This window comes from Telmatherina bonti, assembly GCF_933228915.1.
Source record: "Telmatherina bonti genome assembly, chromosome: 17".
NCBI classification, from domain to species: Eukaryota; Metazoa; Chordata; class Actinopteri; order Atheriniformes; family Telmatherinidae; genus Telmatherina; species Telmatherina bonti.
In genome coordinates, this window is record NC_136615.1 from 19,908,624 (window position 1) to 19,977,513 (window position 68,890).

Genomic DNA, 68,890 nt, shown 5'->3' on the forward strand with positions numbered 1-68,890 from the left:
TCTGCATTGGTCAACACTACTATAGTTGACCCTGAGGTACCCTGCGATGCTCGAGGAGGTCTCTCTGAGGAGATCTGGGGAAGTTTCCTCAAGGACAGCTCTGTAAGATCCCCACACACTGAAGTGTAATATTGTGTTAAATTACAGTGCATTTTAGTGTGATGAAGTTGATAACAACTATCTTTTCAGGCCTATGAGGAAAAGGAAATAAACAGGCTTGTGTATTTTGGCGGTGTGGCCCCGTCACTCAGAAAAGAAGTCTGGCCCTTCCTTTTGGGACACTACCAGTTCACCATGACTGAGAAATGCAGGCTGGAGGTATTAGTTATGGGATTTTGAGGTCCAGCGGTACTTGCATGCAACTTGGGTTTTGTTCTAATATTCTTTCCCATATTTTCTGGTTGAGATTGATGAGAAGATGCAGACCATGTATGAGCAGACCATGAAGGAGTGGCAGGGTTGTGAGGTCATTGTCCGTCAGCGGGAGAGGGAGAAGCATGCTGAGGCCCTTGCACGATGTTCGTCTGGAGCTAGTGTGGAAAGAGGACCCATACAACGCGACTCCACCATCAGTACCGATGCAAGTTCTAACTTTCCTTGTAGAGAAAAAATCAGTCAAAACAAGGCAGGGCACTGCATGATAATAGTATAAAAAGTAAAAAACTCGACTATTATTTCTGTCATTTGTCTCTTTAGTCATCTTTGAGTAGCAACTCAGACCAGCAGAACGCCAACTCACAGAGTGACTCCAGCAGCAGTGCACAGGTAGTTGCATTCTTTTCTTTTATTAAACTGGATTTTTTTTTTTACTTCAAGATGACTCAACATAAATTATTACTGTGGACATAAAAATCTTTTATTGTAAACCAATGTTTTTTAAAAAAAAATCTTTTATTGTAACATAAGTCCTGAAAACTTTTATTCAAACCAGAATTGTGAACCTTCTGGTGACAAAAAAGTCAGGGATCACCAAAGTGATTCTAATTATGAGTCTGGGAACTAAGAAATGTTTATTCACTTATTAGTCATCGCGTTTTATCACATCATATGGAAATATTGTACTTTGATAGTTAAATCTGAACAAATTTCATGACAAATTTGCAAAGACCTAAACAGCTAGGTCATTTATATGGCCATCATTTGCAACTCCACATTAAGAAAAATACTTTAAACTTAGTTGATCTTGTGATTACTCCTGTTCTGAAGATTTGTATAAAATTCACACTTACCATTATAAGTATTCATTTGAGAATGAATACAGTTTTATATTTTATTGGCTCAGTTATAAATGACAAATAATGATTTAAGTTGTACTTATTTAAAAACGTATGACCCATTAATGGCATCATTACTTCAACATCAATCCCACTGGATAAAATGTGTTGTCTCGTCTGGCTACTAGGTATTTGAATCGGTTGAGCCCAGGGCTGAAGAAGAAGAAACACAGCAAACCAGCCCAGTGAAGACCACTAATGTTCCACAGTTTCCCTCCTGTGACCCCTCCTCCCCTGGTGTATCGGATGAGCATCCTGGTTCAGACAGCAACCATCATGTAACTAAGTCAAACATTGATCCTCCAGCCTCTCAGCAGAAAGCTGGAACATCAGAAGTCTTCAGTGGGGAAACAGCAGTCGGAGAGAAGAGCCAGATCACACCAAGTGAATCAGAAGCAGAAAATGCAACGCAAAAGATGGACACAGAATTAGAAAGTGAGGTTGTTATGGAGACCAAAACGGATGAGCCCAAAAAACCATCTGAATCACAAAGTAAAGATGTAAAAACTGATGGCGTTATAAAGTCACTAGACACAAACATGAATTTGAAATCTCCTCCAGGGAATACTAATGTTCTGAAGCTAGAGACTGAGATTCACAATGAGTATTTCCAAGCGCCTCCACTTGGCCAGGCCTTGAGTCTTCAGGCAAACAAAAGCAAAGACCTGGATGGGGAAACATCTTGTTCACTTGCAGAACTAGAAGACACCAATTCAACGAGTGAAAAAGAGCCAGAAGTTTCTAAAACAACTGAAGTTACAGAAACAGCCGTTTGTGATTTGGCTGAAACCAAAAAGGCAACAGACATCCAGTTTCAGAAACCTGGTTCAAATTCTCCAGTCAGACAAGTCCTGAATGCTCTTCAGTCAGCCTCGAGGGGCAGCCTCTCATTATCTCGGCAATCTCCAGACACAGCTGATTCGGATGATTCTCCGTCCGCCTTGGAGATGGAGGACATTCCTGCAGGGATAACATGTGTGACCTCACAGGATATTGATACCAGACCTTTGATGGGCCTCGCTGCACCTCCTGTCTCTCTGGCACAAAGACAGAAAATGGCTGAGGACCTTGTCCTAGATCACCATCCGGACACGGCTTGTAACACCAGTCCTGAAGGCACTGACCTGGGCCTCTCTGAGGAAGAGCCTGAGATGGACAACATGCTCACTGAAACAGGTTCAGCAGAAGTGAGCAGAGTCACTAAATATGCAGAATCCTCAGAGGAACAAACCTATTCTGTAAGCATGACTCATGACAAAGACTTTATTTTTAATGATTATACCTGTACACTAACTGAATTTGTTGTTGTTTCTGTAGCAAGAAACTCTGGATATGTACCTAATCAATTTGCATCGCATCGACAAAGATGTCAGGCGCTGCGACAGGACATATTGGTACTTCACCTCTGAGAATCTGGAGAAGCTGCGTAACATCATGTGCAGGTAAACATATCAGAAGTTTGTTTCAGCCAAGAAAAACATAGCTAAAAAAATCTGCGAACTGTGGTTGTCTTTGCAGTTATGTGTGGCAACATCTGGACACAGGTTATGTGCAGGGCATGTGCGATCTGCTGGCTCCTCTTCTCGTTATTTTGGACGATGGTCTGTAAGAGTTTGACGCAAACTTGATGCATAGCAGCTTTGCCAAAGTGCTTATACAATGCTCATTCAGACACCTTATTAAACATTTTTGTGAATTGTGGGGCTTTTGCAGAGGTAATGGCATTCAGTTGCTTCACTGAACTGATGAAGAGGATGAACCAGAATTTTCCTCATGGTGGTGCCATGGATTCTCACTTTGCTAATATGCGTTCACTTATACAGGTATGTCCACATAGTTTCTCCTCAGGTACGGTGTTAAGACATTTTACAATGCAACTTTTGAGTTATTATTAATTTTAAATGAATTTATATTATAATAATAAAACTGTTGGATACCGATGATTGCTACACTGTAAGAAAATAACCATCTTTAGAAGAAAGAAATTCTGTGTATTTTGCAGTGATATTTAAGTATAAAGAAGTAAAAAGCAAGAACTACAACTTTATAGCAAGCTACATACTTTATTTATGTAGTGTTACCAAAGACTGAAAATGGTACTTAATGTCAAGATTGCTTTTGTGATTCAGCTAGATTTTTTTTTTTTTAAAATAATGCCACTTGGTTCTGAGTGATGGTGCAAAAGAACATGCTGTGTTTTCTCATTAAACACATTTTTATTATTCCCTTATTATGTTAAGTCTTTAAACAGACACACTGAATATGGGAAATCCCTTTATTTCCTTTCACTAAGTTTCTTTTTCCCTCCTGCATCTACATCACTCTCACGCCACCAGTAGGTTAAACTTGGACTTACATTTATGTAGTTTTGAATTAGACATTTTTTTCTCATCCCATTTTTCACACCATCAACTAGATGTAAATGCATGAACTTCAGATTAAGCTTTACAAAAATGTATTACAGATATTTTGTTTGCTTTTGATCAGTTTATTTTCAGCTCCAGGACATAAAGTTGAAATTACATATAATTTTTTGTGTAAACCTTTTCTCATTTGACAGCCATGTTCTTGATGCATCTTTATTTGAGATAATACATATATGACATGGATAAATCCCCGAAGTATAGGTTTGGTTATGTAATCATAATGTTTGTTCTCTGACACGCGGGTTAATATTTACGTGTAATGCTTGAGTGGAACAAGAATACATAGTTTGCAGTAATTAAGGATAAGTAATGTGTGCTGGGTCTTTTTTTTTTTTAATTTTTTTTTTTAACTCTTTGGTGGCACAATAATAATGTCCTGTTTCCAAGAACTGGTAGTCATAGTTACTCAGTTTTATTAAATAACACATACAAATATAACAGAACTCTCAGGTTCTTTAGAATAATTATTTTAGGATTTTTCCCGGCTGTCTGGTTTTCATTCATTTCAGCTCAATTCAAATACAGATTCCAACTGTCTCTTCCTGCACTATCACAGGTAGCATTATATAGTTGTGGAGGTGCATGCATACACAGAAGCTGCAGTGTAATGAGTAGAGTTTCCTCCATACAAACAGATCCTGGACTCCGAGCTCTTTGAACTGATGCAGCAGAATGGAGACTACACCCACTTCTACTTCTGCTATCGCTGGTTTCTTCTTGATTTCAAAAGAGGTGGGATGGGAAATGCTGGAATCATAATATTTGGTTAAATGACCTGGAAAGTAAACACATAATTTTACATGAAGGAAAATACTAAAGCTTATTTGATTTGTCACTCTTTTCCAAACAGAAATGGTGTATGACGACGTGTTCTCTGTGTGGGAAACCATTTGGGCAGCCAAACATACCTCCTCCGAACACTTTGTGCTCTTCATTGCTCTAGCACTTGTGGAGATGTACAGAGACATAATCTTGGAAAATAACATGGACTTTACAGACATCATCAAGTTCTTCAACGGTGAGATAACAAGACACAAATGCTACAATGTAGAAAAACAAGAACGGTAGCCCAGTGTTTGCAAACTTGCTCAACATAAAATACTAGTTTTTGCACAATTTCTACAAAATTTACAATATTGTATGTATAAAGTCTGCAAAGTCATAAAGTCCAAAATCTTTCAAAAGAAAGTTATTTTCTCTGACAACACCCATTATTCCTAAAGCAAATTGTCAGGAGTCCAGGTTTCTTTGTTACTTGTCTACATCATGACGAAAAAAAGGGGAAAAAAATCATCAAACCTTTCTGGTGATTAATTAGGCAATTTTTTTAAAAGTTTATTTTCTAACTCAGTAAGACAACTGATAAGCAATAACTAAATTATCAAAATACAAAGAACTTGAGCTTGCAGGATTTTTTTAAAAATGATTATTTTCTCAATTAGGAAAGAATACTTTGGTCATTTTTTAATGAAGGGAGATGATCCTATCCTTCATTTCTCACTCCTTTTACATTTAAAGCTACTTAGTTATTGTCATATTGTTCCTAAAGTCACTACTTAACTTTTAATGGAATCCTTTTTGAACAGCTGTGCTTTCTTTAGTGTAGACCCTCATAACAGCATATTGCAAGTTTGGTCAGTTTCTTGTGGCTGTCTTTGTCTTTTTTAATCTGTGAATTCATTCTACCAATGATATTTTTAACCATGTGGCATTTAAATAAGGTCAAGAAAAAATCCTCAGAAAAGCCTGTTGGGAAGTTAAGATGTTGATAACTCAGCAGCTGTTGTGCACACCAATATTTTGACCAACCTGCAGAGCAGATGGGGCTTTTTGAGTAGAAATTGATAAATTTGTGTTAGAGGGGGACAAAAGATGCTGGAGGAATCTAAAGTTTAATGGAAAATATTTTCTTGTGAATGAAATCATAAACCTATAAACAACGATAATATGGGGCCTTTCACCCATTTTGAAATATTTGGACTATTTGACTGATGCAGAGATTTATCACTGTACTGATGACCGTATTTACAAATGTTATGAAAAATGGCTCTCAAATGTCAAATATTTAACATCTTGCAAACTAGACTAATTTCTGATGTCTCTTCTTAGAAATGGCAGAGCGACACGACATCCCACAGGTCTTGATGATGGCCCGAGACCTGGTCCACAAAGTGCAGACTCTAATAGAAAACAAGTAAAACTAAGTGCTGCATCTTATGATCCTGTCATTGTTTGTGTTAAGTTGTTTAACAGATACTGACACTACCATATGATAGTCACATGTTCAAGATGAAGAGGATTAATGTTAATGAAAGCAGAGTTTGGCATATGGTGGGCAGATAACAGGACATAAAAGCTGCTCATTATTCTGAAAATAGTTGTAAAACAACTTTTCTCCACTTACTCCTCTTTATATTTAGGAGACTCAAGTATTGTCAGTAAATACATTTTTCAATTGTTATTGTTCACCCAGTGAATGTACCCTTGTTGAAACTGCTTCAGGATGTTGTTTATTTTGCCTTAAATTTAGCTGTCGGTTCAGGGATACAAAAACCAAATCTTCACTGTTTATATTCTACCAGTATGACTTACTTCAGTTAAATATATTGTGATACACTTGAATATATTTTCAGTATTATCATTTAGTTGAAATTGTAGCTGCCATGGTTTAACATTTTGTGATACACTTGAAAGGGTTGTCAGTAGTACTCTGTGGTGTCATTATACAATTTTGTTTTCTACACATTAGAGGAGTAACTGATCACATATGGAGCTGGTGCATTTTACAGTAAATTATGTCCATTTTGTGTGTGGTCACTGGCCGACATGAGGACTATTTACTGACCTTTCTGACATTTGCTGCCCCTCTTTGTGTGCTTGTATCTAATGTACACAAGCTTGCAGGAACTGCAGACCTAAACCCTGTTCAGCCCAGTGTGAATTCAGCATGTTGTCATTTCCATACATAGAATCTATATTTCCTCTACTACCTGATGAAGTTCTCATACTGTGTTCCTTCTATGCATTTACCTGCTGAATCTTTTCTTTCTGTGCAGAACAATGCATATATGGATGCAGCTTGTTTAGATGGTTAATGAAGATTTTTATAACATTACTCTTCCTGGAAACTCACACAATGCTGGCCAGGCTGAACAAACAAGTGCAGTGTAAACAGAATCTGCTTCCATGCAGCATTGTGAGAGTTACCGTGATGGCTAATTTTCAGCTTGTGGTAAAATGAAGAGATGACTGCGTGCTTCCTGCAAACCGCACATCCCTTTTTAACTTTTCCACAAGCTGAGTGAAATATAATTGCATTTGTCTTGCCCTTCTGATCAGAGTTGCCTTGTCTTCAACCCCTTTCACTCGTTTGTCTTGTCCATACACTTCAACAACAAAGTTGTCAACAATTCCTAAGCATTTTTCTCCAATTTTTACCTCAACACTTTGTGTTGCTAACAACCAGCTTAATATGCTCTACACTTTAAGCTACAGCCCTTCATTTAAGGGTCAACAGTGCATCATTTTCTTGACAAATTTTGTCAAGTTGCTTGTATTTTGCATCCTGTGGAAGTCGTCTTTGCTTAAAAAGCACCATTTACCATAATAGAAAGCACCATATTTATTTAAAAGAAGAGCCAGTTTAATCTGCTTAACTTCTGGTCCCTTTTTGAGTCACCAGACAAATTTCTTTGACTTGTACTGTACTGCTGCTCTTTTCTCAGCTACCAGGAAGTTAAGAGCTTTTACAGTAAAAAAAAAAAAAAAAAACACAGATCATCTGCTTTTTTTCAGTTCAGAGTGTGTGTCTGTGTTAGTTTGTCAAAGGTATGCTGCCAAGCAGATAAGATTGGATTTGTAAGTGCATGTCTTAAGATGCGCAACACAAAGTTTTTCAGTTACTTTTTTTAAACCATTGAAGCTAGATAGGGTTTATTCAGATTTAAGTGATATAAAATTGCTTAAAATCATTAATGGCAAAATCATTAATTCCCATGATGCAGTGCTCAGAAGGGTTTTTTCTTTAGGACAAAGGAACTCAGTGGATTCCTCTATATAACTGGGACAGTTTGCCACTAGTTATCTCAAACTCTAAAGATAACTAGCTTGAAAAAAAAAAAAAAAAAAAAAAAAAGAAGTCAGTCAGATAACATCCTTTACTGGTGCCACTTAAATTTGCAAAATATCCAAAACACACCTGTTTGGCTCACTGTGGCTGAAGTTTCAGTGTTTTAATATCACCGCCTGTGTGTCTGTATGGTCTAAAACATAACTGAGTATTGCTACTTGTGTATAGCTGTTTGTTGTCAGAAGATAAATTATGTGTTTACAATGTGTTGAAATCAAGCTGAATTACTGTACAAGTTAGTACATATTTAATAAATGCAATACAATGTCTGTAGATGGGCCTAGTCCGATTACAATGAAAAGATAAAAGTATGCTTTTGGAAATATTTTTTTTCCGTGTCTTCTAAAATGGTCACTAGTTATAATTTATTGTGTATTAAAAATCTTATATTTTGCATCTCATGTGCCTTCTGTGTATTTATCAGAAAATGCAGTACAGGTTGCAATGATTGTGCTTGTGGACAGATCATCCCTAAATGTGGGTAGTGCCCTGCAACAACATCCCAAATCTCCATCAATATTCTATTCTTGGTATTCATTCTCATGTTGAGCTGCTTGGTGGAAGGTCATTTCATGCAGCTCATTGCCAATAATTTGATTAAAATCTGGCTAGAAATAACCAAACACAAATTTCCTTTTTTTTAATGCTAGGTTCAGTTTAGTTCACACCAACACCCTTTTTAAAAAAAAAAAAAAAAGAGAGAAAAAAAAGGCTTATTTAATGTAAATAAAATACATCTTCAGACGAGGAACAAATACCGTCACAGTAAAAGTTTATTTATTGGTAAAGAAAAACATTTGATGAACACAAATTATATTCTACCAACAGGCCACCTCGATCAATGGTTCACACACTGAAGAAGGGAAGGAAAAAGGTTGAGGCTCACAGTTAACAGTAAAATGGTTCACTATTACACAACACTGATTAGTTTCACATGTTCTTAAATTGGCAAATACCTAAAGCTAACCAACTGTGACAAATTGTTTCAGTTAAAGAGGCCAAATGATGTTCGTCCTGACAGCTGCAGATTTGCAGGGGTTGTTTTCCACACGACGTGCAGAGATTTATGTCAAATCCTGTTAATTTAAGGATTTCTTTATAAAAGAAACCTCCAAAATGACAAGACATTGATCAAAATATTTTAAAAAAATATCCATATTAAATTACTAATCCTGCTTGCAGGTAACATGTCAGTGGTTTAAAAAATTGACAAAATAATCAAGAAGGCTGCAATGTGGAGCAGGCTATTGGGGTTCCAGACCATGGAATGTATGTATCAAGAGATGACCGAGATGTGTCCTACAAAAGGGCCCAAGGTTTAGGGGAGGAAGAAGAAGGGGGGGGGGGGGAGATAAAATGCAGAATTACAAAACATTCCTTCCAATTCCTCAATAAATGTATGACCAGCTTCTCTATCGGTAATGACGTGGTGGGCTATGATGCGGTGGAGGGTGCCTCCTGGGTGGCGGACTATGCCGAGACATGGGATGCCGTGGGGGCGACGGATAGCGCACAGGGGGAGATCCTCTATTATAGAAAGGAGGAGAATAGCGGCCTCTGGATCTGGAACGAGAGCGCGACCGAGGCCAGTTGGAAGCGCCTCTCTCCTCATACACACGAATGTAAGAGGTCTCACCCTATAAAAGAAAGAAGACAAATTACATATACCCATTTCAATGTAATTATAAAGAACAATAAACCCCATTATAACTCACTTGATGTGAACGGAACTCAGTCCGATCCAATCTGCGTAATGCATACTCCATGTCCTCTCTACGGAGAAATTCTACCACGCCTTCTCCATCTCGCTGCACATCTGCAAAACAAACATCTCCTGCTTCTCGCATGTGATCCTTCAGATCCTGCCAGCTCCCAGTTGGGGGCAAACCTGGGGTTGGAAAAGAAAGGCAATACCACAGGGACAAAAAAACCCTCTTGTTTTAGTCTGAATGACAGTTTACGATTACAAGAGTGCAAGATATCGCCATATTCAACGTATAAATGGTCTTGAGGCAGTTTTGTTTCCCTTTTTTAATTATTGTACATCTTTCATATAAGTCATATAAGTCTAAACTGAAACTAAAAGTAGTTGTTGACAAATGGAGACTTGGGAAGAGGTTGGGTTTTGTGTGACGTCCTCGCTAAAAATTAGGGAGGGGGGGGGGGGGGGGGGGGTTAAAGCTCTAACTAATTACTTCAACAAGCTTGGTGTACCTTTTGCTAAGTCTTACTGGTAAAAGATTCTGTAAATATATTACAATTTATGACATTCCTGTTGAACTGGCACTCATCCCAAACGGCTGTAAACATTTAGGATGACCAGTTTATACAGACAAGATCATGACATGATTCACTTTAAGGGTTTGGTGTTGCATAAGAAGTCATACATCAATAAACATCAAATGCATGCACGAACATAGACACATACAAAAAGCACAATGACAAAATTACACCTACCAGTTACTACAGCTGGAGGTCGGGATTATTCAGCCAACATGACCAGTTTCTGTTTGCTTTTCTGTTTTTTCATGACCTTAGAAGCAGACTTGACCTTATCCACTCAGTCTCCTTGACCTTCGGTCCGCCAAGAGAGAAACATATCTGACTACGGCTCAAGATGTCCTCTACTAGTCCCTTTGTCTTTCAGTCCACCATTCGAGAGAGAGACACGTATCTGCCTATGACTCATGAGATCCATCTACCAGTCCCTTGTCCTTCGGTCCGCCAGAAGGGGGAGAGACATGTATCTGCCTAGGGCCCATCTACTAGTCCCTTGTCCTCCATTCCGCCATGAGAGAGAGAGAGACGTGTATCTGCCTAGGACTCATGAGGTCCATCTACCGGTCCCTTGTCCTCCAGTCCGCCAGGAGTGAGAGAGAGAGAGAGAGAGAGAGACATGTATGTCCCTACGACTCGTGAGGTTCATCTACTAGTCCCTGGTCCTCTGGTCCGCCAGGAAAGAGAGAGACACACAAATCTGCCTAGGACTCATGACATCCATTTACTAGTCCCTTGTCCTCCATTCCGCCATGAGAGAGAGAAAGGGAGACATGCTTCTGCCTAGGACTCATGAGATCCATCTACTGGTCCCTTGTCCTCCAGTCCGCCAGGAGAGAGAGAGAGAGAGAGACACACACATCTGCCTAGGACTCCTGAGGTCCATCTACCAGTCCCTTGTCCTCCATTCCGCCATGCGAGAGCGAGACACACATATCTGTCTACGACTTATGAGGTCCATCTAGCATTCCCTTGTCCTTCGGTCCGCCAGAAGGGTGAGAGACACACACATCTGCCTAGATCTCATGAAGTCCCTCTACTGGCCCCTTGTCCTCCAGTCCGCCATGAGAGAGAGAGGTACACACGTATCTGTCTACGACTCACGAGGTCCATCTACAATTCCCTTGTCCTCCAGTCCGCCATGAGAAAGGGGGAAGACATATCTGCCTATGACGCTTATGTTCCTATCAGTCCCTTTGACTTCCAGGCCGCACCGTATGAGATTAATATGAAGTGGCTATGACTCATCGCATCCACCTACCAGTCACTATAACCCGGAATTCAGATCTTCGAGTTGGGGGTCCAAACCTTCCTCTTGGTCCTCCTCCACCACCTCCACCTCCCATTGGTCCAGGTTTACCAGAGGATCGAGGATACTCTACACGTAGCTTGGAGTTCCCATATTCATATCCATTCCTTCCATAGACAGCATCATCTGCATCCCTAAGAGAAGAGAGCAAAGACCTCCTTACCAAAGAACACCTGGTGGACACAGGTTGGACATCCTGTATCCATCCATCCCTTGCTGGCGGTCACTGGACTTGATATTATACCATAAAATGTAGTGTCCAACAAATCGAATGTGATTCGACTTGCCAAATACCATCCAAAAACTCACCGTGGGTCCTCAAATCGGATGAAGGCAAAAGGGACAGTTCCTCTATTGTTCTTCAATTCAATTTCACGAATTTTTCCATATTTGAAGAAGAGATCCTCAATGTCTCTTTCCTGGACATCCATGGGAAGATTCCCCACATAGATGCGACCATCAGACATGGCTGTTAAGTGGGTGGCACTGTTGACAGAGAATGGAGGCATCCGCAGACTTTAAGATCACGTCTTCACTCATTAAAGGCTGGAAGTGGCCTTTATCCTATACCTAGTTCCAAAATTCAGTCCATCCACTGCCAATTCCTATTTTAGATCAAACTAAATCTCTAAACTGGGGATGCAGCCACAAAAATGGTAAATGAGTTCCAGAAAAAAGCAGGCAAAGAACCTTGGATCCAAGTCTGAAAGCTTAAAAATACAGAGTGATCAGTGTTTACATTTTTTTAATAAAGCCCAATATGCTGATGACACTAGAATGATAAACATTATGTGGAGAGTACCTAAAAAGGAACACAAACATTTAGCAATGTAATTACAAATGCCTTCTATAACTGTGTGTAAATAGAAAATATTGAATACAAATGTGAGTGAAAGTTGTACGAGCAGGAAGTGAGCCATGTGATGCCATTGCTGCTTTTTCTGCTATTTTTGGTGTATCCGGCTGTAGAAAATGGAAATTTCTGTAATCACCAATCCATTATGGGATATCTCCAACATGTTGCCATCTACAGTAACTTCTGGTAGCATTTTGTATCTGTGATTCTACTGCAATCAGTTCCAGTGTTTGCTTTGGTGACAATATGAAGTTTAGCTTAAAGCTGGAGTAGGTAATGTTGGGGAGCTAGCAAGATTTGAAAGTGGCACTCTGTCCTGGCTTCTCCCCCTCTGGTTTTGCTCAATGCATGATCCAAGGCTTTCTTATAAGAAATTAACAACTTCATTTTGGTCTGAACGTTTGGATTGGTTAGAGTTTTTACATATTTACAATAAACTGAGGGGTCTAACTTTATTTCTTATTGTTCATGATTACAAAATATATTGACTATTATCTGGGCGAGGAACCACTTCACCCAGAGTAAAAAAAAAAAATAAAAAAAAAATGTCTGTGCAAGATTTAACAGATCTGTGATCAAATTGTCCAGACCTGTGTAATATGTGAAAGATAACTTATGTAATTAATCTAAAGTTTATGACTGAAACCAACAACGGAGAAAGTTTATAAATAGGATACATTAAATATTCTGATATTTGACTGCACCTACCAGTGCACAAATCACCATGTTTTTATTTTCCAGTTTAAAGATATGCAGGTCTTGCATCATGTGTGTGTAATGTAAAGGATATATAGTTACTAAACTGAACAGTTGTATCGGCACTCACATCACAGACCTGGTAAGCAAACACATTATCATGGCATCCTATGATAGTTTCTCTTGTTGTTGCTCGATATCTTGGTTTTAATTATTCTGGGTATGCATTTCTGACCTCATTAGTGCAAAAAAAAAAAAAACCAAACAAAAGAAAAAAAAACTGTGTCCCCGTAAATCCCTTTTCCTTTCAAGCATTTCAGCATGTTTTCTGGAGCAGCACTATTGTCCAAACAGCACTACTATAAATGAATGGAATATACGGTTTACATTAGTAAATGCCAACATGGCGCCTTTTCCCCAAGATGCTCCCTTTCCCTATTATTTACACGTACACTTTCAGTTTTCTAATTAGTAAACTGTATGGCAAGCATGTCTGAAAACACAATCAATCAACATTCGTACCACAATTCCTAAATTAAACATATTATCTGTTCATCGCTGTGGATTATTTTCTGATGAACAAACTCAAGGCATCATAAAAGCACAAGACAAAATTCTAAGAAAGCAGGATTAATCAAGGAGCAATACAATCATGCAAGCAATCTAAAATGAGAAATTGTAAGTTTGAAACTGTGTACAAACAACGAAATAAAGAAAAAAGATGATATACATTTATATATATGACATTACATGTCATTACATGTGACTCTTCGTGGAAATGTGTTAGCTTGACTGACAATGGAATTTTTTTTAATATATATTTCAGAATAAAAGATCATACTTGTTATCAATCCCTTAGTTTAGATGTTTTAAACAACTAAGATTTTCTGACCAAATATGCCGCTTTCCAACTAAATTTTCTTTCCACCAATCCAGTACGCTTTTTTTCTTTGTACTTCGTTCCCAGGCCTACTCGTAATTGCAAACAATTCGTGAACCAACACAACCAGTTTGCTATTTAAAGGGTAATTACGGCAGATTAAAAAGCCGCAGTGTCCTTGATAATATCAATGACTGGAGTTTAATAGTCTGCTGTAATTTCAGGTGCAATAAACTTACTATTAGCCTTTAGCTTAACGCAAATTATTAAGGCTACAACTACAGCGGTTGTCAAGCTAGCACTAGCCAACGAGGCTGGCCATGCAAGTGGTAAAGAGTGTAATCTGTGACGAAAAATTTGTTTTTGTTTTTTTTAAATCCGTGCAGTTCATTGTTGTTTAATTACACGTTCACCGTGCACGAAAGCGTGATACTCAAACCAGCCAATTTCACACAACAGACCAGTCTCTTTGTTAGTGAAATGAGGTTAGCTAGTGCAGCTAAATAGCTTCTGCTGCGACTAAAATGTACCAAATTATTGTAGTAATTTACGATAAAGCCAAAGGGTAACGCATGTCATATGCGTGTAGAAAACAAGATAGCATGCAATAAAAAGTACGATTACCCTTATAAGCAAGTAATTATGCCTTTTGTTGTAGAATTTATGCTACCAGTCCGTGCACCGTGCTGCTTCCGTGTTAGCGATATTGTGGAGGGGCGGTAAACTTCTTCTTCTACATCGTAAATCCGGCAGACAGCAGCCAAGAAGCAGTGTTTTGTTGCCTCCTTCCGTCAATGTAGCATGGATATTTGCTTCCGCCAAGAAATGTTTTTTTTTTTTATGTCTGTCTACCTGTTTGTCTGTATGTTAGCAACTTCTCGCAAAAAAACTACAGGATGAATCTTTATTATCTTTTTTTCTGACGATGAGTCTTTGCCTGACTTATTCCATTTAACTTTGGGAGAGATCCAGATCTCTAGGATTCAGGATTTTTTTTAAATGATTTTTTTTTTTTTATCATTGCGAGATAGAGCTATTCCCAGTATATATACATAAAACTCCAAAATAAATGGTCTGGGTGCTTGGCCACAAAAAAATACAGGAGAATTTCCAAACAGGTTTTACAAATTGTGAATGATAGATCTGAATACTACAGGAAAATAAGGGGACTTTTGAATTTTAATCAATGAAAGACAGCAAGTTTAAATATAAACATGAAACAAACACCACAATTGAGCAAACACACTGTGGATTTGTTATAAATAAATCTAGATGATAGTGTACAGAAATAAAATGAATGTAGGATGATAACATAGGGTGGAAATCACAGTTTGGGTGGAAATGAGCTACATGGTGGAAGTCTGTGCTCTGCTCTGTGCAATATGTTACAACCATAGACTGTAGGCTATGACGCAAACTTAAAAATTGGACAAAGTTTAACTCAGTAACCCTTGAAGCACATCACAGAGAGAGCATACATGAGCTTGGGACATCACAGTAATATTCACAGTAAACAAAACTCATACAGCCACACTGCAAATACATCACATACCCACATACCCCTCATCTCAGCCATGTATTTATAGTCTGAAATCTCAGCCATTCATTTATAGTCTGAAATCGCTCAGTCCGATGAAGGGTCACGGGGGAGCTGGAGCCTATCCCAGCAGTCTTTAGGCGAAAGGCAGGGTACACCCTGGATAGGTCGCCATTCATCGTAGGGCCACACAGAAACAAAAAACCACTCACTCCAGTGGGCAATTTATAGTAACCCATTAACCTAACATGCCTGTCTTTGGACAGTGGGAGGAAGCTGGAGTACCGGGGAGAGAACCCAAAGATACAAGAGGAAAACATGCAAACTCTACACAGAAAGGCCACTGTCCAGGCCTACCTCAGGCAAAGATGAAACCAGCAACCTTCTTACTGTGAGGCCACAGTGCCAACTACTATGCCGCCGTGCAGCCCCAACCATGCACAGTTGGTACTAATTCCTCTTTCAAGCAAAATCTGGTTGCAAGTCATATGACAAACTGTCACAGACTGTAAAAATATTGCAACACAGACTGTTACTGACGTTATGCAACATCCAGCTGGCAGATTCTAAGCAAATAAAAAAATGTTGTAATATATATGGAGATCACTTATCTATCTATCGATCTGTCTGTCTGTCTGTCTGTCTATCTAACTATCTATCTATCTATCTATCTATCTATCTAGAATAAAATAAAATAAAATAAAATAAAATAAAATAAAATAAAATAAAATAAATAGAATAGAATAGAATAGAATAGAATAGAATAGAATAGAATAGAATAGAATAGAATTATTTATCCCCCATGGGGAAATCTGAGTGTTATTTGTGTTAATTTTTTCAGTGACGGGTTGAGGTTGCATTCAGTAAGTTTAACAAATATCTGTTTAACACAAAAATCTAATAAAACGTTAAGAATCACAGTTCCCAGGCAGGACATAAGACACTGCACAAAAGATTGGCAGAGTATAGTTTTTCCTGAAATGGAATGTTGTATATAAATGCTGATGAGAATTTATGTTAATGACCAAAATAAAGATACAAATGGTGCAAAATTCTACATTGAACTACTCCTGTGAGATAACCAAGGACTAGAACTTTAAATGGCTGACTGAATGAGATATTTAAGACATAGACAGTGTACCACGTTTGTGTGATGCAAGTTTTTGAGTTGGCTGTTGTAATTGTTGTGCCAACTTGGAAAAAAGTGTTCCTCGGATATTTTTTGACAAAACTGGATGGAATATTATCAGACCATTTGAAAGAATATTGTCTATGGTATGGCCTTGGTTGGTTGGTTGGAAGCACCAAACATCAGGAACATTTTCTTTTCAAGAAATGTTACAAGACATACTTTCCATGACAGAGTACTGTGCAAGTAGAAATATAAAATAAATGAAGTCATATCACTTTCTGCATACTGTCACAAAATGTGGATTATTTCAACATAGTTGAAATGATTTTGTTTAGAGATTGTAGTGGTTGTAGTTAAATATAACTTTAATGACAAGTGGAGACTTGTGAGCATTTATTATTTTTTATTTGCATGATAAATAACCCCCATAAAATTAGCCTGACAGGCCAGAGGGGAAAAAAACCGCCTCGTATCGCGCGTGCTGTGACACGTGAGAAGCTCCGCCCATCGACCCGAGGCGACATCCAGCTATTTCAGAGCGCGCGTTCATTACACAACATAAACGGCATAGCTAAAAGATCTGTTGCAGTTTGTAGTCACTGTGTGAGTTGAGAAAAAAAATGTCGTACACAAAGTTTGCAGCATCTCTTATACGGGCAAACCCAGGCGGTATCAGCAAACTTCGCATCTCACCGGCAAGATGTCGATCAACTATCGCATCTCCGAAGAGCCAGGAAGAGAAAGAGCAAGACATGGATGCGTGCACCGTGGTGGAGGCTGTGCCGGTCGAACTAATCAGCCAGACCAGAAGTGTTAGAAAACCGCAGTTGAATAAAATTGATATCGACTTCGACAACACACAGGAAGCCTACAAAAGCAAAGGCAACATGGAGCTGATCAGAAGTCTGCTCGTCTTCAAGCTTTGCACAATTGACATCCTCGTTGAAAAAAACAAAGAGGTGAGTTAATTTCTTTTACGCTTTTGCAGGCGAAGAGATGGAAATATGCATAAACTTGTATATGAATAATGAATAAATAGATTAAATAAGTTCTGGTATGATCTTTTTCAGTTGATGGACATGAGCAGGAAGCTGCTTGGTCAGCGCTTGTTTGAGAAGCTGATGAAGATGACCTTCTATGGTCAGTTTGTGGCTGGGGAGGACCACAACTCCATCAAACCTTTAATCCAGAAGAACCAGGCGTTTGGTGTGGGGGCAGTTTTGGACTACAGTGTGGAGGAGGACTTGACTCAAGAGGAGGCAGAGAAAAAGGAAATGGAGTCAGTAATCTCTACATGTGCTTTAGTCATCTGCGTTGTAGGGCCACTAAGGCTTCTTTTGTCACAGTGTATCATTTTCATGCATTGCAGTCTAAAGCAAGCAGTATTTTAAAATTGTAAGTCATTTTATTTATACTACTTTTGCATCAGATTAGGAGCCATTTACACAGGGTTAGGTAAATGATCAAATTCATAAAAAAAAAAAAAAAACAGCTGGGATTTGATTGCTTCTATAGTTAAGGCCAATATAAGTGCACCACAACTATCCATGCCTGGCTGTAATATGAGCAGCACACTGGGAAGATCAGTTGCAGGTATACAAAAAAAAAGTACTGATGAACTAATTGTGAGGATTTTATTTTTAAATCAAATCAAATATAGTTCTTATTTTAGGAAGCACTTTTCATGCAGAGCAACACAAAGTGCTTACATTATAGAAACTAGCCATGCATTTTTATGGTAAGGATATTATGAAGAATCTGGGAAAATTAGCAAACTTGTTTGTTCAGCATCAGTTCTGTAACTGTATATGACTTCATGATTAGTTCAATCTCCATTTTTATTAGACTGTAAGTAAACATCTTATATTCACATCAGTGCTTTTTAAAGGTCACTGGGCTTGGATATTGTAAAGTACACATGATAAGACCCTGCAGTTAATTTTCCCCATGATTTTACTATAGTAGCAGGATTAAAGATGAGCCATAACACAGGTGGAATGGCATATTTATATGCAACACTGACATTTAAGTATGGGTAAAATCCTGGTTGGATAACGTAAGTTTTATACTCTAGTAACTTTTAACGGTGTATTTTTATTTACATTCATAATTTCTAAAATATTCTAGTGGGCTGTACTTTGATATCGGTTAGTTCTTATTTTATCATCTGGGCTATGGCTTCTGTTATGCTTCCTATTAAAGTCACCTGAGTTCTGTAATGTATAGTTAGTTTGGCCCTCATAAAACACTATCAATGTGTTCTGTTTATTTCCAAGTATCCAAACAGCACTTGTCCTCTATTGGTTGGCTAGGAGACACACCTCTCTTCTGATTGGTTGAGCGGGGGGTTCAGCTGGAGGAGTGGAAAAGATGAGAAAGCTCCAAACCCTTCACTAAAATGCTGGGTCATTTTATTAAACAGGCACAAGAGAGTGTTGTGCAATACCCTGTGCAGGAAGCAAACATTTCTTTATCTATTAAATGTAATTTTATAAACCATTACATCATTTTCTGATTAAGATTTTCATTCATTTTGTTAGTAGTCTACTCTCTTTCAAAATATAGTTTGATAACATATGACTCTAAAATGAATACACTTTTCTGACATGACTAGAGCAGGGTGTTGCCATCAGAACAGCATAAGGGTTCAGCATGACTTGTTAAAAGACAAACACAAGCTTTTTTATTACATGCAACTTTTTATCTTTAACAATCTAAGTTTTATGTTGCAGTAGAAAAAAAAAACTAAATGAATTTTATGTCATACCTTTATCAAGAAATTTTGGCAAATTTCTTGATATATGATGCCATAACAGTAACATGAGATGTTATATAACTAAGAAATGACTGTTTTATTTGTTTTTGGAAAAGGTAACCATGACAGATGGATTTTTTTTTTTACTGTTCTGTCTCTTTCTCTTTTAGTTCATGTGTTTCTGAGGCAGAGAAAGAAAGTCCAGGTATGAACTTTGAATAAAAAAATCTGGAGATATATATTTGTTTTAATTGTAAGTTTTGTAACATATTGGATTTTGCTTCATGGATTAAAGAGCTGCTGTGCAGTTGACAACCTAAACTACTGGCTTGCTTGGTTGTCCAGTTGGTTGACCTGACTGCAATTTAAGTCCAAGCTTTGCCATGGTTGGTATGCCAGTATGTTCTGTGACTATGTCAGAGGACTGGATAGCGCTGGTTATGGCTGGAACTCACAAGATATCAAATTTCCAGCAATGGTTAGTCCATTGACATGAAGCTTGGTTCATGCAGTTCAGGTTTATGATGCAATCCTAATGGATTCTGTGGAGAACATGATTTTCATAAAACTTATCTGGCGGTTGTATCAAAGATAACTGAAGTTCCACGATGATATTGTTGGGAAGTAACTATTTTTTGGGTTTTATTTAAGAACTACTTTCCATTTCATTAAGATGCCTTGTAAGCATCTACAAAAAACAGCTATAATTACTTTCTTCTCTTCAGGGGCTGATCATCGTGAGAAGAAGTACAAGGCCCATCGTCAGTTTGGGGACAGGCGTGGGGGAGTTATCAGTGCTCGCACCTACTTCTATGCTGACGAAGCCAAATGTGACAACCAAATGGAGACATTCATAAACTGCATTAAAGCTTCCGGTAAGTGCATTTCTCAGGAAGCTATTAAAAAACAAACAAGAAGCATTAAAATGGCAATAAATATTTAAAAAAACAAAAAAAAAAACTGTTTAATGAATTGTAGCCACAAACAGCTTCCTGAAAACATTTTCTTAATTTCAGGTGGAGCTTCCACAGATGGATTTTCTGCCATCAAAATGACTGCACTAGGACGCCCGCAGTTCCTTGTAAGATTATCTTCACAAGTTCCAAGTATTACCTTGAAGTTTATGTGATAAAATTTACACTGTTATAAATTGTATCAATTTGGTGATAACAGGTTTTTGTAATTATTCTTGTGCAGTAGGTTTTTATTGAAGGAAAATAGAAAAATAAGTAAGTTTTGACTGCGGGTTCCGTTTTTGTTTCGAGCTTTAATGTAAGCGTTGCTTCACTTTCTGTAGTAAGACAATAATTTTTCAACTGTTAATTTCATCTCAATCAGTATCACAAATGCAGTTTATGGAAGCTGAATATTTCATGTTTTGTTCTGTGTTTGAACAGCTTCAGTTTTCAGAGGTTCTGGTTAAATGGAGAAGATTCTTTAACTTCCTTGCAGCACAACAGGGAAAATCTGACATGACTGTTTTGGAACAAAAGCTGGAACTGGAGCAGCTCAAGGTTTGTCAAGTCTTCAGTGTAATTCATGCATGCTAATGGAAAGCTGGTTTCTGATTGGTTATAAGATATTAATGCATGCTCCTGATTTCAAAACTATTTGAGTTCATTTATTTATGAAGTGAATTTTATTTATTTGCTTATTTATTTATTTATTTATTATCATTGTTAAAATGTGTTCCTGTAGGAAAATTTGGCTCAGCTGGGAGTTGGAGCCAAAGATGACATTGAGAACTGGTTTACGGGAGAGAAGCTGGGTTTGTCAGGGTACGTTGGTCACTCACTCAATGTGGTTTTGTACCGATACTGGCTTTAGTAATCTGGATACAATCTTTTACGTCTTGAGAGTTTTTGCCTCTGTATTGAATTTTTCCCTTTACATTATTTCCAGAACGATAGATCTGCTGGACTGGAACAGCTTGATAAATGATACAACAAAAATCTTCAATCTGCTTATGGTGCCAAATCTTGAGGTAAGGTGTACAAGTAGCATCAACAGTTTGGCCAAAATCATTAGTAGTGATGTCTATTTACGGTTGGCTGTTACAGTCTGAATGTGGCAGTCCTGATCCAGAAATGTACATAAAACTAGACAGTGAAAGTGAAACTAATTTTAATAGAAAGAAGTGAGTAAGTGACATTATCTTAGCCTCATTATTTTATGGGAACAAGTTGGACCAAACTTATTAGTTACAGAAACAGATCTACTTCTCAAAAGACAAGAACTGGAAGTGCTTTCTAAATTCCTCTTATCATTTAGTAGTTTTTCAGATTATAATATGAAGTATTCACAAAAAACATGACAGTCTGAAAACAACTGACTACTTCCCTGCCGGTTACAAATTGTTTATTTGGTTTATTTTGCGAATAAACAAAGCTAATACCACTAAGTCTACTTTTTTGTTTTGGTTTTGTAGACTGGTCAACTGGAACCTTTGCTGAACAAGTTTACAGCAGAGGAAGAGAGACAGATGAAGAGAATGCTGCAGAGAGTGGACATTCTGGCAAAGGTGGGGCCACCACAAATATTAGTTATCTAACATGCATACTTTCTGTTTCCCCCAGAACACTTTAAAGAAATAAAAAAATGATGTACTGTGAAATGGCACTGCATGTTAGGACTGCTTGTTTGCTTTGGAATCAGTTGGATTGCTTCGGCTGACGGGGGATGGAAAGTGATAAGATATGCCTTCAGATGTGCTGTGCTTATTTTTTACTCTCCATAATTTCTTTTCCTTTTTATCAACATTTGAAACAAATAACCCTTTCATGCATGAATTAATAAAAACAATGCAACATTTTTTCAATACAATCTTTTACGTCTGCAGGCATATGCAATGATACTTTTGTTTTCTTTATTAGTGATATTTAGAATTAATCATAATTTATTTTAATGTATTCTATAAAATATTTATAAAGTAATATACAATCATAAATATGTAAATCTATAAAATATAGCAGTATAATTTTCTTTTCATATTTATCACAACAACAAACTTGTGTAACTACGTTATGTTCAATTATATCATATATTTATTTGTTCTCTAGTGAGTGGAAACATATTGGATGACTCATTACATCCACTGAAGTGGTTTATTTACTAAAATACCATCTTCAATCATGAATCTGCAAGAAAAAATCTTATAAATAGGTGTCCACTACAGGGCCACTAAGGGTTAATCATGTTAAATTCAAAGGTGCTTTTGCAGTTTTGGAAGAACCAGTGCTGATATGCTCTTTGTGTGTCTCAGCATGCTCTAGAGAACGGGGTGAGGTTGATGGTGGATGCCGAGCAGACGTACTTCCAACCAGCTATTAGTCGTCTGACCCTGGAGATGCAGAGGAAATTTAACAGAGAAAAGCCAGTGATTTTCAACACTTACCAGTGTTACCTCAAGGTGAATCAACAGATCCTTTATCAGTTACCATGATGTGCTTTAACACTAATGAATCATCATGTTTGTTTCTTTGTCCGTTAGGAAGCGTATGACAATGTAGCTGTGGATGTTGAGCTGTCCCGAAGAGAAGCCTGGTACTTTGGGGCCAAACTTGTCCGTGGAGCATACATGTACCAAGAAAGGGCCAGGGCTCAGGAGATCGGCTATGAAGATCCAATAAACCCAGACTATGAAGCCACCAACAGGATGTATCATAAGTAAGTCAGGAATTATTGTCAATATCCTTTTGTTTAAGCCAAAGACAGTTTAAATTCTGACCATCTGCTGTTTTATTTGTCCAGATGTTTGGAGTATGTGCTGGAGGAGATTGAACACAGCAGGAAAGCAAATGTCATGGTTGCTTCTCACAACGAGGACACAGTGAAGTTCACCCTCGAGAAGTACGTTTTATCGCAGACGTGCATTTAAATAGCAAAGTTTTTTTGTTTTATAAATGTTTATAATGAAACTAGATCCGGTTTCTGTTTGAACATACAGAAAAGCTTCAAAGCTTTCATTCATAAAGGATTAACCACATTGGATTTAAGTATTGCCTTGAACATATTCCTTTTAAACTTTCCAAAGCAATTATGTGGTTTTCCAAATGAGATTACCACAACAATGGTGGAATAATACACTCAAACATCCAGTTATGTAACAACCCTTTTTACAATTTTTCTGTTTTTCAGGATGAATGAAATGGGCCTCTTGCCCACTGACAATAAGGTTTATTTTGGACAGCTCCTCGGCATGTGTGACCAGATCAGCTTCCCGCTAGGTATGTTTTACTCAGCTCGGTTACTTAAAGCAAATAACATGTTATGAAATCAGGGAGGCTTTCGTCATGGGGTCAGGTGGCCACAGTGGCTCCACTCAACCATAGACACTGCAGATGTCAGCCTTTTCCAGAACCAGGCAGCACTGGTCTATCTGTAGATGTGTAATGTGAAAACAGGAGGGGGGTGGGGTCGTTGGGGGTAAGCTGTCAGGTTGAACATGAATATATATCCACATCATTACCAGTGACACCAGGTCAACACGGTGTTATACTGTGTAAGGTATTTGCATGTCCATGGTGTGTATGGCAGTGTACAACATATATTTGTATATTCCCTCATGTAAAGCATTCCACTTAAAATAATCAAGACACAGAAAATTGTACAGGTGTCAAAGGCCCTGAACTTCGGTGTCAAGACTCCTGAAAAAAGACCAGTCAGACCGTTTGGAATAACATACATTTATACATTAGTGTCATCTTAAACCCTCTTCCAACATGCAGAGCACTCAGTTAAACATAACGTGTCACCAGAAAAACTCCTTTGGCGTTGAAGCAGTAATGCAGTCTGGTGAAGCCAAATGAATATTTGTGCATCTTGTTCAGAACAATCCGGTTCTGAACTGCTGATGTCACCTGAACAAAAAGCCGAACTCTGCAACAGTGGGCCTTCAATGAAATTAGATTCTCAGGAGTATTTTTTCCCATTTTTAGCCAAATAATTTGAGACCAAAGATCCTGCTTGATGTTTGCTACAGTTTACAATTGGCTGTTTCTCTTCACATCCCACAAAGATATTAATCCCCAGGTAAAGTTAAAGATTAGTCTTAATTTGGTAAAAACTATCTTTGCTACTGCAGTTAAAAAACAAAACAAACAACTAAAAGCACTGAGCACAGACCTCTGCCAAGCAGCTCATTTCCACCCATATTGGGATTTCCATCCTATGTTGCAGTGCTACATTCATTTAATATGGATACACTATTAGACTCATTGATAATGTGAAGTTTGTTGCATATTTTTATCTGAATTTGTTGTCTTGCAGTGATTCCTGTTTTACATCATAGTTTCCAGAATTTTGCAGGCATCCAGATCTTTCTTTGATATTTGGTAAAACCTGTTGGAAACTTCTTCTGTAATTTTTAGTCAAGCACCCTGAGAATTTACTGTAGAGTTATATACATATATATTGAAAACAGCCCTATCCTCACAATGATAAATAATCCCTCAAAAAAATATCTGGATCCAGGTAGTTTTGGATCACTCCCAAAACTTAATGGAATAAAAGTTAGACAAAGACCAATTAACTGGGAAAAAATCATAAAAATGCAGGCAGTAGTTTTTTGCATAAAGTTGCGAACAAACAGACAAACCATTTCCAACATAACCAGTAAAAACAACTGCAGCCACCTCCTTAAACCAGCAACAACAACATAAGTAAGAAGCCAGTCAGTTTTTATAACACAGACCAAATTAAATAATCTAGTATGAACTGGATATTTTCTGGTGAACCAAACTACTTGTGGCATGCTTTACACAAATACAGAAATATCAGTAGTTCCGTTAAAATGTTGTTTAACTTAACTCTGTGTATGTCGAAAATATCACTTTTTTATGTGCCACATATTTGAAAAAGACATCAATATAATATTAATTCCTACTTATTTAAACACTTCATATTAAAAACAAATTGCTGCCTCATTTAAATTTGCTGCAGAATGACAATCCTCCATTTGTTTTGCTGTGATTAAGATCATGTTGGCAAATACAGGCATGGTGGTTACAGTTTAAATGACTTAAAAACATATTTATATATTTGTGTTTCAAACAGGTCAAGCAGGTTTTCCAGTTTACAAGTATGTTCCTTACGGCCCCGTCAATGAGGTGATTCCATATCTGTCCCGCCGTGCTCAAGAAAACCGGGGCTTCATGAAGGGATCCCAGAGAGAGCGCAGCTTGTTGTGGAAGGAGCTGAGACGAAGGTTGTTGGGTGGGCAGATTGTCTACACGCCAGTCTACTGAGTGGCAGGACCACGATATAAAGACTTTATGATATGTCTCTAACCATTCCACTATATTTTAGTGCACCACTATCTACTAGCTGCTCTTTGTAGTGGAGGGTCAACGTCTCTTGTTAAGGTTGGTGAGATAATCTACTAGCAAGAAATGCATTTATGTTGTACTGACTGGCATTTCAGTGGGCTGCTGATGAAAACATTTGTTTTGTTTTTAGATTCTGATGCAATAAAGTAGTTTTTAAAACATTGTTTTATCAGAACATTAAATCAGTTCATGCACTTCTGCTATAAGCAGTGATTGATAGAATTTAGTTGTGTTTTAATGAGTTTACTTTTACATATAGAAAACACAAAAATTGGATCTTTCTTTTTTTAGTTTTTTTAAATAAAATTTATTTATGTTTCCAAATCCTTTGTACAAGAAGAGTGGAAGAAGAGTATATTGTGTATGTTTAATTGCCAAAAGTGACTGTTTTACGTAAAAATATTTTGGTGTGTTACTCCAATTAAATTCTTTGTATACTTTTCAGCAAACTCTAGTGCCTTGTGATTTTTTTTTTTTGACAAAAATAACTGGAGGCAATCAAATCCTTTGTAACTTGGTTGTTTTTATGACTGTAAACCACTCCATGGGGGTCACAGTGTTTTAATTAGCATGTTAATTGTTGATCTCCTGCATTGCTGTATTTACTAGACACTGTGCAGAATAATTAAAATGATGTGACAAAAGTGATTTGTGCCGTTTCTTTTTCTTTTTTTTTTTTCCTTTTAATAATCAGTATTGGTTTTAATCTATCATTTCATCAGTTAACAGCACAAATTTCTCAAAGAGTAGGTGAAATGGAAACTTGTGCATTGGATGTTGACACACTGGTCCATTTCAGTGAAGATTTATGCCTCACTGCTTAAATTGTTGACACATGCCTGATGATCATAATAATTCTCTGAAATAAAGAGATCTTTTCATCAAGCAGTGACAGCAGCTGTTCAGTGCAGGAAAATAGGAACCTCTGTTCTAACATGTTCTAGAAACACGGGGTGGTTCAAGAAGCTTCACCCAACTCTTCTGAGAAACACCTGCAATGTTGCATACTCTGTGCAAAATGTGAAACTAAAAACTCTTTGTTACTGTGTATGTGTGTGTGTGTATGTTGTGTAGTTGTTGCCCTCTGAAAGGCAATATCTGCTTTAATCCTTTTTTCCAAATGTAGCATTAAAAACATAAATAATATTTAGTGCTGTATTATAAATGTGGCATTACATTGAGAACAAGAACTCCATTAAATGTCTAACTTTCTAATGTTACCACATAATTTATTATCTTATGACTTATAATTCCTGTCAGTGACACTGTGTTAAAATCAAACATCAGTTAACAAGGTTAACAGGCATTTTACAGTTTTTGATGTGGATTTAATTTGATTTAAACAAAGATTATTCAAGCACAGTAATTTTCTAAGCTTTGATAAGAAATTTGTTATTGTAGAAAACATTATTTTCCCCCCACTTTAAAATCAATTTTGAATGTTCAGTTTTGAGTTGTGGATGATTAAATAAAGTTTATTTGAATGAGACTGATTTGTTTTACTCTTTTTGGGACATGAGCTGAGCTTAAGACTATCAAGCTGTTTTCAATATTTAATTTGTTTGAATATCTCTGCCTTAAAATTCAGCAAACCACAGTTCCTGCCACTATGTGCAACATTCTGCAACCACACTATAACCTTGGTCTTGTCCTGAAGTGAAGCAAATCATCTGACTGTCCTCTGACGTCGTTCACTGACGGTGTGTTAGCTTTGTTCCCACACACACTTTGTTCCCACATGCCAGATCTCTCTGTCCTGATGAAATGAGAACTGTTTGGACATGGGAAGATGAGTTATCAGCTCAGGTAGCACTTGTACTCAGTCAGTTATTGAATCAGGAAGAACCACCACTCTGCCCCAAATTACCCAGTTAGGCTGAGACCAGACACAAGCAGTGTACAGGACATTATATTTAATGTTGTGACACTTTCAACCAAACAATTTGAGTTACATGCTAGAGATTTGTACAGTTCAGTTTTTGCTGAGACAAATTCATAAGTACATTTACTTTTGATTTAATCAAATTGTTTGAATGCTACTGCAGTTAATGAAGTTATTCTATTTTTGTGTCACATATGTCACTTGCAGCCATCAGATGGTGCTCACACAGAGGACTGTAATTATGTGATAACATCCATTTTTAAGTCTCATACAGTCTTGTCATGTAACTTGACTCATAGACTTATTATACTAGACACAATTAGTGTTTAAAACAATAATGTCTTCAGTTATTCATATTAGATCTTGTTGCATCTTTGTGATATAACTTAACTAATATAATTTGTAGTTCAAAAACACTTTCGCACAAAAATGAATCCATAATAAATGATGAGTTTAAAATAACACCACTCTTTGCAATACTTTATAAACCTTTTGATAAGTTGTCATTGATTATAAAGATTTATAAAGAGCTTTCTGAGCCATTATTGGCACATTATAATATACCATGGTTGGATTTTAAGAGCATTTTTTAACAAACATTTAACATTTTAACAAAGGGAGAAATTAGCAGGCTACAGCATATTATATATATATATATATATATATATATAAGCGACTGGAAGCCAATGATTCACTGTGGCGACCCTTTCAGGAGAAAAAGCAGAAAGACAAACACCAACATTCAACGTACTGAATTTCATATTTACCCCATGAAGCAATAAAATAAACCAGGATAACATGTATTTGTTGAAAATATTTCAATTGCTTTATTACTGTTGATCTAAACGGTCACATCAATGTGCAACAATAAAGTATTACAGCATCTAAAACTGCAATAAAAAATCAGTTAAATAAATAGGAACTGACACATATGTTCTCTAAATGAAAATAAATACAAATCTGCAAAAACAGACTGTCAATTATCCATCCATTTTCTTAACTGCTTGATCTAATTCAGCGTGAGAGGAAGATGGTGCCGATGCCAGCAATCATTGGGCCAAAGGCAGGGGCACAAATTAGCAGTAGAGTGTGGAGCGAATAGAAGCACTTCACCAGAAGTGCTGTTTATAAAATGGTTATGTAATACAGTTTTTGTATGTTAATATATATTTCAATATATATTATTAAATGCATGTTTGAATCGTGACTCAAATATGTAAATAATCTGTTACACAATCAACAACAACAATAAGAAGAAATATCTATCTATCTATCTATCTATCTATCTATCTATCTATCTATCTATCTATCTATCTATCTATCTATCTATCTATCTATCTATCTATCTATCTATCTATCTATCTATCTGTCTATCTCTATATGTGTGTGTGTGTATATATACTGCTCTTGGGGGCCCCCTAGTGATGATTAGTAACAACGACATTTTTCAGCCCACCATGAGGTCTGCTCTCGCTTCTTAAATTTCCTTAACTGCCAAAGGTTTAATTGTTTTTTTTTTTATCCCCTTTAAATTATGTAAATATTCCAACATATCATGTTTATGTACTTTCCCTTTCTTTTTTATACAGTATATTTCCTTTTAAAACAAGATCAGTACCCCTTGTTGATTTGAAAAGTGCTACTGAATACAAATAAAGTTTTACTTATGTTACTTAGTTAAAACAAGAAGAAATACTCTGGTTTTTCTGCTGCTTGTTGAAAATGGAAACTTTTAAGACCCATAGGCATGTTTCAAGTGTCAACATGAGGGCTTGTTGTTGCAAGTGTTCTTTTTCTTATCTGTATTCATCCTTTGTCTCGCATAGCGAGTGGTATCTCACCTATATCTCTTTTCAACCTCTACTTTTTAACACTGCAAGGACTATAGGTTGCTTTTAATCCGGACAAGAGCAGTGCTACAGGGGATGAGAGAGGTAAGGAGGTATCTATTGGGTATAGAAATGGTGACAGCATGTATCATGTTTGTATGTGTCATGTAGGTGCCTACTGGTTAAATAAGCGCCAGTGAGAGTGTTAAACGCTTATATTTTTCTGTGATTATTTTCTCAGGTTTGCATTTGGCCTTAAACCATGTTTTGCATTAAAACAAGTAAATGCAAAGCTGTGGTACGAGGGCTGATTCTATTGGCTTTATTATCCAATGTAGTACTGGTACTCTACTGCTTGACAAATCCAGGCCAAGGGAATATTAGGTAAATATTCAAAACCAAGCATTACTCATTAATGAAAGTCAAATTGCTTAATTATGCTGTATTTTACTTACAGCGAACGACAAGAAGACACATGCCCTCTCAGCATTGCAAAATCAGTGAAGACAAGTTCAGCAGTGCTCTCACAGAGCTTTAAATCTAAGGTGGAGTGTTCTCCCAAAGTGAACATCATGTTCATGAAGACCCATAAAACTGCAAGCAGCACCATCCTCAACATCCTCTTCAGATTTGGAGAAAAACACAAGCTCAAGTTTGCCTTTCCTGATGGACGCAATGACTTTTTCTACCCTTCGCCATTCCAGTGCTCCCAGGTGAAGGATTACAGGCCAGGCAAGTGTTTCAACATTGTTTGCAACCACATGCGCTTCGATCACCAAGAAGTGGCTAAACTCCTTCCTCCAGATGCTGTGTTCTTCACCATCTTACGCGACCCGGTGGATCTCTTTGAGTCGTCCTTCCATTACTACCACATGGCAATACCTCTCACATGGAACATTGATGGGGAAGACAAACTGGCAGAGTTTCTGAAGAGTCCTCTAGTCTATTACAATCCAAATGCTTTTAACTCATTCTATCTTAAAAATTTGCTCTTTTTTGACTTTGGTTTTGATAACAACCTTGAAAGTGATGATCCTCGTGTCATGCAAAACATCCATCATTTATCAAAACAGTTTCATCTGGTCCTCATTGCGGAGTATTTTGAAGAGTCTTTGATTCTGCTGAAGGATTTACTCTGCTTGAAAATGGATGACATCTTGTATTTTAAGCTTAATGCTCGCAAGAGCTCGTCTGTATCTCAGCTGGGGCCTGAGATGAGAGCCAAAGCTTTACACTGGAACGGGGCTGACTGGAGACTCTATCAGCACTTTAATGCAACTTTCTGGGCCAAAGTAGATGCTTATGGGAGAGAAAGAATGAATCAGGAAGTAGAAGAGCTGAGAAAAAGAAATGATAAGATGACTGACATCTGTATTGAAGGTGGATGTGCTGTTGAAGCCAAAAACATAAATAACAGACAGTTTTTGCCTTGGCAACCATTTGGAGAAAAATTCATCATGGGTTACAATATAAACAAAGATATTAATCCTAAATTCAAGAAACTTTGTGAAAAAATGCTCACACCTGAAATACAGTACTTAGCAGACTTGGGGGTAAGCCTGTGGCTTACTAAACTGTGGGGTTGGTTAAATGATAAGATTTATTAACTTACTTCCTATCATTTTTACAACTTGAATTTAATATGCACCAAACAGGGATACCAAACAGGGCTCTGCCAAGGTGAGAACAGAGTTTGAGATACTTGTCGCTATTATAAAGCTTGTCCAAAATGTGCATGGATGAATTTTTTTTTAAAAAAGTGGTAAAACAAACAACTACAATTAAATGCCTATGGTCTCTGTATGCTATTAACTAGACTGTGTACATACTTATTTCTTGAAAATCTTAGCTGCATAGTTATGCTAACTTTTCATTGACATTGCTCTCAAACTGGGTTTGAGTATACTATGTCAACAGTAATACTCTCAGCATAAAATCTGTCAGATTTTTGTAGTTGATATCAGTCTTTTATTATATTAAAAAATTTAAAAAAAAAAAAAATCTTCCATTTATTGTTTTTCTTTTAAGTTAGAAGCACAGTTTAGTGGGTGAGTTGAACTTTCTGTTGATGTCACAATAAAGCCAGAATGTGAAGTCTCTGACAAGAAGATAGGTTTGGAGACCTGGAGCTTATCCACAGCTGCATGAAATGAATTTGAATGTCCCTGGCCTCCTCTAACACAGTTGTTTGCAACATGTTGTCATCATAAACAGTGACCTACGTGTAATTTATTTTCAGGTCAGACATGAGAACTCATTGATGAAATGTCTGAATTTTTAGATTCACAAAAGAACAGACAGATTTTGCTTAACTACCTCTCAGATATGTTTAAAACCATTGATTGATGTTTTATGCATTACAAAAGGGACTGTTTTTTTCTTCTTCCTGCTCCTTTTAGAGCATTGTGGTATATTAATATGTGCTTTTGTTTTGTCCAGTTTTATGTCGCTTGTGCATAGTCATGTGAGAAATAAACTGTCAAACAAAAAGAAAATATGCAAAGGCTAAGTTCGTGTTTTTTAAAATATATATTCAGAAGGGCATTAAACTGGTCACTCTTTCCTTGCAGAATTATCCTTTAAAATGAAGACATACACTCCTATGTTTCTGGGAGTAACTGCAAAACTCTTGTAGAGTATTGTCTGTCTCCCCTATAAGGAGTGCTGAACTCTTGTAAACTAGGTTACTAGACTATGAGGTATAACCAAAACTATTTTGTAAGAATAACAGTGTAAATATATATGACTAGCAATATGTGCATTTTTTAAACTTTTCTTTTATAGCATCACATTCAATAGTTGCAAAGAAATGATAATTGTCAGTTTAGCAGTACTCCTGACTTAAAGCATCTGTTTAAAATCTCAAAACTGAAAGTCTCATTTGTATCCACATCTACTGATTTGTACTTTATATTTCTAACTGCTTAATAAAATGAAAAGGCATGAAATAACCCTCACCTCTGGAATTATCAGTAAATATGGTTCTTAAAAAAGAACATTTTTGTTGCAATACTCTCAAAATTTTTAGGCATGAATTTGTTTTCTTAATTTACATCACAAGTATTTAGAATTAGCCCTTGGTTATTTTATTTCAGGAGTCTTGTGGCATTGCTGCATTTTCCACATTAGTTTATTTTAGAATATTGCTTGATGGATCAAGAGTGAGAACACATGAACATGTACTAGAAAATTCAAACTGTATCTGCTTGGAGGATCAAAACCAGGGGTGTCCAGCTCCAGTCCTGGAGGGCCACAAACCTGCAGACTTTCCAGGTATCTGATGCTACACACCTGACTTAAATTAATAAGTCATTGTGCTGAAATTCATAGACTGTTGGAAAAACTTAATTTGCTCCAGGCATGTTAAAGAGACGCTGAAAACCTGCAGGACAGCAGCCCTTGATTATCAACTTTGGACACCCCTTATCTAGACTGGACACATACATTTATCTGTATACCTATAGATCACAGTTAGAGACATTTCCATTGCAGTTTTTCTCCATGGAGAAAACCAAAACAGAAAACTATGTAGCCAGATAACTTCAGTGATAAATTTCTTAATCAACAGTTTCAGCGTTTGGCTATAACCCCAACTCTGAAAATGCTTGAGTCGAAATGTTTATAAATGTACAGTGATCTATACTTGAAGTACTTGCTTTTTTGTCCATCTCAAGGACTCTTTATTTGTATGAATATTTAACACACTGGTCTACAGTGGATAAAACCTGGTAACTAGAGTTACATGACAAATGACATTAAATTACCTCGGTGTGTAAATATCCAATGTAATCACAATGCTTCCACAATAAGTGCTGCAATATTTACATGTTTGTTTGATGAGAAATTGCCTTTTGAATTTTTTTTTATCGTTGTAAATGAAAACCATGTAAGGCCTGTGAGACACCAACAAATATTTAATTTACAATCTGCAATCTGCAAGGACAAGGGAATTACAAGTGATAAGTGGGACGAGGCGAAAGGACCCTTCGCTCCATCTTCGTGGTGGTCTGGACCAGTCTGGTCCGTTTTCACAGGTCCTCTGATAGACGGTTCCTTTCTTGGTATGACTTGGAGCACATCGTCCATGTTAATAGCTGCTTGATTCCGGTGTTAAATCCAGGAAGGATGGTAATGGGAACAACACTTGTGCTCCAGCCTTACATAACTCTGGCTCCGTCCCATTACTCTTCTTTATTTTCGTAGCTGTGTTTGATGTGTTTCCATAGTTTCTGTACAAGAGCACATATTAGACACCATTAAACATGTCATATTATGCGCATGGATTGAATAAAAAGAGATTGTATCCAGGGCGTGATTGCTACAGCTAAGCGGTCGAGCTAGCTGAGCTAACGTCAGCGCCGCTTCGCCCTCTGCTCACAAGGTCAAGATCAATAAAACACCAAGAAAAATAGTCTTACCCCGCGATTCATCTGCTCAAAAATCGCGTCACCACCTTGGTCAAATATTCGCTCAAAGAAAATCGCTCCAACCATGATGGTTACAGCAAAGGTAGACGTCCTCCTAAAGAGAAGATTGTAGACAGATTTAGCCAGCGCCATATCGTTGGTGTTTACCGCTCTGCGCAAGACCGGATGCTGCTGTAGGAAACTTCCGCTTGTGTTTTACGACTCCGAGCAGAATGTCCCTTGAAAGATACCGTACGTAAGCGATTTCGTGCATTTTGTATGTATGATGCACAGTCGTTTTCACCCAAATTTATCGAAAAGGACTGGACTTTCATCAGTTATAATTAATTTTTTTACGTTCCTTAAAAGTCACGTAGACCTGGAGTGAATGTTAACGTCTGCTGGTATGACAGTAAGTATGTTTACTGATTATTCAAATGCAGTTTTTCTTCGCTTGGTTGTGGAAGGAAGCAGCCATTGAATCATCACTGTGTTTATGAACATCCTATGCCTGTGAAAAGCCTAGTTGCGTTAACATGGAGCATATGTTATCTTCTATCTATGATATCTTAAAAGTCAAACAGGAAGTCACGCCAAAACAGAAGCATGTTACTAATTTTAAGCCTCCGTAACCTGTAGAGGGCAGCAAAAGAGAGGCGTCTCGAGCTTTTCGTCCTTTATTTCCTTCCTTTTCTCTGGTTTGTAAGTTCTCCCATCCTGCCTCTTTTTTTCATTAAGTTCTTAACCCAATCACCCCAGGTCTCAGCAAAACTGACTGAGACTGTAAAGAAGATGTTGAAGCAACATACATTTAACAAAATGAGATATCTTTCCCTCGAAAGTAGCACACCTGCACATTTATCTATTGTTTTGTTACGATATATCACACTATTATACGATTTGTTATTTAGACTAATTGTGTTTATGACAGCTTATGTAAACAAGGCTCAAATGTGCAGAAAAGACTCCAGTAAAGAATACACCATTGCTCACAGCTCCTGTAACAACCCCTATTTCTACTTAAAATGCATTCCTGGAGATATTGGCTAGGATAACAGACAGAATAATATTTAAAAAAAAGAGCAGATAAAGAGGTATAAAATAGATAACCAAGAAGATGTGGCATTGATAAAATTGATTTTCTTAATAGCAGATGACAAGTGGGTCCCAGTTTGTACCTGTGATAGTTTTGGTTACATGTTAAATCTGTATAGTCTTTGCCTGCGTATGTGACTTGCATGCATTATTCAGATTTCAATTTTTTTATTTTCCAAAGGACAACTTTGTTTAGTTAGTTATTGTTAATAACCAGGGAATACTTTTTTCTGTTTAATGTCTTTCAGGTATTTAAAAGTTAACAGTTCATCGGTCTGAACTACAGCTTTCGGTATGGGGAAAAGGTACTACTGTGACTATTGTGATCGATCCTTTCAGGACAACATGCATAACAGGAAGAAACACCTGAATGGTGTTCAGCATCACAGAGCAAAGAAAGCCTGGTATGACCAATTTAGAGGTGAGCAACGTAAAAATCTCTGCATTTGATAGCTAGTAAATTTGACTGTCTGTTATGGCTATACTGCTATGACATAGTTTTAATTTAACTCATTTTATTAACTAGTCTGTGATATTTTCCATGCATTTATATAATGTAGAAATTATTTAAGATGATAAACAGTACTTATATTTATTTATGAGATTTAGATTTTCCTATACAGCTATTTTAATTTATGGTAGAAGAGTATAAGCAACCATCACAAACAGCATATTTTCACAGACTCTGCAGCTATTCTCTATGATGAGCAAGTAAAGAAACCCTGCCGGAAGTTTCTCCAGAAAGGTAATGGAGCTTTTGTGCCAAATCTTTACTAGGATTTAAAGTTTATGTTTTAATATGTGCAATCTTGTTGCTGCTGCTTTCTTTTCCATTTAGGAATTTGTGATTTTGGCTCAAACTGCAGGTTTTCTCACATGTCCGAAGAGGAACAGTTAAACTTAATGAGGCGAATGGAGGGTAAGCTGTAACCAGATGATGGTGCTCTTTGTCATCAACAAAAGACCCAAATCAATTTTTCTCACTCAGCATTGCATTATATAGAAATGAAAATGATCAAAACATTTTTTACACAATAATAGAACTGCACTCACAATTTCATACATGGATTGCTGCTGTGTTGGACAATCTGGTGATTTGCTGATGGTGTGTTTCAAACTACATTAAATAGCAAGAATGATGCCAAAGCTTACACTTGCTTACAAAAGAAAGCAAGAGTTAAAGAAAGTGATTGTCCACAAATACATGTTACTACTGTCAAGCACATATACAGACTAGTATAAACTACTGTATTTTTTAAAAAGTTATATTTTTCTTTTTCCCCAGATGAAAGGCAGCAAAAAGAAGACTCTGAGGACAGAATGATGCTGGGTCGAAGTATAGAGGAATGGCTGTCTAAATGGGAAAAGAAGCGAGCTGCCCTCAGTACCAAAAAGTATGTTTGTTTTTTTTTCTATCACCTAAGCCTACATGGGTAGCATACCTAATAATTGTTCCTGTTCATTTAATATTCAACCATTCAATTATTTATCTCTGCAGGGATCTAAAAAGTAAGGAAGATATCGAGGAGGTTGAAGCAGGAAGTGAGATACCTCAACAATTGCTCTCCATTCCTGACCTCCCACCCTCACTTCTACCACCTCCTCCAGGCGGATGGAGGGTCAGAGTGAACACTGAATGGGGTTGAGAGACATTGACACAAGGCTTCAGCTCAATGATAAGTGGATACGTGGAGAGAGGAACAGTCGTTTTTAAGAAATGGTGTATTTTTCTTTTTTAAAGTTTTTTTTCTTTTAGCTTCAAAGTGTTGTTGCCATTTTTTAAAAATAAAATATTTAATTTGGCACACCAACGGAAACATCTTTTTATTTTTTGTCTATCTTAGGTATGATTTTATTCATTCTAACAGTTATATTTTATTGTAAGACATTAAGCTGTAACAGTGGCTGATATAAGATGAGTAGTTACATGAGTTTAACAACTCAATCTGACATTAGAAGTGACACTACAGGTGTTGCAAGCTGACTCAGACGCAACATTTTGTCATCATAGCTTGACAATGTGTTGTTGATTGCTGCATTAATCAGCTGTGGCGCGCCCTTGAAGTGGATCTCTGAGGAGTTTGGTTTGATGTCACATTTTCCTGAAATAAATGGATGATTGTTAAACAGATGGAAATCCATCCATCCATTTTCTACACCTGTTTCATCTTGTCTGGGTTTGAAACGAGACTGGAGATTATCCCAGCTGTCGAAGGGTAAAAGGGGGAGTGCACCCTGGAAAGGTTGCTGAACCATCACGAAGCCTAACGGAGACAAACAACTGTGCGCACTCGCACCTCTGGTCAATCTAGAGTCACAGATGGAATTTTTGTTGTTGTTATTTTTAATTTTCTGCCGCATCACCAAGAGATTCCCTTTTGTCATGACTTAATTTGATTTCTAACTGAGCCATGGAAACCCAATTTTTCTACCTAAATAGTAAAGATGAGAAGCTGCTGTTCTGAATTAGATTTTCTAATTGAAGTATGTTCATTCATATTTAATTTTTTTCTTTAGTTAGCATCTTGTATATCCCTTGTGTTTATGCCTGACGTGTGGCTGCTTATCACTTTGATTCTTAAAGCCATGAGGCCTTTATTTTTTACTGGAGCTATGCTGAGTCTGAAAACCTCGTTAGTTATGGAATTATAAACCCAATTTAGGATTTTCTGTATTTAGCACCAGTCGAAAGTTGGGATATCTACCCAATAAATTAGAATAAGTACATCTGTTACAAATATATACTTACACCATCACATTTGATTAAATTTGATGTAGAATATGAATAAAGTCTAGATAAATAAATATAAAATACTATGCTAATAATTAATTGAAGATCTTTGGTATTGCATATTTTAGGGATGCACCGATCCACATTTTGGGAGTTCCGAACCGATACCAATATTTGAAATGTGAATATATGCAGATATATTTGCCGATACCAAATCTGTTCATGTGAACATTATTGTGACTATGGTTATTATTGCTGCTATAACTGTAGGATTTCATTAGGTTGTAATAAATTAACTATCCTTTCTTAAGTCACCTCACTAATACAAACATAATAACATTACAGATCTAACAATTTTACCAAGTTTTATTTTGATTTTGGCACATTTTACCTAAATACAACTATAAATGTGTGGTTTTGAAACAAAGGTCTGGCTTTTAGTGTAACAAAAAATGTCACATTTTAACATTCAAGGCATTTATTTCTTTTAAAACATGACTAGTGTGGTATCGGTTGTGGTATTGGTACGCTTTTATTAATACCAAGTACGAGTACATACGCTTGGTATGGAGCCTGGTATCGGTGCATCCCTAGCATATATGTATGTTATTACTGATGTGACCTAAAATTGCACAATCAAAGTTGTGACTATGTTTTAGCTGTTAAAATTTTTGGCAAAAAAAAAAAAAATTACAAAGATGCACTTCATTGCAAGCTTGTGGCAAGATCCAGCAAAATATGCCACAGTGCGCAGTGAAGAAGACTGATATTCTACTGCTTATTTATCATCTTCTTTCTGTCTCATATTAGTTATCACCTTTCTATATGACTGACGACATCTGTTAAAACTTGTTAGCAGAAAGATGAGAAGCTTCCTGAATTTTAATGCACTTGTTATTTATTGGACTACATGCATCTAAACACCACTTACATTAGTGTATAATTGATGCAGTGACCTTTACAGAAGTTAAAGAAAACAAATCGGTGCAGGAAACCTTACATACATTAAAATCACTGATAATGTCACACAGTCGGATGGAGCAACAATGTGGAGATACAAATTATTACTGATAAATAATCTGAGTTTAAACAAGTTTTGCATCAAGACTTTCTTTTTTTAAAAAGTAGATTTTCTAGTAATTTTAAGACTTTATGATTACTTTAGCTCAATGAAAGTGCAGTTTATTTATAAAACAGTGACAAAGGCACAAAACAAAAGACGTCCACGTTCCAAATAAAGCCAACGCAATTGAGACAATATGTTAACAAAGCGTACATAAATCTGCTTGCTAAAACACTGTAACATACAGAATTAATAATATTTGCTAATACAGTGTCTTAAGACAAGCTCTGTCACAGTGACAATACTTTACATCCACACAGAACCTTTATTTTACATGGTGCACCTGTCAGCCCCAACATTAAAACCAGATGTGTAATATTGAGTAAGCCCTCCTCCTAAGGATTGGTCTGTACAAAGGTTTATGTGGGTGTTAAACTTACCACTTAGTTAAAATGCTGTGGCTGAACATAACATGAAAAGACAATGTAAATATTTTTTACATAAATAGCTACATTACAAGACATTGGTTTTATTGCCAGAGAAATTCTCACTGTTACATACGTTCCTGCTTGTGATAGAGCTTTGATTTTGTTCAAGGTAAGAAAAAAAAATCTAAAGTGTTTCATAAAACTTGTCAAAAATGACAAATATTTACTAAAGAAATATTGATCTTGAACAAATCTAAAAAGTCAATGTAAGTGCATGACATTGATATAAAGAACTTGCATCAGAATGTCCAGTTCATCTGGAAATTATAAATCAGACACATTATTGTTTTTGTGCAACTTTTTTTGCTTGTTTTTACAAAACATTATGTTTATATCCATAATAAAATAACAGATTTAATGTATCACCTATCCAAGTAAGAAAATATAACCATGTTACACTTTAAGCAAAAATGTTGTTTTGGTGGTCCATGTAAAAGCCAGAAAACAACCATTTTCATGATATGTTAAATTATTGTTCACAGCATACTGCAAAGTATTAAATGTTTTGATATTATTTGCACACCCACAAAGAACCTGAAATTTACAGGAACATGTCAAATACCTTTTTTGCAAGTCACGTAACAAATTGCATAATTATTTAAACACATACTTCAAAAATTGATCTCACCCACATAGAACACATTTATTTATACATGCAAGTGTGCTGCGTAAATTACTACTTACTCGTTTGCTATAAATTGTACATGTAATAATTTCTCTAGACTACTCTAGACACTGTTTGTTTATTCATTCTGCTAGCTCAGGTCATTCTGCTACTAAACTGACACTCATTTAGATTCATTTTGATGAATTACAGATGCACGGATTTGAAATATGCAGCAACATTTTGCATGTATTGCAGGCAGACTGTGAAAATAAACTATGACCACAAGTTGAATCTTGACTTTTTACATAAATACCCATGCATACGCTGTTATCTTCTATTTCTTTAAGGGGTTTTGTGATTTCTTTCTGTAAAGTAGACTTCGTTGCTCACTCAATTTAGTTCCAAAGAATAAAGCTGTTGTCATATTAACTATCAAAACACTTGTTTGATTTAGAAAGTGATTCCAAGTTGCCAAGCCAAGAAATCTTCCTCAGAGATTTAAACCAGTGTAATTAATTCTGAGGAAATGGGACATCTTTAGAGAAGGATTGTGTGGTTTATTTATTTATATGTTGACATGGTAAAAGGTCTGCAAGTCTCCACAACCACCAATTTTAAAAGTGCTTTTCAAAATTTCTCCTGTGCTCATTCACTACTTTATTCACTTGTTGGGTTTTTCTATCCTTTAAAATAAAATGTGCCTTTAAGCTAGAACAAGATGAACTGGGTACAATTTGGCAATAACTAAAGGACAAAACTTCAACAATTTTGTTATCTGACTAACATGTGTCATTGTGGCCTTTGTTGGGTCTTTATAAAACATCCAACAACAACACAGATTTTAAAACAACAAGTATGACAGAAAAATAGCAAAACAACTAATAATTCGAATCAGCATATTAAACAATTGGCACTTAGAGAAATAAGTAGGATAGTTAGTTGAATTTAGTTTATTTTACAATCAAATAGGACTCACTCTGCCCCTAAATTCTTAAATCTCCCAAATTCAAAAAGTGTTTGGATGTTTTGCATTTTCCTTGTTCTACAGGAATGTTTTATGATGTTTGATAACCACAAAGTAAGCCACAAGCTGAAAGATATTGGTCAAACTATAAAGTTGAAAGATTTAAGACTTTCCAAAGTTTCTGGAGTTGCTTCAGGCAGCTGGTAAGGTTGAGTCAGAAACTTTTGCAGATAATACCACAGTGCCACAAAGAATCAAATGAACATTTTTTTTTTGTCTGTATGTTGCATTTCATGTAAGCAGTAAGTCAGTGCATCTGACAAGCACCTTCTTGGAGCTGGCTATATGTGACTTCACAATTAGATGACCTGGTGATCCCTGTAGCACTTGTCATGACATGTCAGTAACTCTACCCCAAAACAACAACCTCATAGATTCACAGGTAAAATCAGAGCATCATCAGATTAACTGGAAAATATGTGCAAATGTTTTAGTAAAACATCCTGTGTGACCAAGCAATGTGACATTTAATACTGAAATTTTTAATTATTTGTTGAGCTCTTAAAACCTGTTTCACTGAGCTTGTCCAGCCGAAGCTGGCCCACCAACAGACAAACTATACCGTCCTTAAAGCTATGGTTGATCCAGGTTTGTGTTTTGAATTATGTACGTTGTTTTGTTAAGATGTAGAACCAAGATGATACATTGCAAAGTCTGTCAAACTTGAACTGTAGTGTTGTGAAAATATTGACACATTATAATAAACAGACACACAAAAGACAAAAATATACAGGCTCAGTAACTGTTTCTTGCGGTTTAAAGTAGCGAATGAGAATGAATAGTATGAACCTGGAGCCCACTTTTGTATTGCTTTATTACTATCGTTTGTCTTTTTTAATTTTTTGCATTCCACATGTCAAGGTTTGCAAATCTACACTGAATGTTTTCTAACAGCAAAGTTATCCTCACTGAACAAGCTGTCAACTGAAGTATCGAAATCTTACATTCAGCTTTCTGTTTTTTTTTTTTTTTTTTAGAAAACCTCTTTCTGATACTAATCAGCCCTTAAAATGCTTTTCGGTCATTCTGTCTTTTTACCATCTGTTGCTATGATATGTGTTCATACACAACCACCATGTGACATTGTTGCATCAGTTAAACTGACAAGCTCTGATGCATCCTCAGCTGTGGAAAAAAGCACAAAAATGAAAATTGACTTTTTTTATACTCTGTCCTTAGATCCCATTGTCTCCCGCTGGTAGGAGTTATTTACTTCATCCCTCTGCGGAGCATTTGATTTGCTGCAATAAGCATGACGCTGATGATGAATGCAATAGCGAAGGCACAAATCAGGCTTTTTCGCACACATGTGTGCTTTTCCTGCTGTGTTGGGCTTGCTGTGGAGAAATATAGAAAACAGAAAAGACATTATCTTGCCTGTGAGTCTGAATGAGGTTTAAAACATGTCTGAATGAACAGGAATCAGTTAAAAACTCTGAAACATACTGTCAATGTCTACATGAGACTCTGGGCTGTTCAGGTGGTTCTCCTCAGTCATAATGATGTTCTCAATGTCTTTCATAGTGAGGTGGTCACGGAAAGTATCGTACAGCAATCTTTTAAGCTCATCCACAGTCAGTTTTTGCATGTCGCACTGGGAACACAACATACATAGAGAAAGTTTTAATTGGCAAAGGGAAAAACTTCCCCCTCAACATCCCGCAGCGATGCACAGAAGCTGCAGGTCAGCAATAAACAGAAGAACAGATAATGAGCCTTTTTGCATTTAGCCTTGATAAAGCAAGACAAACCTGGAACAAAATAAACAGGATAGAGGAACATCCCATCTCTCAATTCATTACCTAAATTTATGAAAGAGTTTCTAAATAAACAATGATGTAATAATTTGGAGAGTTATGCTTGTTAAAATGAATCAATTCATTTTTCCATCACTATTTATTACCTATAATTTCTGCCATATTTACATGATGGTTTTTTTTTTTTACATGTGTGCATTGTCTATTCTTAAAATAAAATAAAGCTTAATATTCTATCATGAAATCAGGCGTCAAAATGATCATTGATAATAAAATGAAAGGCAAGGAATAGATATACTATCAGACACATTGTTATTATCTTTTACAGAGTGTCAGCTACAAAATAATATTTCTAGTAGTGTGGTTTCATAAAGCCTTTTCAAAAAGGGAAAACTGAACTGATGATAAATGAATAATTATGCTTTCATTACGATATTGACGTCTACCTTCCAAAACACCGAATCAAAGTCTGCTCCGTGGAACTTATCAGGCATTCCAGCAGCAGAAAGTTTGGGACCAAGCAATGTGACAAATTCTTCAAAGCCAACCTGTCCATCACCTGATGAAACATACAGAAATGCAAACATCACCACAGAGCTCATCTGTCGCAATATGTGCCGCAGAGTGAGAGTAAGACATACCATCCATGTCAAGTCTTTGGATTATAACCTCCAGCTCAACCTCGTTGGGCATGTAGCCCAGTGAACGCATGGCCATCCCCAATTCCTGCTTTGAGATAAAACCGTTCCCATCTCTGTCAAACACTTTAAAAGCCTCACGAATCTCTGTGGAGAGGAAAGAGGCATGGAACGAGCATGTTTACAGTGTTATCGTTTTCACTTTCACTCTGTTCGAAGACTTGCTAAGTTAAACAAGTTGGTGTGAAATATGTGGGGAGAGTTTATATGCAGAGTTTAAACTAGCTTAAAACAGCTTATGGATATGTTTGTGGAAAATTTCAAACAGTAACTCTTGGTCATAGTTAAAAAAGACTAATCCCTCTTTCTTAGATGGTTGTGTTGTAAAGCACATCTGAATGTTTCAAGGATGAGTGATTCACAACCTTCCTTCACTGCAGGAGAAAATGCTAGTTTCATTTGAATACCTCCAACATATATCTGATAATGCTCACCAGTATGTATAAAAAAGAAGCTGTAATTCATACCTTTGTTGCTCCTTTGTTCTTATTGTAGATAACGTTATAGAATTTTGATTATAAACATAATATATTTCTATAATAATAATAATAACAATAATAATAATAATAATAACAACAAAAAAAAGAAAAAAAAACAAAAAACCAGAAGAGTTTGATAGTTTCAGCAGTACAGAGAACGACAGACTGCAGTTTACAGTCTGAGCAGCGAGGATGGAGATATATTAATTGCAGTTTAATTTTTTATAACTATTGATAGAGAGGTTTGTGTATGTGACAGCTCAATACAAATTCCAGTTCTGTGCCAATGGTGTGACATTTTCCTCAGCTGCAATATCATAGATTTTTTTCAAAGACTTTAATTTGTTTCTGCTTGATGCACACAAAGTGCCCAACCCTTGTGAGCTTATAAAAGTTCCTTGTTGTTACAAAAACTACAAGTGATTCAACAGTTTATTTATAGATACATGTGAAAAATATTTCCACCTGTAATTATCTTATGAGGATCCCTTGTATTGCCAATATCATGAATATATGTAACTTTGGAGTGAGCATACCCATAGTCATGACTACAGCATTGTTTGTATTAAATGCTATTTTTAATTCAATCTAATTCACTCAGGCATTCAGGCACTTTTAAATATCAATCTAAATAACATTCTAATCAAATCTAAAATGGTCAAACTATTGTTTAATTCGGAAAAAATTGATTATATGATTCATATTGTATAATAACATGAGAAAATTAAATAAAGTTAGGCTTCGTAAGGAAACCAACATGTTACATCTGTTTGATTCAACCCCCATCCTGAGCAGGCAGTGTGTGGTGAGCGACAGGGGAAAGGAAAAACTCCAGCAGCGCCAGACTCTGAAAGGGTAGCCATCTACCTCTATGGTTTGGGAGCCAATTTGGGTAAACAATCAGCAAAAATGACTATTTGGCTCCTGTCATCACTCTGCTTCTTGGTATTCTGTTTGAAGAGCAGTTGCACATCAAAAGCAGAAACATCTATGCTTTTTTTTTCATGTAGAATCTCAAACACGTGAAGAATCAATAATAACTATTTCTTTGGATAAATCAAGAAATAACTTGAAATGGCATTACTTTGGCATCAATATTTGAATCGGTAAAAAAAAATAAAAAAACCAGAAACCAGCAGTGGGCTCATACATAACCTTGGTAATTTATCAGAGTAAAACAAACCATTCTGTAAAATGTGAAACTGACGTAAAATCCAATCTTCATGCAAGATCCAATCTTCTATAACATCATACATCAAGATGAGCTATAATCATCTTGTTTCTTTACCCCGCAGTCATGATCTTTACAGGACTTTTGCCTCAATGGCGTGCTTCACTTAAATAATGGCTATATAAAGTCCTTCTGTTGTCAAGAACTAACTTACATGCACTTATGTGACTTTGCAAACACAATTTGCATGCGGTGCACACATAGACAAGCACTAGTAATTTCTCTTGTGTACATGAATAAGTATAGATAATAAGTGATAGATTGTAGATTGTAATGTAACTGCTCTGTAATCATGTAATGAAAAAAGAGGTTACAATAGGAGAGAAAATTGAGGTCTTTCTGGTCAAGGGACAGTTTTGACCATAACCTAACGTATGAGACACAGCATATTTGTTCAAATTACAGCCAGCAGTGCTGCCTTAGTTCTGTTATCTTCTCTCAGTACCATCCTTGATTCTGTGTCATGACCTCTGGTGCCAGTGACAAATAATGAATTCACCGAACCAGCTGAGCAGTGGCTGGACTACTGATAGCTTTCCTTGAGCGGATTAAGGAAAAAAATTGGTAGGGGTTCTCAAGAAGGATGCAAGTTTGTGTTTACTATCTTGAAAAATAAAAGATGAGTTTTGGTTTATACTCTTGACAGAGGTTCAATGCAGCTATCTACATCTGATGCTGAAAATTTTTATATGTTCTCTCCTTTATTATTTACATCCACCCATCTTAATGTCTAACTTGTATATGTGTAATTTTTCTTCTCCACAGAAAACACAAATTTAAAATTTGACAAACATAAAGACCAAGTGATGTACATATTTCAATTTGTTCTCATATTTTGAAGCTCAGCTTTTGTAAAGAATGTAATCGGCAGACACATTAACATAATAATACACATCTAAAGACTGGATGAAGTGTTTTTATAAATAATGTGATTTCGCTCTACTTCTATTGGACATCTGTCTGCAAGACTATAATATAAAATAATTGTAAATTTGTAATTATAAACCTGTAAAAAACAATGCATGAATAAACAATGCACAAATTCCTGTAATAAAACAAAAAATACTAATAGAGAACAGCAAACCCTCTAAAAATGAGCTTTCAGTGTGCTGAAAATATTTAACACACTCAGCTTTGATTTTGTCCTTGATCAGAAAATCTAAGTAACCTTGTGGTGCTGCGATGGTGCAACAGCTCAGTTATCTAAAGCCAAGGCCAGGTCACTTGCACTGCAACTAATCACTGAATCTTAAAGAGAAAAATTGCATCAGCATTTCCCCTAGAGCAGTAAGAAATCAAGGTCTACATGACTAAACGTTTCACTTTTATCCGTGCATCTGCAGATAAGGCACGGCATGTTTATTTGTATAGCACATTTCAAATACAATTCAAAGTGCTTTCCATAACACATTAAAACATCACAGAGGGAACAAAAGGCATGAAATATTACAATGAAATCAAACACGAAAAAGAAAAAAGAAATTAATTAAAAACAGAAAAAAATTAAATACAGAAGATAAAATACATTAAATAAAGGTTAGTGTGAGGAATTATCTTTTTTTTGGTAGAAGGCAGCAAATAGAAACATTTTTTAAAAAGAGTTTCAGCAGATCTGCAGTTTTCTGCAAGTTTGTTTCACATGTGAGAAGCATCAAAACTGAACGCTGCATCTTCATATTTAGTTCTGACTCTGGGAACAGAGAGTTGATTTGACCCTGATGACCTGAGGGATCTGGTTGGTTCATAAACCAGAAGATCCAGGAAAAGATCAGAGGACTGGAGTTATATGATCTAATTTCTTGGTCTTTGTGAGGACTTGAGCAGCAGATGAGAGTTTTAATATTTCAGAAAGATATTATTAACCTGATAACCACAATTGTTGCAACATACTGAAACTGTTAAAATGCAGTTAAAATGCCCTTCTGATCACCAACAGGTAAAAGAAGCTAAAATGAGATTTTATTCTCATGAAAAACTGAAATAAAAGATAAAAATCTAGCATATGTACATTACATTGTTTTATATTCTTCATCAGAAGTGTGTTAAACACACATCTTTTTTTTGCCATCCTAGAAAAGCCTGACCTTTTACAGTAAGTAAATCTGAACTTAACATCTAACACATCCCTCTGACCTTTCTGAACATCTGACAGATCGATTCATGTTGGGTGTTGGTGCTGCAAAAAACATCCATCAAAATGGTTTGTGTCAAAAGCTTTTGCCAAGAGGTTCACGGCTGTATACTGGCAGAGGGTCAGTGTGACTGGCACAAGTAGAAAAGCCACTGAAGCTCCAGTACCTAAATTACATGGGAAATCCCCAGTCATGGATTTGCAGCCAGATGAGCAGGAGGAGACTGATATGACCAACTAAAAATATGATGCTGTTGTCCATCACACATATCCTAAATGTGTCTTTTTGTAACAAAGTAGCAAAAATGATCTATTTTAACTTACATTTTGTAATGGTCTTACTGTTCTGTCAGCTCTTAATTAAGAGGCTAAAATATGTCTGCTAAGAGAAAATGCAGTTTATTTACTTCCAAGTATCATAACATTGTTTTTGTTTACATGAATGGCTCTTAAGAAAGACTCTCATCAGAAGGTTTGAAGCTTTTTTTCCCCCTGCCATTTACTTTTGAAAGAAAACTTAAACCACTCGGTGATTTGACTGTAAAATCCTTGCTATCACTGTGTTGTCAGGGCCAGCAGGTAAATCAAGAGATGGCATAGTTTTAGTTGAGGAAGAGTGATTCTTCTTTTAAAGAATAAATATTCTCTTATCTTTATAAATGATGCTACTAGCATCAACAGTGACCTCTTTCGGAGCCACCATGTTGACTTTGGTTGGAGCTGCTGAATGCCATCTGGTCAGAGCCAATGTGCCTTGTCCAGCATAATGAAGCCTGAACCCTAACCAAATTGGTTTATATGTACTGACTATCTTGTGGATCAAGTAAAACTCACTACACTATACTTTAAATGATTTAATCCAGCAACATCTTATTGATGTTTGATTTCTAAATAGAAACCAGTATCTGTGAGTTCATAAACCTTTCTGGCCTGTTGACTTCTTCACTAACATTGAGGTTCCTTGAATTTACAGATAATATTCCCTGCGAGTGTCTTTGAAGACAATACTGACTGTGAAAAAATGTAAGATTCATGATTTTGTGTTTTATAGTTGGAATAGCATATCATTTTCATTGACTAGAAAAAAAAATTATGGAAAGTTGATATTAGCTCATATTACTGCTTAGAGTGTGTTGGACTCCTATATAACTACAGTAGCATTGGAAGGAACAAATCAAACTGGGACTGTTGAATGGGCTGCTTATCTTTTCCCTATAACTCAGAGAGGGTGAATGTTTCTTCCTTTTCTTCTCTCTTTTTAAAAATCTGTCTGCAGTCTGCCATTTGAGTAGACAAGATGGTGCAAGGCCAATGATGTACCAGCTAAAAGTCGGTACATTATTCTTAAAACAATGCTCACACAGCAGCAACTTCTTCCCTGCCCTGGACTATGTAGTCAGTGCATGAGCACAGAAAATTTACTAGGTTAGTTTATGACTTTTGAGCATTTTGAAGCCACTTTGATTCAACTGATCATATCTTTTTTAATTCAGTAACTCAGTTTTAAAGCTCTGTGAGACAAGACAATATATATCCTTTTTTTTTTTTTTTTTCCCTATTACTCTTTTTATCCTGACAACAGTTCCAAAGTGAATCATGATGTGGGACTCTGTCCTTGACTGAAGCAGGGAGGCAATGAAGGAATGTTGTACAAGGCTAAGTAGAGCCAAAATCTTGACAACTGACCAGTTTCAGTCTTTCAAATATTTGAGACTGGGATCTCTCTGGGAGACTGATCTTCCTGCATCACACTTTAAAAAAAGTTACAGAATCTACTTGCTATTAGTTTTTTGTTGATTACTTAACACAAACCCCCCAAAATGCAATTTCATTACAAGTTATATTGTAACCAAGCAGAAAGAAATGCTATTTTTTTTCTCTTTTATGCATGGTAACATGGGCAACCAGTTGATTAAGAAATAATTTAGTTCCTTAAGGTTCCTGTTAGAAAATGTTTAAGATTCGTAATAGCACTACAGAAAACTATGTTAACAGCAAGTAGCTGGTTGTTACAATCTCCACATCCACTTTGGCAGTCCTTTTATGCCGAGTATAACCTGTAGATGCTCAATATGTTCAGGGATGCCCAAAGTTGGTCCTCAAGGGCCACTGTCCTGCAGATTTTTAATGTTCCTCTGATCCAACACACCTGGCTTCCATTAAATGGATCCAACAGCCAATACAGTTCTGCACAATGAGTGATTAGTTTTAGTCAAGTGTGTTAGAACAGAGATACATGGTAAACCTGCAAAATTGTGGCCCTCAACGACCAGAGCTGGGCTCCCTTGCATTAACTACTGATAAACAGACTAGTTAAACAGGAAAGATGACAGATAACAAAGTACCTAAAGTAGAAATATTAAAGATTTGGGAGACACTAGTAGTGACTGCTCACCAAACAAACAGAAACATCATTAGACTTGAGGAAAAACATCTATAACCACAAAGTGCACCATACTGGGATTGTCCAGTTCATTGGAAAAACCCTCCTCACCTTCACTGATGATCATGACACTGAGCAATACGATGATAGATTTGCTACAGCAGGAGGTAGATGAAGAAGCCTCCTGTCTCCATAGGAAATTAACAGAGAGAATAACAGCAGACACTCATTGGCATTCTAACTTACTGCATGGACATAACCTCACTCAAAAGCCAATATATCGTTAAATATATGATGTAAAATTCATCATGATTTCTAACAGATTTTCAGAATGTGACTCAAAACCGAATTTAGCTTCACTTTTATGCGTCCAGTCAAATTCACAAACTGAATATCCCTTTATAGTACACGGAGACTCGAGCCTTCCTGCTAATTGCTCTTTTTGATCAAATGGGGCACTTTGTGTTGGTGAAAGAAGTAGCCAATTGCTTGGATGAAAGGAACGTAAATTAAAGCATTTCTTCTTCTTTTCAGAAAAAGAGATCCTCACATCTGTACCCTTTTATAACAACATGAGATTTCACATTCAGAGGTCAGGAGACAGAGAGGAAGTTGCATGCTTTTTAAAAATATTATTTATAGAGTTTTATTTATGATCAGCAATGTAGAATTTTAAACATTAATGTTGACATTTGATGCATTGTACCTTTAGGCTAATTTACATCTTCAGTCCCCTGGCGAGGCAAACAAAACACCATAAACAAATCATTTATGGTTAAAACCCACCCTGACACAAACACACATTCATTCAGCACTATATGAAAATATACAAAGTTAAAATTAAGAATGACATAAGTCAGCTTTTACTGATTTGGCTGGTTTTTAAAAACAGTTTCAACTAAAATGTAAAAGTTTATTGAGCTGCAGCTCTTTGTGTTGTCACTTAGTGCATCCCACTGTGTGATGGCTTTAAAAGTAAAGGCAGACTGTCCAAATGCTGTGTGGCAAGAACGTACATTTCTATACAGAAGCTAATCTGGTGTATCTAACAGAACTCTCCAGGCGATAGCAGACAAAATCCAGTTAACGTGCAGCGGCCATTTTTTTTTATTAATGGGCCACATCATCTTGAACTATTACAACAGTATGCTCACAAGCAAGTTGGTTTGAGTTGTAAAACATCTAGAAATCTAGAGTTTTCCTTTTGACCATGATTGATACTTTAAGTCCTAGAAATTACATTATGCATAAATAATATCTGTACCATATTTCAGCTGGTAATAAAGTAGACATTGAATACAATAAAACCAACAAAAGGGAGGAAAATGCTTAATTTTTAATATATTTTTCACATCCCTTTTTTTTTTTAAACTAAAGTAAAATGTATCATCCCACAAATTTTTTTTTAACAATGTCGAACTGTTGAGGAATTTAAAGCGGCTTTTGGTTCAGGTTTTTCTCATTATTGCTTTTGCACATTTACCAGGAAATGTTTGATTTTATACAACCTGCTTTTTCAAACTATGAGAAATGTTTCCCAGGTAAATAACATTAATAAAAATCAAGCCGGTTATTAATTTGCTCTTTGTTACTATATTCCCAAAATACGATGAGACTGCCCACATCTACATTATCTTTATTATAATTGGTTTGCGAGTGAAATGATAAACATCTTGAAGTATAGGTAAATTCAATCTATGAACCTGATAGGAGTTGAGTATGTCTTGAATATGTTCACCTTGTCATCTTCTTTTAATTTAAAACTTGCTTATTTTTTTCCACCTTGATTAATCAATTAGTTAGAAGAGACCCTTATCTGATTGTAACAGTGAATGATACTTGGAAATCAGTGGTCTGCTGGTATTACCTTTGTATGTGACAATGAATATCCTGATTAAACCCACTTCATGTTCTCCAATAACTTTAAAATATTGGTGTCTTACATTTATCTGAGGAGGGGTTTTTTTTCCCCTAAACGTTTCCTTAAACTTCTAAGAAATGTTGATATGTATCTGGATCTTGTTAAAAAAATATTCTGAAAATATTCTTTACACAAGACAAATACACAAAGATATCAAAGGATATAATCTAAAAAATCTAAATTACTTCACATCAGAGATTCACTTCTTATATTTTATGTGACTACAGATGCATTGTGCATTTGTTGTGTACACGTATAACAAATATGCAGTGTGGGAGAAGAAGACAGAAAGAGGATGTTCCACAACCCCTGCAGCTAAAACAGCTACTGCTGTCAAAAACTATTTACAGTCACTACCTGCTGTGCTTTGTAGGCAGAGTTGAAATCATGTTTACAACTCACATGTCACATCTTCCTTCAGGGAAAATGATTTAACAGCTGTTACTGTTTTGAATGAGAAAAGACAGGCAAACCAGATTGGAGTTTTCTGTCGGTGTTTTGTTGACTCACCCGTGTGCTGTTCTGTTATGTTTAGCTGTATAGGAAAACTGATATCCCTTAACATAATTCTCAGGAGTTCCATGATAAATTTTCAGCAGAGGTGATTCAAAAATAGACAAAAATAATATAAATGCTGCTATCCAGAATATGACATCTCCTCAAGGGGAATTGCTATATGCCGATGTGATACAACTCCTTCAGTGTATCTGTCATAGTTTGTAACTTGATCCTATTGATAACATGAGTTACAGCTGTTGTCAAGCCTCATTGGTGCAGTACAATAACACTGATAGAATTTATATTTTTTTATCTGAAAACCAGTCATGTTTTCTTGAATTGATATTTTATTTGTGGCTGTTTGCAAACTCATTATGATAAGGCATCAACATAGGGAAAGTCAAATATGTGTGTGTCTTTAACTGCACACAGTAGGCGAGTCATTGCAAAGATGCTGCATGAGATGTCAAGCCTGCAGATTCAAACACTTGATTTTGTCAATTGGCAATTATATACTTGTACCTGCCTTCACTATAACACAGATGGACAGAAATTGCAAAAGTTACTATAAATGAACATATTTGGATTAACTCTCAACACACACATACTGTATATTTGTCAACTTGTAGTTTTGCTGCACTGCATTTCTAAGCCCAAAAGAGGACAGCTTTGCATACAAAGTGGAAGATGGTCTACACTCCACTACAGCACTTTATGTCTGGGGGATTCTCCTGCTGGCTGTGAACTATAAATATTGTTCACGTCCTCTGTCAGCAATGCACCAAGGAGTGATACAAGCTCACAGAGACCTCCAAGAGTACAAATGCTGGAAAGTCACGACTGCTCAGCCATAAAACGAGGGTCTTATCTATGTTGACACAAGTGAGGTTTACAGTGCCTGTTTAATGCAAGTTATGGGCCATGTTTAAGTCATTTTAATATTGTAGTATCAGCTTCATTTTTAATAAAGGGATGTTCATCACAATTTGGTTTATATAAAGTGTGATATTTGATTCACAATATGAGTATAACCACACTGGTGACCTGTCCAGAGTGTACCCTGCCGCTACCCCAGTGAGTGCTGGGATAGGCACCAGCTTCTCACGACCCTGAATTGGTTGTGTTAAGAAAATGGCTGGCTGGCTGGAGTCTAACCACTGTATAAAACATTGGTGCCGAAATATATAAAGTACAGATCATCCCTCTGTATTTAAATGCAAGATAATAAATGGTATTTCTTAGACACATTTCACCTCTAGGTTGATCTAATACCTCTCACAGTATAATGTACTTTTTATCACATGATCTTACAAGTTGTTTAAATTTTGTGGTATGTTATTGTATTATTATTCTGTGAAAAGAAGAAATTTTACCATACGTTAATCCAATTATCATGGGTATATTCAGTTATTCCAGTTGGTCAAGCTTAATGAGCAGAACTTGGCACTGGCTTCTAATATAGTGCTCATTAAACGGGGAGACACTTGGCAAGGAATGACGTCCACTTTCAGCAAGCAGATTTCACACTGCTGCGTGGGGGAACTCCTCCAATACATGAGCTATTATATTTTTTATTTCAATTAAATGTGTTATTCCATTAAAATAAACAGTGTAAAAGGTTTTCAGGGGCTTTTAAGCAACTCATAATGAAATAATGACCTTTTTAATAAAGTGAGAGTGCTTTTATCCTCAGTGCTTTAATTTTGAAGGGATACTGAATTACAACTACAATGAATCAAGTTAACATGAAGAATTTGTCAAGCTTTGTTATGTGTGTTTGCACAGACAGCTGCAATCACTTTTACATTTGTATTAGTTTCAATAGTTGTCAGGGTTTATGACAAGTGCACAAGGACAAAGAAAAGGGCAGGAAGCCTTGCTGGTGACCCAGTCCACCTAGGCAACCATCTGTTCGATCAACATCCCCTGGAAAGTGTAGATCCATTAAGAGCTGTGAGTATTTCATCAGCCTCCCTAAAACTTGCACCGTAAAGACAATGTCCTTTCCAGTCAGTGCTTTGCACAAGTTTGTGACCCCCACTACTGTCCCTGCTCCTGATGTATTTATTATGTTAAAACACTGAAGCTAGTATTTAATTAGGTTAGGGTTGCTGATATGATGACGCATATATGATACGAATTAAAGCTTAAATAAAGCAAAGATATGGAGCCAGCAGGATTATGGAGGTTTTATAAAGTAATACTGCTTAAGTTATGGATATAGCAGTGGAATAATAATTCATAATTTATTCATTTAAATCACTCAAATCAAAGTAGGCATTAGAAGAGGCAGTAAATTATTCTGTGCCATTGGCCTCATATTAAATAATTAATGTCTCCCAATTATTTCCTATCATGCAAATTTTTTTTGTTTTCCTCATGAAACTTTTTAATGATGGTTTCTGGAGGTTCAGCTGTTGCACAAATCTCCAGAAATTAGGTCATATAGTGAGGTCTCTGCTGTGTCATACACAGAAAACAAATCAGTCAGTTTTAAAAAATACTAAACTGAGATTTGCTTATTCAAATGAGTCTAAGTCAGAATCTAGAAGCCATTCATAAAAATGCAGCTGCAGGAAATTCCGACTTTAAGAAGTTGTCCTCAATTTCTGCAGTGTTGTGCTTTTAAAATTTACTTGGAGCAAATAAATAGCCTCTTTTATAAGGACTGATATGAGACAATTACAATATTAAGCTTACCATTTACTAATTCCAATCTAACTTTTACTTCTCACTGTTAGACGTACGGATACGTAGCCTCTAAACACATGTGCTTATCCGTAACTCTACAACACTGCAAGTCTTTGGAACACTTCAGCAACTTTGCTGAGTTTAATTTGCACAATTCTGAAACAAAGCTTTTTGGGGTTGTTTGATTAAATGTTGATGTCTCCCTAAAACACTAATTTGTCAAAATAAATAACAAATAAGCATTGAGAACCAAAGATAAACAGACTAAAGCATGACCCACCCTAACTTGCCAGTGACTGCCAAACCTTGACCACAAGCAGCCATAAAGTCTTGTGCCAAAACATAACCAACCAATCTGGTGTAAGTGATGAGCAGAACTCGTCTTGTCTGACAGTGTTGCACGTTAGAATGGTTTAAAGTTAATGCTTACAAAAGTTTGACTGGGCACGCTCTCTATAACCTCATGTACCTCGTACTTCATGACTGATTAACCCCTTAATTAATTGGGAATTCGATTTTTTCTGATCTGAAAGACTGGGAAAGTTTACTAATCCTCGTTCGTCACGATTCTAATTTAAACCAGTTCTCTTTTTTTTCTGAATAGAGGAGAAGCTTGATTTCTATGAATAAGTAATGACATGAGGTACTGCTGCCACTGACTCGTGCTCAGAAGATTGTTCTTTACACTGCTGCAAGGTGATAAACAGTACATTGTATGTCTTAGAAGCAACACACCCACCTCAAAAGATGTGATGTCAGATGTCGGAGTTTATGAGAAATTACATTTTCTAGATCTAATATATCACGTAGTAACCTACGGGCGGTGCAGTATAACAAGACAAAATTCACAACACCTTCATCTCCACGTGAAACTAACGCCTTTAATTTGTTTATCTGAGGCTGTTTGTTTCACCTAGCGTCTATTGTGCGACGTATCTCTTTGCACAAGATGCAAGGTCCTTCTGTCCTTGTATTGTGTTTGTCAGTGTGTGTTTCAGCATGTCTCTGCAACAGTGTCACAGAGAGAAATTCCTACTGATTTAATTGCACAGTGTCATTGTCTCTGTATACATTGCTAATTTAAATTAAAAGAACATTTATTCCATGCAATCTATGATGATGAAGAGAAGATGCCAGACAATATGGAGAGGTAAAGAAACAAACCATTTTAAAACACTTCAATTGGGATGATTTTGTGAAAAAAAAAATACCATTGCAAGGTGGTGAAAGGAGTTAATAGTGCTCTGAGATCTTAACAGAATTATAATGACCTGCATTGCAATTCAGTTGTTATTTAGCTGTTTCTTTTTATTACATTTGGAGGCTTTAAATAATCTTGTTTTGACATGTAGCTGAATTGAGTGACTAAATCTTAGCTGATTCTTAACATACCAAATTACACTGGATGTATAGCACACCTTGCATGGGAAGTGAAATTATTATAAATAGGATTAGAGGAACGTAATTACATGAGCCGAGCAATTGGGGCACTTCTGCCCCACAATAATTAAAGATTTTGTGGATGAAACTGTATTTATAGGCTGGTTCTTGGAGCTTGATGATTTCTTTGGGAAACACTGGACTGCAGCACTGTTCGCTCACCAAAAACATTCCTTCAGACAGCACTGCTGCATTGGGTGCGAAGGTGGCGCAGGAGTAGCGTAAAGGGCAAGAGGGAGTTTTCAGATTAACAACCTCAGACTTGCTGAAGATCTGGAAATGGAAGAGGTTAAACTAAAGCACTCTCCCTTCCCTCATCAACTACATGCAAAGTGCTCTTAAACACACTTTACCTGCCAGCAGAGCTGCTCATTGACAAAAGGAGATCACTGTTTACGCCGAGGTGTGAGGCCATGTAAACGTAGTGGTGCATTACGTGCTCAGTGAATTTTCTCTGGGTAAACACATTAATGGTTGAATGGTTTGTCTCACTCTGTTCTGAATATTTAATGATTCTCAATTACCTGTAAAGTTGTATCACCTCTGAAGGAACAGCTTTCTTGTAACGTCTCTCTATTTCACCGTTGTTCTAGTTCTTGCTTTTTCAATGACAACCGTTTAATAAAATTTATGTTGTAAGCACTGATGGTGGATTTTCAATGTCAAACGAGTGTCTCAAAGCAAGGGCAGGCAGCTACTTGCGGTCCTGGACAACCAACAGACAGAGGAGGGGGAAATGGATTTCCCTTCACATAAAAGACTTTCTGATGTAACATCTTATCTGATAAGTCTCTTTGTTGTAGTCTTTGCATCTTTGTTGCCAACCCTGCTAACTTTGCCTTTTAATTGTGAAGACCATTTGCTAAAACAAAACCCCCATTTTTAACAGCTATGCAGCACAGTTACAATAGCAATTTATGCCCCAATGTGCTGCTTTAGGTACTTATAAAATATGACATTGACTGGCAAAATTTTATAGAACCAAGATTAAATGAAATAATATCAAAACACCAAATTAATTCATTTTCCATGTTATTGATTTGTAAAACGATGTATTATACTACTTCTACATCATGTCTCAAAAATCCATTTGGACATATTTTAAGCAAGCTTCTCTCTGACTCTTCAGTCATGCATCTTCGATCAGGGGAAATAATGTCTAACAGGTACCATGAATGTAGCCTCCAGATATGTCTCTCAACAGTTGCTAGAAAATGGGTGTTAATTTTTAAATTTATTTATCAGTTTTCAGCAGAGCTTGCCAGTGATTTTTAAGTCAATATATATATAAAATATAGAAAATTAAACATGGTCTCAGAGCATAAGGGTTGTCATATATACAACCTAATATCAAGAGAATATTTAACAGTTTTCATGCAGTCATACTGGTGGGAAAAGCAAGAGAAGTGCAGAGCGACCGGAGCTCTCCAGGGTGCTGGTTTCCTGTTGGACCTTTGCATTTATTCAGGCGCAACAACTGCTCACTTCACAACAGGTTGAAAACACAATGTAAACAACAAATCACACCAACAAAGCTCACCTTCCACCTCGTCCTCTGGCAGGGTAATAGGAGTCCGGTAGGAGAGGACATCTGGGATAGTGCAAAGTCCCTTGTACATGAACCTGGTGGTCACAGCACGCACTGGCATCTCTGCGAGGGAAAAGCAGCAACTGTGTCGCGATCTTCATATAGACTCGCTCTCCGGAGTTTAGACTGACCGCTGGCTACTGTCCTCGATATTTTAGAGAAAAAAATATCAAGCAGATGAAAATGGAAAGAAAAAGAAGAAAGAGAGGGGAAAAAACTCTGCAAAGTTCGTACGTTTTTTTTTATATCTTCGATAATGCTGAAAATAAGAGCAACACGCTGGGCGTGTTGAACCAAGAGACTGGCTGTAAATAGCCTTTGGTTTTAATGCATAGCCTGTAGCAACCTACTGTAGGAAAGCTATAGGGCAAATAGATACAGCAATTTGAAAATAATGACATAAAACTTAATATAACTTCTTAATAGCCTGTTGAGCTGTGCGTCTCCGCGATGTTTGAGGCTGTAATAGTAACCATTCCGATATTAAGATTATTTTCAATCTAATCAGATTAACCGATTAACGCCATTCTTGCACAGCGCAAAAATGATTTTAAAAATGCAAAAACAAAAATCGTGAAAAATGATTTCACCATTGATATTTCTCATTCCTATAACGCTTCTTGCTCCCCAGTCTGACTCACTTTTCTTTCCCGTTTCGGCATCTTCCTATAAAGATAAACGAAGGATTTGAAAAGCAAAATCGAGGATGCAGAGGCTACTGTAAAGCAGCAGCAGCAGCAAACTGATCACATCCAGACAGCTGGGTGGGAATAAAATCTTGCCACGTGTTTTTATTTATTTATTTCTTTCCTGAAGAGCAGTTTCAAGGGAATCCTGGGTGACCCCCGTTCATCTGATACAGACACACTGTATGAGGCAGTGATCCTCCTCTCTCTAGATGTCTGCTCCACGTCTGTATGGAATGACAGCAGTGCCACAAATTATAAGAAATCTGGAAAATGAAATAAACTGGGAAACACACGGACAAGAGCATAAAACAATAAAATACATGCATAAATAAATTAGGAAATATATTGAGGAATAAATATCAATCTTTCAATCGTTTTTCTGTTTTTTCACATAATATTCTTTGATTTTCATTAAATTATTTTCCATCATTCTTAATTCACTTCTTTTTCCCTCCTATTTCATTATTCTTTTCCTAATTTATTTTTTTGTTTCCAAGCCGTCATTCATCTGCTTTCCTGTCTACTATGAGAAGTACATCTATGATAATTTTCATGAAATCATTAAATAAATGATTTCAGTATTTAGGCTATTGACTCTTCAGATGCAGCAGACATTCGAGGGTCAAAGGTTGGAATGAAATTTGAAAGAGAAAAGGATCCTGTCCCTTAAATGCAAATAACTTGCCAATTCATGACTGCCTACAATCATCGGCTGAGCAATGTTACTGTAACCGGAAATGCAACAAATTCCAGTGTCTTATGAAAGATGGAGCAAAAGCTTGAACAAGGCATTACAGGTCTAATGTGAATGACACCTAAGTAATTACAATGCTTACTTTTAGCCAAAAATAGTTTCATAAATGGATAATAGAAGAAGATTACAATTAAATAAATAAAGAGTTGGTCCATTAAAGCAGTGGTTCAAAAACTTTTTGAGCTACGGCCTCCAAGATAATCTAAGCTCATGTCTAAGTGATTGATTACATCTTGCATCTATCCTGTGAATGTAACTGTCACAATCTTCCAAAATAAGAAGGATAAAGTAGTTTTTTGTGGATTATGATCATTTTTGTTTCAAGGCACCTTCATGCCCAAAATCAGCTTCTCTCATTAAGATAATGCCAAAAGCAGATTTCTGATATGGTATGTGTAATAACTTTGTTGTATATGCATTAATGTGTTCAGAAATTATTATGCCAGTTTCAGAGATTTATCTTTGTCTTAGTGGTTTAATTTTGACTGCCCAAATTTATTTGATAAATGATTATGTTATATATTCTTTACAATTATCTGGTGACCTCTTTAAATGATCTCACAACCCCCTATGGATCCAGGACTCCAGTTTAACAATCACTGCATTAGAGTAGTGGACACAGTCTTCAAATGCTGAAATCCTATTGGTTGAGAGCACAGTGTGCTGTCATCATTTTAAGCTTTCAAGAAACCCAACCCCAAAGCAGATGATTGACAGCTTGGACATGAGGCAACAGAGAAAAGAATAACAACACACATATGGAAAAGAATAAAGAAATGTTCTTTGCAAATAAAGAATATTTCCAAGAGAGCATGTCATTTTTTTCTTCTGCTCTCTGTGTATGTCTGGTGTCCCTCCCTGATGCTAACACCCCACCATCAGTAAAAAAACAGTGTTAACTGTTGTCCCTCTCAGTTTCATACAGATAAACACAGACAGCAGCGATCTTCCTTCCAGATTTGCTTGACATTGTTAAGAAAATAGTCAGATTCTCATCTGTTCTGCTCTGACTTCTGGCATTTGTCTTGATAATTCTACAGTATATGTTTCCTCATTTATTTATAATTTTATTTATTGCTTTATGCATTTGTCAATATATTTACAAATTGACTTCATTATTCTTTTCCAGATTTATTCTCTTTTTGTGGTATCCCCCTTCACACACACACACACACACACACACACACACACACACACACACACACACACACACACACACACACACACACACACACACACACTGCACATGACTGATTTCATACTACCTGTGTGACCTGTATTATTTGCATAGGACCCATCTGTAATGCCATTGTCTTATTCTTACATTTCACCAGTGTCTGTCTATGTGTTTAATAGATTACACAGTGACAATGCTGTGCAACAGGTCATGTTTTTGAGCTTCAGTGACTTCTGCTGTTTGCCTTCCTAATGAGATTTTATTATACAGTTGGAAAACTGCCATGGCAGTGTGAAAATTAGCTAAACCCTGGGGCTACTTATCATCATATTTCAGGGATACGATAAACAGCACTAATTAACTAGGAATTAGACGGCAGAATTCTGTCTTGGTCAAAATTACTGGCACCCATGACTATACATGCCGACACAATTTAAGATATCATCAGAAATATATGAAAATCAACTATTTTTTTAATCCAAATTTTTAAACAACATGATGTTTTCCTATGAAGAAATTTCCAACAAAAAGACTTTCTAACAGTGCAATAAGAACTGGCAACACATAAGATGTCCAAGACACAGATGGAAGCTTCTCACACCATGATCAGATTGCATTTTCTGACTTTCTCCCTCTTTAAGATCTTAATCTTTAATTTTCTGACACCCGTTGACCCTTTTTATCTAAAGGGGCTTGGTTATGTTCTGATTTCTTAGGTACATTCTGTGCCTACAGCTGAGGCAGTAAAGCAATTTCATAGCCTTTTTTAAAGTAGTTATGGTGTTCTGTTACTTATGGGCTTATCAGTTAGGTAGAAACACAGTAATGTATGTATTAAAAATAAGTTGACTCAATCTTTCACTTTTCAGTGGACATTTTTCTTGAAAGATCACAAATTATCTGTGAAAGGTTTTGCAAAAATCATATGTAGCTTTCTATGAGTAAAGCTTTTCTTCTGGGTGTTTCCCCATAGATTTTCTGCTTATGTTACAATGCAGCCTTTAGTGCAGACTGAAACCACTACTTCCAATTCACCTAAATCCATTTACATGTCCTTTTTTTATTTTGTATTTTTCAGTTTAATTTTGGTGGCCTTCCTTGCAAGCATTGTAACAGTTTCACTGCTTTTAAACCCCCGGATAATGAACTGCTAAAACAATTTTTTTTTAAATTTTTTTTTATTTCGCCTGACAACCTGTTGAGGGCATTACATCTTTTGGTGATAACATGTCTGGTGCTCTTAGGGGCAGGTCCATTTTCCCCACTGTGAGAATGAAATTGGAAATGATAAAGTCTTTTTATGCGCTAAAATCAGATTTCATTGGTAAATTCAAGTCATGTGATCACTGACCATTTGGAATAGCTTTGAACAGTAAATGCAGACGCCTGTCTGGCTGATAGCGTATAACATGTATAACTTGTATAACGTCATGTATAACTTTGCATGGTGGAACTATTAGCTTGGCTTGGTCCAAAAGTAACTATATTCTCATCAGGCTTACCAGTGTTAGTTGCCCAGCAACCTGACACTCCAGAGTAACTGTTCTCAGCAACAAGAGTCCAGCACATGGCATGCCCTTCATTGAAAAAAAATTGGTGATTTTTCTTTTTTTTTTACCTTTTATTTCTGTTTTGCATGAAATTAAATGTATATATGATTTGCAAATATATGAGCTTTGGAGGAATTGGTAACAGAATTTTGTTACTTTGAGTTAGTTACTTTTTCAGTCGGAAAAGATGTTTCCTTCTGCTCAAGTCCTTATGCTAATATTATTACCAGCTGTTTGAAGCTTCAAGTTATGAGAGTGGTGTCATTCTTATCATCTACATAGAGCTCATAGCATGAGCAATATGTTAGCCGCAGCAGCCCCATCAGTGCTACAAAATTTATTCAGACTCCATCTTAAACATAATTCATCCTTTGCCTTTCTGGCAGCGCAAAGGCAGAAAAAGAGGCTAACTATTTTTCCAAAGAGAGGAAAACAGCTTAAAGTGTTAAAATGTGCTTCAAACTGTATTTTTCTTCTGACTGAAGTGGGTTACCATAAACAATCAAATTTAAATAAGGTGAAATAAGCAACATAAAAAAAGCAGATAAAACATAAAGCTATTTTTTATATCTTATCTTAGCCAAGCTTATTATGGTACAAATATTGCTTTGATTTCTAACAGAAAATGGAATGTGATATAATAAATATCAGTACAGATCATACAAACACAAACACATTCCCCATGAAAACATATTAACTTTTGAGGATTTATAGGAAAAAATATCAATCAGAATAACTTCAATGATCCATAGAAATGCTTTATACCCTTTGTTACTGGTACAAAACGGGTAATAACTCAAGGGAAATTAACTAAATTACTTAAATATCCTCTTATAATAAATTAACATAACAGGAAGGAATACACAAAAGATTTTTGGTGTGTTTTTTTTGATTAAACCTGAAACAGCAGCAGTACATATGCAGATTTATTATTTGGAATCAAATGTCACTTAAAGATATGAATGTGTGGGAGTGTTACAGTGATGAATGCATAAGAATAACATAGAAAAGCCACTGGAATCCAAACAAACACCACCCTACCCATCTTGCAGGATGACGCCCAGTGTTGGTATCTTTCCACCCCGGTTCACAGGAGATAAGTGTGCTGTGTGAGACAGAGCTGCAGGTGGTTCCACTGGATGGTTCTGCAAGGGGGTTTGTAGGAGTGACAGGTCTATTCCCCTCTGAATGTGAAGGGATTGTCTCTGTCTGATGCACCTGAGCCACCCAGTAGCTCTGTGCACACAAGCAAACTTCTTAAACCTGAACGACATTTTTTCAGCTACTCAATATGAGTGTATTGTAGCAATTTTACACATAATTTAACAAAAATAAAGTGCAGGATGAGCAGGAGCACAGAACACCTCAGCGTTTTATATCTATGTCAGTAAAAATGTTGCTCTTAACAGACATTAATTATAGAGTAAAAGTCTATGCCATGCATATAGTTTAATCTAAAGGCTCTGCAAGCAGTTCAATAAGTGTCATATCCATCACATATAAAACTGCCAACATTTTGGGAGGTGTGTTTGTGAAAATGGTTACATTGCAGTGGAAGTCTATGCTGTTGCAACCAGAGGGCTAATTTGTGCCCTGGAGGCTGAAAAATAAGCCACGGTTATAATCTTGTGGAAATCTTAGACCATAATAAAAAGTGAATTTGGGCTTTCACCGATGGGGTAGCAGCTCACCTGACAGCTTATTTTAATCAAATGAAGCATCTCAAATGAGATATTGGTTGTCTGTAGAAGCAGCAGACCTCAAAGCAGGTGTTGAGAGACATGAAAACAACTGTTGGCTGGCATCCAGGAAGTCAAGATGATAATATTCAGCATGAGATGGAGAAAAACTCTGAAGTCCATGCTGAATTTTACAAATGTGTTTGCACTGCCACTTATTATCGCTATAAGACAGAAGATTGTTAATGGCAGCTGATGGAATTACTGTCAAATGGAGCAGATTTTGGGGGGGTTTGCATGAGTTTTATGTGTGCGCATGTGTTTGTGCTTACATATGGAGTCATAAAACAAGGTAGCAACAAACATAAAACAAGCATTAAACTGAATGGAAACGGGTTGGCTGGTCACTTACTGTCTCATAAACATTTTAGCAACAAATAAAGAGCCAGATGATCTGGGATAGGGAGCTGGGACCAATGCTCTCTGTATGCATGCTGTTTGCAGTAGGCTTGTAAACAACCTTCCATGTAAAATTTACCAACTGTGTGAGGTGTGTGCTGGGTCCACTTTTGAGCCAATTCCTGCTCTAAAATCTTAAATCTTAAACAGAATTCAAATCAACACAAACAAAAGAGAAAGAAAACAGGTTGCCGAATTAACTAACACACATGGGACTGAAGAGAGGTCTGGAGTATATAATCTGAAGGACCCAAAACTTGGGGAAATTCAAAGATTTCAATTTGGGGAAATAAGGGTTTATTTTTTATTTTATTTTCAGATTTATCTTATTGTTAAAAGATTAAATTACAAAACAATAAAAAAAAAAAATACAAGACTAAACAGATGAATTGTGTGGAAATGTCACAAGAAAACACTGTTTACTGAATTTGTCAGGTGAAAATGTGTTTATTTGGAAGCTAGAGAGTGGTAATGCACACAAACCCTGGGGCACATCTGAGACCAGCAGCCCTCCAGCATTATAGCCAGTTGTAACACCAAGTCAGTGTATCAGCTCCCCTTTTCCCTCTTCCAGTCACATGTGATGCCCGACAAACAGGGCTATGAGAGCCCCTTCTCCTCTCAAGCACCCCTTTCCTCACTCAGGAATGTTTGTGAAGCATGTGTTTTGCTTGCCACATGAAGAGTCTCTAACCAGTCAGCAGTCCTACCTGCCTGAACGGCCCTACCTGCCAGCCACTGTGCAGTACACCCCCCCCCCCCCCCCCTCCCACCCCACCCCATAGAGTTATGTTTGTGTGTTGTCAGTGTTTCTTGTGTTTTGATGACTCTTGATGTTTATAAAACTGAGGGGTGAGCTGGAACAAGGAAGAGTGAACGTGACCTTATCCACAACATAACATACAACATGCATAAGTGAACCTGAATCCAAGGTCCATGACCTTCGACTGTCTCCCTCAAAAGGCATCAAAAGCCCCCATGTTATCTGATTCCTGCCTTTTTACAAGACAAATAAACAAGAGTTATATTTACTCACATAGCAAATGCAATCTTTAAAACTAATGTTGCAGAATGAAATTAAAAAAATCTAATTTCTGACACCTACATCCAAGCAACGCACTGTCAAACATTCATTTTGAATTATTGATTGCCTTGCCTCGCTAACTGGCTAAAGACCTCTTGGGTTTAGAAACAATAACACTGCAACACAGACAGTTTTTGTGATCTGAATCTTAAACCAACATGTCCTAAAAAGTTGCTGATTTACCATTTTGTAGTGTTTATTTAGAGGAGAGTTAAGTCAAATCAGTGTTATTGATTTAGCTCACAATCGTTAATTGAAAATCAGAAAAACTTGCCATCTAATAGCTTAAATAGAGAAGGAGAAAGTAACCCAGAGCAGCAGAAGAGGATCCATCTCTTAGGTCAAATATAGATTTTTAAATTCAAATAAATGGAAGAAGTTACTAAGACTATAATTACTTTCTTTATTTCTTTCTTTAAAAACAACAACAACAAAACAAGACAAAATAGTAGAAAAGAAGTAAAGAATCTTCTTTTTCTACCCATTTTAAACAACTACATATCAATCAAGTATGATATAAGTTTACAAATTTACTATCACATGATGATTATTCCAGCTGCTATCAGATCACATGTCATAGGTTTATGAAATCTGTAAATCATGGGATTGTTTTATTTACTTTTACAAAGCATCCCAACTATTATCTGGAATTGTTGTTCCTTGTCCTAACAGAGATTTGTGAATGGAATAAAAACTGTGGTGACAACTTGAGCGATGCTGCTTTCAACATAGATGAACTACATTCTTACTTTTCTGTCAGTAAGAGCAAGTTTAACTGGATGCTACACCTGTTTTCTGTATGTGTAATTATGTATGTATCCTATAGCACAGGGGTGTTGACAATATGGAGGAGAATTTTCTGTTGTCTTTGCTGTTGTTGCACCGTAAATTTTGCCGCTGTGGGACAAATAAAGGAATCTTGAATCTTGAATTATACAAACCAATAAAAAACAAAGAACTGAGAAACAGACACATGCTTCTTATTTCAGTATACCTGACATCTCCTAATCTTCACCACGAGTGTTTTTCTGGATTGACAATTCCTCTTATATGTCTTCAAAAACAGAAGATCTTTCAAGACATGGTCAGATCATTATTCAACCTTGTGTGTGAACTTAAAGCAGTTTCTTCTGTGTTATTATTCTGATGTATTACTCTCCCCACTGTCAGTCAGCAGCAGTAGTCTGCAGGTGTAATTGGCAATTAGACGTCTGAACACATGGACGGTAGCATGCATGGGTTCATGAATATTTGATGATAAAAATGCATTATCACAATTCACATTCAAAGTAAGCACCTGCTTTGGCTCGATCAACTTCCTTGACACAAATTTGTCCTTGGTGCAGTCAGTCAGTACCACGATACAACTGATGCATAAAACAATGCTGTGGCCTCTCCCGGGGGGTTATAATGTCATTTTGCTGCTTGACTTGTTAAAATGGGAAGGAAAAATGCAATCCTTGCATTCTTTTTATTCAGTTAGTTGTCTCTACCATACCAAGCTCAAAAAGTTAACTTGTTGCTTGCTCTTAGAGAACGACGACATCTGGGTATCGTCCCCATCCCACCAGCAGTGTTAGTGTATCATTCTATGTTCATGCCTGTGACAACAGCTTATGATGGATTCTTTAAATTACCTGTTAGTGTGGCAGATGGCTCTCTTTGTCATTAACAGCAATCGTGAGAATCCCCGCGCATCCTGATGAAATATTCATCACGCGTCTTCAAGACCAATAGCAATGTAATTCATTTCTTCCTGCACTCTGTGACGGCCAAATGAGGACCAGAGGAGTACCTAAGACTGTTTATTGAATTTTTTTTCCCACCTTTAACTATCCAAGTGATGTATTAAAATATAATGAGGACATCAGTTGCTGCGCCCATATAAATAGCAGGTTGCCTGCAGATTTTTGAACTGATATGAAGCCAAACCTGTTTGGTCAGCCCTGGTTTAACTCATAACTCTCAAGTTGTGACTGACTTCCTGCTATGTTGATGTTAGGAATGAACTAAAAATTGACAAGAAATAAAATATATCGATCAATTTCCCCCTTTGAAAGACTGTGGGAGAAGTATTATTCCACGGCTGTGACTTAGTGACAAGCAGTCACAAGATCAATGTCTCGTGGCCTGAAGTTAATCAGGTGCAGGAACATGATAATCCTGACTACATCCTAATATGCTTAGGCTTGGCATCAAGATACAGGATCAGATGTTTACTGACACCAGTATAGCTCCCTAAAGATATTAAGGCACATTAAGCACAGAAAATTGATTTAATTTCATACCCCTTTTAAATCTTAGTATAAATGTTAATTACATCTCAAATTCTCTTGCTGCTGAGCACATTCTCATTATTAGTTAAGTTAATTCAGCTATTTAAAATGCTAAGGCTGAAACTCAAACAATGTGCTGATTTTTAACAAATTGCAAAGCCTCAACAAGCGTGAGCTGAAGAAATATTTGAAACTGTATAGAAAAATGTGGCTATATTGAGCTCAGAAAGAATTTTTCAGTGCTTAATCACATTCCCCAAGCATTAGAACATGCATTAGAAAATCTTTTTAAAAAAAATCATGATCAATGCTAAACAAAGACAGTTGCTCATCATCTACCTGTAGACATGTAGTCACTATAATCATCCCAGCTTCTGACTGGTGTAATGTTATGTTGTGTTTTAACCTTCCCAAAGTAAGTATACTATGGACATATCAAAGTACAACTTTAATAATGTGTTTCAAAACCAAAACAAAAGCCAGCTTGTGTTTCCACATATATCATTTCATACCAAAGCCTTACACCAGTGTGTAACACCCACTGGTCCATGATAGGAAGACATGTCAGTCAAATTGTGCATTGCATGCAAAGTTCAAAAGTTCAACCATAAACAGAAACTGACATGCATGTCGGTGTCATTAAACTCCTCATTTGAGATGAGATACAAGATACTTCGTAAACATTCACTATAATGTGTCTTGGAATAATCCTTTCTTGCTATACCATATTTGTTTGTTTTAACAGATGGCACATAACATATCACCCTAAAAGTCATGCATAGGAGCAGTCAGGTTTTTCTACATCGGTAAAAAAATTACAAAAAAATATTCTGGGATGAATCTTGACGCTAACAAGCATTTCTTTTACATTTTACCCATAATATGTTCTTCAGCTCCACCAAGCATTAAGTAAACACCACAGTGATGTTTGGACAGAGGTGTTTAGAAATTAAAGCCCCATGCAAGTAACTCCACCAGAGTCCAGCTTCAACAATCTTTTTTGTTTTAACTTCTATGACTGGAAAACATTTATTTAGAGAGCATTTCAAAGTGTAGTCATAGTTTAGTTATTTTTTGCTCTGGTTGTCATTGCCATTAGGGTTTTTTGACTAAAGCTTTCTTTCTTATGCACTTATACGGTGTGCAGCAGTCCTTTTATGCTAACTTTAAATGGCTGACGGATAAATATCCAGCCCCCTCACTTGCAAAATGGTCCAATCATGTCTGCAAACCAAATGCTAACTGAAAGTTTCCTCTTTATTTAACCAACATTAATGGTGACACTGGTGAACCAAAACACTAAAGCTGAAATTCAGTCGACAAAAACAATTGACAGGAGACAGGGTGAAACTGTAGATGTCTGTTGGTTTGACTCTCTGAGTGTCCACTTGTATGCAATGCTAAATAATTTCGTTAAGTGCCGCTTGTTATTCAGAGCCATGAAAGCTAAAACTGCAGCAAATGTTGGTTAATAAAAGCCTACAGATACTGTGTACTCAAAGAGTAAAATGATTTAATTTGATCATTTAATGTTGATGCGTTTATCTGCTGCTTTTCATGTCTTCTAAACCTGATAGCTTGCATTTCATCGTTGCAGTATTCATCTTTTTTCAAGGTTTCTCATCAAAGTTATTCATTGGGTTAGTTTGAAGGGATGTAGGCATGTCTTATCAACAAAAATTT

At 36.5% G+C, this 68,890-nt stretch overlaps 7 protein-coding genes across 7 annotated transcripts in view; 4 read left to right on the forward strand and 3 right to left on the reverse strand.

The window, feature by feature from the left end:
* The window catches only part of sgsm1b (small G protein signaling modulator 1b), a gene marked incomplete at both ends in the record, with an annotated part of 12,546 nt that extends 6,648 nt beyond the window's left edge, over positions 1–5,898 (forward strand). Inside the window, 11 exons of the mRNA XM_079256822.1 lie at positions 1–102; positions 190–318; positions 407–580; positions 697–765; positions 1,403–2,512; positions 2,592–2,716; positions 2,793–2,875; positions 2,988–3,097; positions 4,336–4,432; positions 4,551–4,718; positions 5,810–5,898. The exon at positions 1–102 is cut by the window's left edge and continues 44 nt beyond it. Of these exons, the coding sequence (XP_079112948.1) occupies positions 1–102; positions 190–318; positions 407–580; positions 697–765; positions 1,403–2,512; positions 2,592–2,716; positions 2,793–2,875; positions 2,988–3,097; positions 4,336–4,432; positions 4,551–4,718; positions 5,810–5,898 (2,256 nt within the window). The remainder of the gene's footprint in view (positions 103–189; positions 319–406; positions 581–696; positions 766–1,402; positions 2,513–2,591; positions 2,717–2,792; positions 2,876–2,987; positions 3,098–4,335; positions 4,433–4,550; positions 4,719–5,809) is intronic.
* A 2,692-nt stretch (positions 5,899–8,590) lies between these two features.
* Positions 8,591–14,560, reverse strand: srsf9 (serine and arginine rich splicing factor 9). Its single transcript, XM_079257100.1, has 4 exons — positions 11,725–14,560; positions 11,368–11,549; positions 9,545–9,717; positions 8,591–9,466 (listed from the first exon to the last, which is right to left on the reverse strand). The coding sequence occupies exons 1-4, from the start codon at positions 11,922–11,924 to the stop codon at positions 9,242–9,244; spliced, it is 780 nt and encodes a 259-aa protein (XP_079113226.1). The 5' UTR covers positions 11,925–14,560; the 3' UTR covers positions 8,591–9,241.
* A 2,515-nt stretch (positions 14,561–17,075) lies between these two features.
* prodha (proline dehydrogenase (oxidase) 1a) lies at positions 17,076–26,232 on the forward strand. The gene is made up of 14 exons (XM_079256843.1): positions 17,076–17,475; positions 17,587–17,795; positions 19,442–19,476; positions 19,997–20,146; positions 20,288–20,352; positions 20,669–20,785; positions 20,970–21,049; positions 21,174–21,255; positions 21,700–21,792; positions 22,534–22,680; positions 22,762–22,937; positions 23,022–23,120; positions 23,409–23,497; positions 25,326–26,232. Exons 1-14 carry the CDS (start codon positions 17,137–17,139, stop codon positions 25,514–25,516), a joined length of 1,872 nt encoding a protein of 623 aa, XP_079112969.1. The 5' UTR covers positions 17,076–17,136; the 3' UTR covers positions 25,517–26,232.
* Positions 26,233–29,570: 3,338 nt separating this feature from the next.
* gal3st1b (galactose-3-O-sulfotransferase 1b) lies at positions 29,571–30,915 on the forward strand (the record flags this gene model as incomplete). Its single annotated transcript, XM_079256282.1, has 2 exons — positions 29,571–29,692; positions 29,766–30,915. The coding sequence occupies 2 exons, from the start codon at positions 29,571–29,573 to the stop codon at positions 30,913–30,915; spliced, it is 1,272 nt and encodes a 423-aa protein (XP_079112408.1).
* Positions 30,916–33,204: 2,289 nt separating this feature from the next.
* On the reverse strand, positions 33,205–33,894 carry uqcr10 (ubiquinol-cytochrome c reductase, complex III subunit X). The gene is made up of 2 exons (XM_079256055.1): positions 33,727–33,894; positions 33,205–33,537 (listed from the first exon to the last, which is right to left on the reverse strand). Exons 1-2 carry the CDS (start codon positions 33,865–33,867, stop codon positions 33,490–33,492), a joined length of 189 nt encoding a protein of 62 aa, XP_079112181.1. The 5' UTR covers positions 33,868–33,894; the 3' UTR covers positions 33,205–33,489.
* An 89-nt stretch (positions 33,895–33,983) lies between these two features.
* On the forward strand, positions 33,984–36,509 carry zmat5 (zinc finger, matrin-type 5). The gene is made up of 6 exons (XM_079257249.1): positions 33,984–34,126; positions 35,058–35,230; positions 35,492–35,554; positions 35,648–35,728; positions 36,095–36,203; positions 36,308–36,509. Exons 2-6 carry the CDS (start codon positions 35,104–35,106, stop codon positions 36,453–36,455), a joined length of 528 nt encoding a protein of 175 aa, XP_079113375.1. The 5' UTR covers positions 33,984–34,126; positions 35,058–35,103; the 3' UTR covers positions 36,456–36,509.
* Positions 36,510–41,931: 5,422 nt separating this feature from the next.
* On the reverse strand, positions 41,932–57,600 carry cabp7b (calcium binding protein 7b; the record flags this gene model as incomplete). The annotated part of the gene is made up of 5 exons (XM_079256889.1): positions 41,932–42,059; positions 42,169–42,316; positions 42,926–43,038; positions 43,121–43,264; positions 57,492–57,600. 5 exons carry the CDS (start codon positions 57,598–57,600, stop codon positions 41,932–41,934), a joined length of 642 nt encoding a protein of 213 aa, XP_079113015.1.
* Positions 57,601–68,890: the final 11,290 nt, after the last annotated feature.

Bases quoted from the DNA above. Each gene is read 5' to 3' on its own strand.
- srsf9 (XM_079257100.1), bottom strand. From the start codon at position 11,924: ATGCCTCCATTCTCTGTCAACAGTGCCACCCACTTAACAGCCATGTCT. The intron at 11,550-11,724 runs GTGAGTTTTTGG...CTCTTCTCTTAG, and splicing joins ATCCGATTTGAGGACCCACG to GGATGCAGATGATGCTGTCT. The intron at 9,718-11,367 runs GTAGGTGGATGC...TTCCAACCCCAG, and splicing joins ATTCCGGGTTATAGTGACTG to GTTTGCCCCCAACTGGGAGC.
- prodha (XM_079256843.1), top strand. From the start codon at position 17,137: ATGTCGTACACAAAGTTTGCAGCATCTCTTATACGGGCAAACCCAGGC. The intron at 21,793-22,533 runs GTGGGGCCACCA...TGTGTGTCTCAG, and splicing joins GAGTGGACATTCTGGCAAAG to CATGCTCTAGAGAACGGGGT. The intron at 23,121-23,408 runs GTACGTTTTATC...TCTGTTTTTCAG, and splicing joins GTGAAGTTCACCCTCGAGAA to GATGAATGAAATGGGCCTCT.
- uqcr10 (XM_079256055.1), bottom strand. From the start codon at position 33,867: ATGGCGCTGGCTAAATCTGTCTACAATCTTCTCTTTAGGAGGACGTCT. The intron at 33,538-33,726 runs GTAAGACTATTT...GCTCTTGTACAG, and splicing joins TTGAGCAGATGAATCGCGGG to AAACTATGGAAACACATCAA.
- zmat5 (XM_079257249.1), top strand. From the start codon at position 35,104: ATGGGGAAAAGGTACTACTGTGACTATTGTGATCGATCCTTTCAGGAC. The intron at 35,231-35,491 runs GTGAGCAACGTA...ATATTTTCACAG, and splicing joins CTGGTATGACCAATTTAGAG to ACTCTGCAGCTATTCTCTAT. The intron at 35,555-35,647 runs GTAATGGAGCTT...TTTTCCATTTAG, and splicing joins CCGGAAGTTTCTCCAGAAAG to GAATTTGTGATTTTGGCTCA.